Source organism: Tubulanus polymorphus, chromosome 3 (genome assembly GCF_964204645.1).
Source record: "Tubulanus polymorphus chromosome 3, tnTubPoly1.2, whole genome shotgun sequence".
NCBI classification, from domain to species: Eukaryota; Metazoa; Nemertea; class Palaeonemertea; order Tubulaniformes; family Tubulanidae; genus Tubulanus; species Tubulanus polymorphus.
In genome coordinates, this window is record NC_134027.1 from 15,470,822 (window position 1) to 15,532,369 (window position 61,548).

Below are 61,548 nucleotides of genomic sequence, written 5' to 3' on the forward strand. Positions count from 1 at the left end.
TTATTATAACCAATTATATTTCTCATCTTTAATACTAAATCATTAGAAATAATTAATAGATTAGGGCCTATACAATAATTTAATCTAATATGTGATTTATCTAAATAATTTTGATATCTTACAATGTTTTCTGGAATCGATCTATTTTTATCATTATGAATGGAATCTTCTAATAAAACTTTAAATTGTTTTTGTGTATCAAATGATGTATTTAAATTTCCAATTATTGGGGATCTTGTTTCAACTTTCGAACCTAAAATACATATCAAATAAGTTCTAATAGATTGATTTATTCTTTGTATACCTGATTTTGTAAAACCTTCATTATTTTCAAAAATGAAATAAACCCAACCATTATTGTTTTCTTGTTTTAAATTATCATAAAATGTCGGTAATTAATTGAAATTTAATGTTTCTAAATCCTTAGTTTCTATTTTACCATAACCTAATTTATTACTATAGATATTATACAAACTATTAGATGGTATGGGAAGTGCACAATATTCTGCAATCTTTTTAGGGCAAGGAAGTGATCTTATTGTTCCAATTTTTGTTCTAAAATCAGAATTATTTATATCTATATTAAATTCATTACAAATTTTATAAAACTTTGATAAATTAATATTATTATCTAATTCTTTAAAATACCTAGATCCTGGTAAAGCGCACTCTAATTCATTTAATATTATTCTGATTTGAAAGTATGTATGAAATCTAAATAAACTTTGAATTAATTTATATTTAGAATTATTCAAATGATCATTCCAACTAATTCCACAACCACCTGTTGTTGCACAATAAACAGCAAAATTTAATTGGTTCTACCAATACTTCATATTAGATTTTAATAACCATTGTTTTTCATCTTTCAATTTTTCAAAATTAATTAAATATACATGAAATATATTTTCCATCTTTGCATTAAAATTATTAGTTTCAGTAACATAAATTTCTAAATTAGTTAATGAATCTAAAACTTCATTTCTATATGTAATATCTTATTAAAATCTATTGCTGGAATATTATATTTAATTGATTTATTACATTGGAAAGCTTTTGGAAAACTATCTACCATTTATATAATTAAAAAATTAATAATTTATTAATTCTTTTAATAATTTATCTTGTTCTTCAACTGTTATATGACCATTTAAACTTATGATATAATCTAGTGTGTTCTTTAATTTATTAATTTCTTTTATATTAGTTTTAATTTTTTCTTTATTACTTTTTATATTTAATTTTGAACTTATACCAGTTAAAACACTTGAACTTAATCCTAACACGCCAATTGATATAGCTAAAGGTGTTAAAGGACTGAATATTGCTAGAAATGTTATTACAGAACTAATTGTAACCGAACCACTAATAATCAAATAATATATAATTTTACTTTTTAAATATTTTTTCTTTTTAATTTTAAATCATTTTCAAATTCTAATATTTGTTTTTCTAAATATATTTTTAATTTAGTTTTATTTATATCATGAGGAATAATATCAATATTATCTACCATTTATTTAGAAAAAAGTACTAATTAGTAAATTTATATGCTACATATATAACAATAACAGTTCCACCTAAAATCCATATTATTTCATATTTCTGTTGTTCTTTACTAGGAGTATAATAATCTGATAAATTAGGTTTGTATAGATGTAATTTTTCTTTATTTGTTACTGCGTTATGTAAACTCATTGCATCATCAACTGATTGAAAATCTCTATGTGAAATCTTCTGATCATATAATTCCTTGTTAATATAATCCATATAGTTTTGCCTCTTTTCTCTATATTCTTCTGCAGCTTTATTGTATTTCACTAATGCTAAGTTATGTCTTCTTTGTTCTCCTAATGAACTATTTTTATCAATATGTTTAAATAAATATCCACCACCAGTAAATGCCAAAGCGTTAACAATTGCCGATCCTATAATAGTTATAATTGCAGAAGCCATTTATTTAGTAAAATAATTACGCATTTATATGGGAGGTATATATTTTTGTTTTTCCAAATAATCAATAGTTAAATTAGATAAAGTAATTGCTAATGTTAATTTTAAAATATCATTTATATCAAATCTATCAACGTTAACACTTCCCATTTTGAATACTTTTTTAATACCATTGAATAACCAACAGTTCCAACTGATAGTAATGCTCCATTATATAATCCAGTTATTATCCACTTATTATCACTCATTTATTAATCAAAAAAATTACTATCTTCAAAATATTTAGTTATCTTAGTGATGATTAATTCAACATTTATTCCATTACTACTTTTATGATTATCATATATTTCGGTTAATATGTTTTTAATATCATCTATGATAAAATCTTCATCTAATTCATAAAATCTTAAAGATTCTCTAATTAGATTAGTAATCTTTTCTACATTTAAAGTTTCTTTATCTATTGTTTTTTCATACTCAAATGCTGTTTCATTAGAAAATGCAATATTTTTGATATGTGTAATTACATCATTAATGTTAAATTTCATTTCTTTCTCACGTTTAAAATCAAATCCAAAACATATACTCGGTCCAACAGTTATATTCATTTATATAATGAAAAAATTACTCTTTACATCTTATAACTAATTCATAAATTACAGGAAAGTTATTCAAATCAATTAAATAACCATTATGATTTCTTATTTCTAATTCAAAATTATTGAAATGTGGAATACAAGGTTTAAAATCACATTCAGCTAATTTATAATTTATTTGCGTTCCAAATTCTTTAACATTCTTCAATGGTAAAATGTTTAGTAAACCAGAATTACAAATTGTATCTTTAGTTGCTTCAAAAGTTTTTGTTGGGTCAATTAAATTGCAATAAATATAAAAATGTGTAAAAGGTATTAAGTTTGATTTACCTTCTGCGTATGCTGTAACAATATCTGGGTTAATTCCTAACAGTTTACCTAAAGGTTTTCTTACTGTAAATTTAAATTGTTCGTCATTAGCTAACCTAATCTTTATTTTATTAGAACTAGCACTTTTTAAAATTCTAATACTAAATCCGGAATCACTTCCTAATTTAGCTCGAGCTTTTCTATTAATTTCTTGTGCTAATGTATCTAAATTATATAATCCTGGTTTTAAATATATAAAAAACCATTTATTCCTTTTTTTGTAAAAGATTGGAAAAATTAAATGTTCGAGACTTTTATCCGATATATTGTAAAATGAGTTACATAAACTTATATTTGCTAATTTCAAATCTACACAATTCTTAAATTCTCTATCTAATTGTATTAATAAATTATGAGATTTATAATTTGTAAGTCTTCTAGAATCAACAAATATTCTGTATTCTTTTAATTCTGCCATTATTTATAACATAAAAAAATTACACTCATCACCACAAGTAATTTTTTTCCCTAATAAATGGATGAGAAGATACCATGTGAAATTTGTGGTGAACTTCTAAGAAAAAGTAATATGGCTCGACATATGAAAAAACATGATGAAAATTATAAACCCCCTAGACTAAACTGCCCAAAATGTAATAAATCATTCTCAAGAAATCATGTTAAAAAACATTCAGAGAAGTGTAAAATTAATGGCGCAACGGCTAATGTTGATAGTAACGAAAGTAATAGTAATTCTGTTGAAGTTGAACCTGAAGTTATTTGGAAAAGACCATTCTTATTCTATGATAAGGACAATATAAAAGATCATTTCTGTGAGCCTTGTCAAATGAAATATAACCCTGAAAATATAGAAGATTGGGAGAATCATCAATTTCGTAAAGCACATATAGATAAAATTTATAATAAATTTGAAACTGAATTCAATGAAAGAAAAAATAATTTATTAGAAAAAATAAAATATGAGAAAACGTTACCAGATAATAAAGAAACAGTTGAAAAGTTAGAAAAACAATATAATGAATTAACAAGAAAAACATATTATTGTAAATTGATTATTACAACAAGTAATTCAAATCTACATAATAGAACAATAAAACATAAAGAAAACGTAAGAAAATACCAGGAGCTTAATGAAGATCTATTACCAATAAATTATAAACAAAAATGCCCACAATGTAATTACGCGACCTTAAGACAAGAAGGTACTGTGTTATTTTGTAATGAATGTGGATGGCAAAAGAATTTATGGAGTGAAGAAAAAACTAGAAATTTTCTCATAAATTAAATTATCTAGATGAAATTTTTAAAATATTTTCTATAGAAGATCATACACCAGAATATATGCAATGGCTTGAAAAAATGAAAATAATAGAAAATAAAAATGGTGAAATAACTAAAAAATATATTATGAAAACAATTATTCCGTCAACATTTAACACAAAACAAAAGAAAATGTATTTATATTTATTATTCAACGATTATTATGAAAAACCTAAATTAACAGAAGAAGATATGGAAAATATAAAAAAATATTCAAACAAATATTAATGTATCATTTGGAAAATAGAATAACAGATTCAATTAATTATAAATTCTTTTTAAATAAGATTGTAAATTATTTAAACATAGATATTATAATTCCATTTGATGAATTAACAAACAAAAAGAAACAAAGAGAGCGAGATGAAATGTGGAACAAGATAGAACTTTATTTAAATAAGAAAAATGAAATGGAAGAAGAAGCTAAACAAATTATACAAGAACAATAAAATGAAAATGAAGAAGCCAATAGTGATTTCGATTATGATGATATTGATTTTATGTTTTAATGTCCATAAGGTAATGTTTTTATACCATCATCTAAAATATGCCTTTTATCATCAAATGGATTTAAACTAGTTTTTTCAACTTCATTAATGTACATCTCATGATCTTCTGATCTTAAACAATTCATTTTGTGTTTCATTACAATTGATTTATAAAAACACTTTATATAATCTTGAAATTCTATATGTTTATCAACCACATGTTTTGTTATTCCTTTTGACTTTTTAGCTTCATGATCTTTTGTTCTATAACTATACATTTTACTTCTTATCCCAACAAATTCAATCATTTCATCACCCCCTAGTTCATCTTTAAATTTACCAGGAATCTTTTTATTATCATTGCTAAATAGTTCATGATCTTTGGGATAATTGCTAAAATCAAAATGATGTTTTAATGTTTTTAAGTCTTTTGTTATGTCATTTGTCTTGATTTTTAGTATGTAACTGTCAGTATTGACTGCTATTAATGGAAATCCATAGTTAAATGTACCATCTTCAGTTGATAAATCATAAACATAATCTGATGGGTTATATATTTCAAATAAATCCTTAACTTCTTCTGTTAACTCATTTTCTACATGGCTTAAATTAAAGCAATTTGGTTTAGATTTAATCAATCCAATATTCATATTAAAACCCAATGAATTGCATAATATATTCAATCCTGATATAGCAACTTTTCCTTTTTGAGCTAAAGATATCGTTTTGCGGTTTTTGAAACTTTTTGAACCATCTGCTGCGTAGAATCCAATGAAGAACCATTTTCTTAAATTATTTTTTTTGCATTTAATACATAATCTGGTACTATCTTTTCTTTTGTTGAAGTATTACTTTTCACTATTGCATGAATATAGAATTCATCATTATATTTTATAGCAAAATCTTTAGGATTATTTACAAGTATTCTATAAACTGCTGATGATTTCATATGATCCATGATTCTAAATGTTTTATGTGAATAAACTTCTTCACAGAATTTCTTAATTCTTTCTAATAATTTTAAGTCTTGATTGCATAAATACCAACAATATTTATTACCCCAAACATAATTATACACACCTGCTGAACCATCTCCCATGAAAAATCCTTTGATAAAATATTCTTTTTCTTCTAATGTTTCGGGTTCTATGTTATAAATATTATCAATTATTTCATCAAATGACATATGATTCATTCTTTGGAAAAATCTTTTATGTAACAATTCATCTCCAATTTTTATATCAGTTGGTTTTATTTCATCGCCATTTCGTTTAATAAAACTATGATCTTCTGTTACATCTACAAACCCTAATTTAGTTCTAACTCTATAGATTTTCTTATTTGTTTTATGCCTAATAATATTCTTTAATTTTTTCCATCCATTTCTTGTCCAAACATCCATTAATCCATTTATTTGTATTAATTCTTTTTCACCATATGAAATATAACATTCATTTTGTTTTGGAATTATTTCTGAAATTCTTCTTATCAATATTTTATCATTACATTTTAATAATATTGGGGTGTCAGCTGTTACAGAATCAAAATATAATATTTCAATATCCTTTTCTCCAAAAAGTGGTTGTAAAACATTATAATAAAAATCATACATTAATAATTTTGATACTTCTAAAACAGTTGAACCAATGAATATAGGATTATCAAATTTCATTGACGTTCTTTTTAATTTAACTGCTGTTAAATAATCTTCAAATCTTTTATTTCCTAAATGTCTAGGACTTGATTGTAAATGTCTTAATCTTTCAGAATTATTTACTAATTCAATATCATTTCTATTTCTAATATTTTCGCATGTTTTTCCATAAAAACTATTGTTCATTAATTTGAAGAAATCTTTTTCAAAATCTGTTTTTGATATGGTTCTCTGTTGAGTATTAAAATCTATATATTTTTCTAACCACTTCGATTGATTAAATTCAATATATCTATGTACTTTCTTTAATTTCATTCCTTGTTTTAGATAAAATTTTAACATTCTATAATGAACGATATAATTGTATTTATTATTTTGAGTAAGTATTAATTTTCCTGGAAAAAGATGATCTTTCGGTTTTATTTTCTTCTGGTATTCACTTAAATAACTATCATCTACAGTTAAATGTTCTGGGCAATAAGGTAAGTTTCTTGTTTTAAACTTTATATTTTCAGGATATTCTAAATCAACTACAAAGAAATAAATAATTGGTGCTTCATCTTCTAAACTCATAATTGCGCTTTCCCAATTAGTTTTATCATCATTTTCAACTTCTGTTAATATAAAATTTTTGTATGGTTGAGGTTGCATCATTGCCCAACCATATAAATTATTGGCGTCAATATATAATAATTTATATTCATCATTTGCTTTAAAATATCTATCTCCCATAACACCACTAATTCCACCTCTAATTGATTTTTCAAATAATAAAACCATGTCTGGTTCTTTTAATAAATCTAATTCTACATTTGTATATTCTAAACCACATTGCCAGGTTAAACCAGGACTAGAGTAGCAATAACAAGGATCAACATTAAAATGATTCAAATTAACTTCTCTAAATTTTTCAAATATGTCAGCTAATATCATAACATCTGATTTTAAATATAAATCAACTAATTCACCATGATTTTTCATCTTAAAATGATTCCAAATATTTAATGTTCTATTAAACACTTCGTCTTTCACATACTCCTCTATTAATTGATCATAAAATTGATCTTTTAATAATTCTGTTACATTAAAATCATTGTGTGTTTTATAAAATGAATAAGGAATTGCACCTTTATATCTCAATAATTTAAAATCTTGGTCATTTGGATAATAATATCGAGTTATTATAAAATCATTATCAACTAAACTTTTTGATAAATTATCTAATGAACTTGCTAGAAATCTATAAGAATCTAAAAATCTAATGCAACCAAATTGAAATGAAATATAATTTTCAGATGTTTTAGCTAATAGTTTAAAATCATATTTTCTTACATTTACACCATTCATAGCATTATATTCTTCTATTTCTTGATTAATTGTGCCCAATTTCTTTGATATTGTTTTATAAATAGATGGGTATCATAGCCTGATAAATTATGAAATAATATTGGTACGAAATTAACTTTCTTTGCTTGTAAATTGCAATCTTCATGAGCAGCTCCATGATATTTTGAATTTAAATGATCATGATCTCTTAACTTTTTTATCAAATGAATAAAAACGTTGAATAACAACAGTGAGTTGCATAATTAAAATCAATTTCATCTTCTATTGTCATAACTATTCTTTTATTTTTGTTTAATAATTTTGAAAAATCACTTTCTAATTCAATCATTTTATCACAAAAATCATTAAATACATCTTCACCTCTAAAAGAAATATATTGACTTTCATATAATTTGGGATAATTTGATTTGACGTAAATTCCATAAGCAGCAGCTCTTTGATGAACTTTTTTAATTGTATTTATAATTGGTGGGTCTTGTATTGTGTCTTCATTTCCTTTATCCATTGATTTAAATAATTGCTTTTTGTTATATATTTCTTTTCTATCTCGATCAGTTAATTCTTTATTCAACGATACAAAATCCCCATAAATTACAAAGGGAACAATATTCTTAAATTTATGATTAGTAAATTTCAATTTATAATCTTTTTCTGTTGGCATTATTAATTTGCAAAAATCTTTATTATCACATAATTCTTTATGTTTTAATAATGTATTCTCTGTCATAAATTTAGATAAACATTTTCTACATAGATAAATTTTACGATGATGATCACTTTCTGTTCTAAAGAATAAATCAATTTGTTTTAACCACATATAATGTTCATTTTCATCTTTTTTGTAATATAACAAATCTATAGCATTTTCATCATCATAATATTCTGTTAAATATAAAGCTTCCAATGTATAATCTTTAATATTTTCACCTTTTGTCTTTGGTAATTGCATTAATTCAAATACATTTATTTTTAAATTATTAACTTTTTCTATTTTAGGAATCATTTTTATAGTTACTGGATATTGATCAATTTTATATAATGTTTCATATTTCCGGTAATTTGTTATTCTAAAACTATGCGTCATATCTTCTGTTGGGTGTAAACAACTAATAATTGACCATAGAAAACATTTATTATCTTCATTTTGAACATTTATTACTGCTTTTGTTGTAAATGGTAATTTAATATAAGATGATGCTTTAATATCCTTTTCTGTTGTAAAGTTTGAATCATTTTTAAACATTTTATTACTTTTTGATGTTTTATTCCTTTTTGTATTGTAAACATTTAAATCTAAATATATAATTTCATTCAATGTTAAGCCAGAACCCTCAAAATATCTTTCTTCAATATGACGTTTAAATTCATTAAATATTTTTTCTAACTTCTCTTTTATTTGCGTTTTTGAAATAATTTCTTCAGAGAGTGTTTGAATATTATAATCCATTTTTTCTTCTGACTTTATAAAACTTACTTTCCCAGAGATACTAATTTTTGGATATTCAACATCTGTTACCAAATCTAGTATTTTTTCTATTATTTCATTAAATTTACTATAATCTTCTATTGTTGTACCTTTAAAAAATCTAAATATAATAGCTGCAGGACCAATTTTACTATGTAATGTTTCTAAAATTTCAATTGTATCTTTTATTTCTAGTGAATCAATATAATTTCTAACATTTTCCATGTAAGGTTTATTTGAAATGGATTTAGTTTTTGAATTTGGTTTTTTTACTTTTTGAGGTTTATTGTTAAAATAATCTTTTCCTAAAACATTATTACTCAAATTTTGATGGTGTTTTTGTGATTCGAGATGTCTATTATAATTCCTTTTTGTTATAAATTCATTACAAACTTCACATTTTATTTCATCCACATTCATATTTTCTAATCGTTCTTTTCTTTCATTGGAATTTTCTGAAGTTTCAAAATCTATAACATTTTTTATATGATTTGACGTTTTTTCATGTCGTGATTTTTGGGATTTATCGATGTATTTTTTACAATATTAACATTATTGTTTTCTGGCTGGTGTTCATTCTCCCCCATTTATTAGGAAAAAAAATTACTTGTGGTGATGAGTGGTGTCTCGACCGCACGACCTCTGGTATGAAAGCCCACTTTTCCAATTACTGTAGTATTAGACCAGAGAGACGACCAGAGAACAAGAACTCAGCACGACGAACAGTGTAGTCTTACAAAAATGCCTCCTGATTTATTCATACACAGATATTTATATGCAGCAAATATGACGGCCACAGACCGTGAATAACAAATAGTATTGAATTCGGAAATATACAGTTTACAGTTTACTGGACAGTTCAGTCACATTCGAAACAACAACATAGTTGACAGAGTTGAGTCACTCCATAGGACCGAGTCCCGACATTCTCCCGGCGCGAAGTTTCTGCAAGGCTGCAACGGCAGCAGCACGTTTTGGGCGGATGATCCTTTTTTTTACTCGCTTTTTCGGGTTGTGGCTCCTGTTTCGCGAATTCTTGATGATTTATTTCGAGCGGGTACAACTTATTAATGGGTCTACTCGTTCGACCCTTAGCGGTTCGCACGACCGCCGATCGCACACAGTTATCATTTCCACGATTCAACTTTTCGATGATACCCAAACGCCATGTAAGACGAGGGTTATCCGCGTGGATTTGAACGATATCACCTATTTTCACTATTTCCTGATTATTTCCGGACTGATTATGTCGCTCCCTGAGTGCGGTGAGGTACTCGTTTTTCCATCTACCCCAGAAATGCTGCACGAGTACGGCGCGATGTTCTTGCCGACGATTCAACTCGCTATGACCATAATCTGGATCAGCCAACGTATCAGCATCAGTAATAGGTTGCGGAAGAGCCGATATTCTGCGCCCATAGATTAAGTGAGAAGGAGTTAGTGGTTCTAGTTCTAAAACACGGCTATCAACATATGTTAAAGGTCTATCATTAATTATACATTTACATTCAATAACAACAGTATTCAATTCATCGTAGTTAAGTTTTGCACGACCGAGGACTCTTTTCAGACAGCTTTTTACCATCCCAACTAACCTCTCCCAAAATCCTCCGAACCACGGAGCTCTTTTTGGAATGAAACGCCATTCGACCCCATTCTGGGCCATGAATTGAAAGATTTTCAGTGATTTGAATAAATTCGAGAGTTCCTCGAATGCGCATGTAACAGTTGAAGCATTATCAGAATACACAATACGTGGAAACGATCGACGAGCACAAAACCTACGAAATGCTAAAAGAAAGGCATCACAGGTAAGGTCAGTTACAAGTTCTAAATGTAACGCTCTAGTAATAGCGCATGTTATAAGACAAATATAAACCTTTGCATCAGATGATTCGGTTCTTACGATTAAAGCGCCTGTATAATCAATACCAACTACTGAAAAGGGTGGCGCTTCTTGAACTCGTACGGCGGGTAATGGAGCCGGATCGGGAAGCACGAATGGTTTACCAGTGCCAGCCTTAATACAAGGCACACACTTGTGTATCAAAGAGGTAATACGACGACGAATTTGTGTTACCCAATATTTCTGTCTAACAAACGCTATTGTTGCATTAACACCTTCATGCATTACCTTAATACAATGGACGTAACGAAGATACAAAAACGTGAATCGATGGGTTCTCGGCAACAGGATCGGGTACTTCGTTTTCACTGGAAGCCTAGCGTTCTGTATTCTCCCCCCGCAACGAAGGACGCCATCAGACAAAACAAGTTTCAACTGTCTTACCAAAACTTGTCGTGGCTTCGAATTGGAACGTAAGGAATGAATAATATCACCAAATCCTTCACTCTGAATACCGAACACCCATTGATTCTCCGCGAATTCGCGTTCTTCTACAGTGATTGGATCTGAAAGAGGGACAAAACTTTTACGCAGTAACATATTTACAAATCTGTATACACGAAACGTCACTCTCAACAGGTCATTCAACGAATTAAAGCTATCAATATCCATAGCCTTATGTATACCGTAACAAGTATTCGATCCAACTGACGTAGCTGTAACAGTAACGAAAGAATTATTTGCGAAATCAACAGTATCGAAATGAAAATTTGGTAGCCGAGACTCTGATAGCCATGTCGGCCCTTTCCACCATAATTCACACAAAGTAAGAGTATCCGCAAAAACCCCACGTGAAAGAAGATCTGCAGGATTACTTTCACTGTTACAGTAATGCCAGTATGACATGCATTTAGAGGTCAACCTTCGGATTTCTAAAATCCGATTCATAACAAACGTACTCAATTGTCTATCGGAATTAATCCAGGACAGAACAATTTGGCTATCAGACCAAATATGTGTATCAATATGTAGTCGAGAATCCATCGATTCTTTAATGTAAGTAGCCAAACGTGATGCGAGCAAGGCAGCCATGAGTTCCATTTCTGGAATTGTTCTCACTTTGATAGGAGATTCCCTATTCTTAGAAATGACAAATGATGTCTTGCCCTCAACCTTGAGATACCCAACGGCCCCATAGGCTGACTTGCTTGCATCACCGAAAACATGAAGTTCACACTTCTTACCGATGATCCCGAAATCAAAATATGCTCTGGGCAAAAAACAACTCTAGTACTAATAGATAAATCACGTGAAATAACTGCCCATTGATCACGAAGCTCCAAAGATAAAGGTTCACCCAGTCAAGACCGGATTTCCACAAATTCTGAGTAAGTTTCTTTGCTAAAATAGTGACTGGAGTAATTAATCCTAGTGGATCGTAAACCCTGGCCGTTTCACTCGGTGTTGTCATATCGCGGAAAGACGGAATCGCGGAATTTTCCAAAAACGCGGAATTTCTTCATTTTTACTATAAATAGTAAACGGGGTTTTCCCACGGGGATACCCACTGTCGGACAGGGCACCGGACCCAGGTTTTCAACATCGGGAATTAGTATTTGATAATTTATTATATCGCCAGTCAACAACTTTACGATACTGTTCCAAATAATGGAGAACCTAGGCAATACGTGCTTCGCGAATTCAGTGATACAGAGTATCGCTGCATTAACTGAAGGAATACAAATCGATGGTACGTAAACGTAGGATTTGTGATGACATCATGGGTCATTCTCCAGGACTCATTTCCGAGTTAAGATTTGACTCTGGTCTCTGGATTTAAAACATTGGAAATGAATTGATTCTAAGTAACTGAGAGTTAACTCACAACTGTGGAACTGGATCGATGTCAGACGAAAATAAATAGACATTATGTATATTTCATTCTGGCTTAGGATTGTTCATGCGTGTTGTGTGTCTACATTGTTGTTATAAGCGAATGTGGTTTATCTTTTAGAATTAAATGATATGAAAGATTATAAAATGGTTTCGTTTTTTTAATGTTTAGTTTGTGACTGCTATAACATATATGTCCCTATGCTAATTATTTGGATCAAAAGAATCTTATTGGTACCGGTACTGGACGGCCGTAAAATTATAATAATTTCAAAGGAATTTGAACCGGTACTTGTTTGGTCGTAGGATTTCATGTTTGCAACCATCTACAACTACGGTCCTACACCTCGAGTAGTTAGGGTATGTCACTATGGTACCGCAGTGGAGTGAGGAGTGAGGAGGGAGGAGGGATGACGTCATACCGGAAGTGACGTCATCCAAGATGGCGGCCGGAAGTGACGTCATCCAAGATGGCGGCCGGAAGTGACGTCATCCAAGATGGCGGCCGGAAGTGGCGGTTAAAATTCAAATTTCAAATTTTTGGCGGGAAAATTCAAAATTTTTCCGTTAAATCCAAATCAAATTATTGACAACAAATCCAAATCAATTTATTGGCGGTTTTAAATCCAAATTTATTTATTGGTATGATTGAATCCTAGATGGCGCTTACGCATTCCTATGCGTGTTTATGGCGGTGTTCAATCCAAATTTATTTATTGGTATGATTGAATCCTAGATGGCGCTTACGCATTCCTATGCGTGTTTATGGGAAAAGTTGAATCCTAGATGGCGCTATTACGAGATCATATGTGTACGACCAAAAATTAAAGAAAACCAAAAATTAAAAAAACAATGTAAAACAATAAAAAAAACATTTTATTCACCGTTAAAATTTAGTTTAAACACGGTTTAAATCCGAATTCCTTGGCGCACGAGACGTGAATATAAGCGTCGCAGCAGTCTGTCTTTTGTTTAGTTATTTCCAAACATACTAAACACGTGTTGATGCCACAAAATAAAGTTATGCAGTTATAACAAAAATTTTCTTCATACCCTTCACACGTTTTAAGTTCGCTTAAACAGGGCCAGAATATAGTTTTATCACAACAATGAAGCAAATCCTCTTGCGCGTGACAACGATAACAGTCTTTTTTCGCGATATGTTTGATAATCCTAAAATGTGCCATGCAATTCTCGATAGGACATTCGAAATCATGTTGAACGTCTAACCATCGAGCGTTCACTAGCCAGCAATCTTCACAAATCGGTTTCCTGCAACACGTCGTTACTCAAAAACTACCGTATGTAATTGTCGTATTACAATATTTGCAAATCGCAAATCCGGTAGACCAGTCGACATGATTTATTTCATGTTCCGTGGTAGTTGATTTTTTTAGGAAAATGTTTTCCACGGTAATTAAATCGCCAGACATTTTCGTAAATCACGTCTCGTTTATGCGAGTGTAAACAAAGCGAGTGCGTAGTTAAATCCTAGATGGCGCTAGTCCGTAATCCTATACAGATGCGTGCGCATGCGTGCGTTTGTGTGTACGTGTGTAAGCGAGTGACGTCATCCTAGATGACGCCATGATTACATAATCCTATGCGAGAGCGTGTATAGAGAGGGGAGCGGGGTAAAATCCGAGATGGCTTCTTTTGACGGCTATTGTGAAATCATAGACAAGTTTAGGCGAACACATTTCGTAATAACATGTAAAACCATAAAACGAGTTCGGGCAAGTCATTTTCTGACAATAAAAACGCGTTGCAAATCCATAATTTAGTCATTCTGCTCAGAGACTTTGAACCGTCAACATCATACAACATCATCGTAATAATGGATTCGGCCAGCGGACAAAGTATTTTAGAAATATCTAATACACCAGTTAAAGCAAAGTCATCGCTTCAATCTAGAAAAAGAAAACACCCCTCGCTGAAACTCGACTTTAGTAAGTTTCTACTTATTTCCCGTATTCGAAACCGTCAAATATTAAGACATACGTATACTGATATATGATATTTTATTGTTCTTTTAGGTTCGATCGTTAATGACAACGCTGTCGCCGGCCCGTCGAAAAGTGCGAACTTGCGTAACACCTGGAACAATGACCCCGAACCCCATTATCTAGGATCTCTTGTTTACGCGGTGCGAAAACGTGGCAGGGGGTAAAACGTGTAGATTTACGGTCCTACGAGTGCTGTGAACGAAGAAAACAACTGTATCCCACTAAAAACGGTATTTCGTTCGATCTCCAAGAGTGGGTGCATATAGATTTTTTTAAATCCGATATCGAACACGAAATTGCGCGCGTTAAAGAAGACATTGAATACGTGGGTGTAATGACTGTTGGTCGTACGAACTTTATCAAAATATATAGGTCTAGTCACGATCATCGTATTTACGTAGATATCCGAAAATACGATCTATTCGATGAACCTCTCGGTGTTTCCCCGACTAGATGCGGTGTAAAACTAACATTGGAACAATGGAAAAAATTGAAAGACATTAATTTTAATGACGATATACCCGAACTAGCCAACATGACGCCCTGTTGGTATGATTCGAGTCACTCGAATCAGGAATACAGGTGTCCGTACTGCGCAAAAGACACTTCTCGAGTACGAAAAACACCTGAATACGGTGTAATGATCACCCAAGTATAATTAAAGTAGTTTAAACGATATTAATTAGATAATATTTATATCATAACCGAACAACAAAATATGTAAAAATACATCAATTTATATACGTTAGTTTGCGTTAAACCCTTAGATAGAAATAAGTATCCGAAATGACTAATCCAGGACTTCATTAAGATCCGCTCTAACCAAAGAGGATTAACTAAAGTGAGTTTCTATCTTTTATGAAATTTATGGTTTTTTCGTGTATGACCTATGTTTATCTACAATATTTATAAAACGGCCCCATAGGCTGACTTGCTTGCATCACCGAAAACATGAAGTTCACACTTCTTACCGATGATCCCGAAATCAAAATATGCTCTGGGCAAAAAACAACTCTAGTACTAATAGATAAATCACGTGAAATAACTGCCCATTGATCACGAAGCTCCAAAGATAAAGGTTCATCCCAGTCAAGACCGGATTTCCACAAATTCTGAGTAAGTTTCTTTGCTAAAATAGTGACTGGAGTAATTAATCCTAGTGGATCGTAAACCCTGGCCGTTTCACTCGGTGTTGTCATATCGCGGAAAGACGGAATCGCGGAATTTTCCAAAAACGCGGAATTTCTTCATTTTTACTATAAATAGTAAACGGGGTTTTCCCACGGGGATACCCACTGTCGGACAGGGCACCGGACCCAGGTTTTCAACATCGGGAATTAGTATTTGATAATTTATTATATCGCCAGTCAACAACTTTACGATACTGTTCCAAATAATGGAGAACCTAGGCAATACGTGCTTCGCGAATTCAGTGATACAGAGTATCGCTGCATTAACTGAAGGAATACAAATCGATGGTACGTAAACGTAGGATTTGTGATGACATCATGGGTCATTCTCCAGGACTCATTTCCGAGTTAAGATTTGACTCTGGTCTCTGGATTTAAAACATTGGAAATGAATTGATTCTAAGTAACTGAGAGTTAACTCACAACTGTGGAACTGGATCGATGTCAGACGAAAATAAATAGACATTATGTATATTTCATTCTGGCTTAGGATTGTTCATGCGTGTTGTGTGTCTACATTGTTGTTATAAGCGAATGTGGTTTATCTTTTAGAATTAAATGATATGAAAGATTATAAAATGGTTTCGTTTTTTTAATGTTTAGTTTGTGACTGCTATAACATATATGTCCCTATGCTAATTATTTGGATCAAAAGAATCTTATTGGTACCGGTACTGGACGGCCGTAAAATTATAATAATTTCAAAGGAATTTGAACCGGTACTTGTTTGGTCGTAGGATTTCATGTTTGCAACCATCTACAACTACGGTCCTACACCGCGAGTAGTTAGGGTATGTCACTATGGTACCGCAGTGGAGTGAGGAGTGAGGAGGGAGGAGGGATGACGTCATACCGGAAGTGACGTCATCCAAGATGGCGGCCGGAAGTGACGTCATCCAAGATGGCGGCCGGAAGTGACGTCATCCAAGATGGCGGCCGGAAGTGGCGGTTAAAATTCAAATTTCAAATTTTTGGCGGGAAAATTCAAAATTTTTCCGTTAAATCCAAATCAAATTATTGACAACAAATCCAAATCAATTTATTGGCGGTTTTAAATCCAAATTTATTTATTGGTATGATTGAATCCTAGATGGCGCTTACGCATTCCTATGCGTGTTTATGGCGGTGTTCAATCCAAATTTATTTATTGGTATGATTGAATCCTAGATGGCGCTTACGCATTCCTATGCGTGTTTATGGGAAAAGTTGAATCCTAGATGGCGCTATTACGAGATCATATGTGTACGTGGAGGTGAGGGGGGAAGTGAAGTTAAATCCTAGATGGCGCTTTTCCCTGAGTACGGGCAAATTCGAGACAAAGAAAACCAAAAATTAAAAAAACAATGTAAAACAATAAAAAAAACATTTTATTCACCGTTAAAATTTAGTTTAAACACGGTTTAAATCCGAATTCCTTGGCGCACGAGACGTGAATATAAGCGTCGCAGCAGTCTGTCTTTTGTTTAGTTATTTCCAAACATACTAAACACGTGTTGATGCCACAAAATAAAGTTATGCAGTTATAACAAAAATTTTCTTCATACCCTTCACACGTTTTAAGTTCGCTTAAACAGGGCCAGAATATAGTTTTATCACAACAATGAAGCAAATCCTCTTGCGCGTGACAACGATAACAGTCTTTTTTCGCGATATGTTTGATAATCCTAAAATGTGCCATGCAATTCTCGATAGGACATTCGAAATCATGTTGAACGTCTAACCATCGAGCGTTCACTAGCCAGCAATCTTCACAAATCGGTTTCCTGCAACACGTCGTTACTCAAAAACTACCGTATGTAATTGTCGTATTACAATATTTGCAAATCGCAAATCCGGTAGACCAGTCGACATGATTTATTTCATGTTCCGTGGTAGTTGATTTTTTTAGGAAAATGTTTTCCACGGTAATTAAATCGCCAGACATTTTCGTAAATCACGTCTCGTTTATGCGAGTGTAAACAAAGCGAGTGCGTAGTTAAATCCTAGATGGCGCTAGTCCGTAATCCTATACAGATGCGTGCGCATGCGTGCGTTTGTGTGTACGTGTGTAAGCGAGTGACGTCATCCTAGATGACGCCATGATTACATAATCCTATGCGAGAGCGTGTATAGAGAGGGGAGCGGGGTAAAATCAGAGATGGCTTCTTTTGACGGCTATTGTGAAATCATAGACAAGTTTAGGCGAACACATTTCGTAATAACATGTAAAACCATAAAACGAGTTCGGGCAAGTCATTTTCTGACAATAAAAACGCGTTGCAAATCCATAATTTAGTCATTCTGCTCAGAGACTTTGAACCGTCAACATCATACAACATCATCGTAATAATGGATTCGGCCAGCGGACAAAGTATTTTAGAAATATCTAATACACCAGTTAAAGCAAAGTCATCGCTTCAATCTAGAAAAAGAAAACACCCCTCGCTGAAACTCGACTTTAGTAAGTTTCTACTTATTTCCCGTATTCGAAACCGTCAAATATTAAGACATACGTATACTGATATATGATATTTTATTGTTCTTTTAGGTTCGATCGTTAATGACAACGCTGTCGCCGGCCCGTCGAAAAGTGCGAACTTGCGTAACACCTGGAACAATGACCCCGAACCCCATTATCTAGGATCTCTTGTTTACGCGGTGCGAAAACGTGGCAGGGGGTAAAACGTGTAGATTTACGGTCCTACGAGTGCTGTGAACGAAGAAAACAACTGTATCCCACTAAAAACGGTATTTCGTTCGATCTCCAAGAGTGGGTGCATATAGATTTTTTTAAATCCGATATCGAACACGAAATTGCGCGCGTTAAAGAAGACATCGAATACGTGGGTGTAATGACTGTTGGTCGTACGAACTTTATCAAAATATATAGGTCTAGTCACGATCATCGTATTTACGTAGATATCCGAAAATACGATCTATTCGATGAACCTCTCGGTGTTTCCCCGACTAGATGCGGTGTAAAACTAACATTGGAACAATGGAAAAAATTGAAAGACATTAATTTTAATGACGATATACCCGAACTAGCCAACATGACGCCCTGTTGGTATGATTCGAGTCACTCGAATCAGGAATACAGGTGTCCGTACTGCGCAAAAGACACTTCTCGAGTACGAAAAACACCTGAATACGGTGTAATGATCACCCAAGTATAATTAAAGTAGTTTAAACGATATTAATTAGATAATATTTATATCATAACCGAACAACAAAATATGTAAAAATACATCAATTTATATACGTTAGTTTGCGTTAAACTCTTAGATAGAAATAAGTATCCGAAATGACTAATCCAGGACTTCATTAAGATCCGCTCTAACCAAAGAGGATTAACTAAAGTGAGTTTCTATCTTTTATGAAATTTATGGTTTTTTCGTGTATGACCTATGTTTATCTACAATATTTATAAAAATATTTATGTTTTTTAGGACTAAATAAAACATTAATTGAATAAAAGATTTCATTTTTGACTCATTCTGAGTTAACAATACGTTAATCTAGCATTTCGTTTCTATCCAGACCCATGATACCATATACCGACAAAGAAGGCAATTAATTGATTTAGATCAATACACGACCACGATTGGGGAAAATAGGTGTGAGCAAAACCAATTACCTAGACTAGTTGCAGATGGGTCGATAGTATCCAAACACCATTAATTATATGTGGAAGACGAAGGCAATTAAGTGATTTAGATCGGAGACACGTCCGAGATGGGAAATTATGTGTGAGGTTTCAAACCAATTACACTAGCAATAATTCGAACATTTTTAGTGCTCATAGCGCTGAGGTAATTAAATTGTTTAGAAAAAACCGAACAGATGGTCCTATATGCTGGGTGATATTAGACCCGAGTATCAAAAACACCGTTAATTATATGTGATAGAATCCTCAAATACTTTGAGTAAACTGTTAGACTATGAGAATTAATCAACTAATTAGTCGTCTGACTTAGACCCATAAATAAGGGGGTAGTTTTAGGACAAATCATTTCCAAGATGTCTGTTATTGGAGCACTAAAATAGGACCGGTTATTGCGCAATACACAGTTATATTTTTATTCTGTAAACTACAACATTCAAACATAGAACTGTAACCAATCAATATTGAGCAGCTGTTTCAGTCAACAACGATCAATAATAGAATAATGGAGAACAATAGAAATGCGGTCCAATCGGACCAGTTATTGTGCAATACACAGTTAACAGTAAACAATACAATATTGAAACAGATATATACAATCGAAATTACATTTTTGATATCTAAGACCTTCAGTGTTATAATTTATAATTTTGTCCAGAATTCTTTAATTACTGGATTGTTTCCAATCATTTCTTCAATTTCTGGTAAATATCTGACTACTTCACTAAATGCTAATCCTAATATTTTGAATTTTTCATATTTTATTAATCTACCTACTCTTCTCAGTTTTCTTTCAAAACCAGCACTGATATCTATGTTCTTTTTAACCCACAGCCCCCAAGAAATCCCCTCAGTTTCTTCATCAAACATTGAAAACCCTATATTTAGATGACCCCCGAAAATGATGTGGTCCCATAGGTGATTTGCTTTTCTATTTAATATGGTTTTATAACTTTTTTTTTAAGATATCAGTAATTTCAGCAAATGAAATAACTTCTACACTTTGTATTTCCGGAAAGTTTAAATGTTCTGTGTCAATGATTAATTTAGATTTTAAAAACTCGTTCAACTCGTCTCCACTCATTTTCTTAGTTTTCGATTCTTTGAGTCCCAACAGCAATTTAAGTCGCATTGCTGGTAATTTTGGTAATTGTAGTTCGCGCGGTAATTGTTTATTATGTATTACATCACTCAGAATTTTCACCATTTCTTGATGATAGTCCAAATGTTCTTGTAATTTTTGTGAAGTTTGTTCGTCAATTACGAGAGTTTCATCCTCCATTTCTATTGATTCCTGAGTTTCACTATCTATCGTTTCTGGTTCCTCATCCGTTGGTTGACTTGGAATTTCTGGTTGATCTCTGTATTCCATTTTAATCTAAAAGATGTCGTGAAAATGAATTACTGTACTTAAATATGTTTAAAGGTTTCCCTACTTCATAATAACTACAAAAAACGGTACTTACACTTAGATTTAGAACTGTAAACTGTGTTTTGAGAGAGAATATCCAATACGTACTATGTATGTGAAAGTTGATTTCTAACTGCCGACGTGGCGCACGTTCGACCAAACTAATTACTTCTGCACAGATGTTCTTTATGATGATGTTAATTAATTCTTTAGAATTGAAAACAAGATATATTTGGCAACATATGTTTTAGTAGTAAGCAAAAGCTATGTATTATATACATACAAAGCTCAAATAGAATTGCCAGCTTTCTAACCACTGATCAAAACCTCAGAATGCGGTTGATTCTGTGAAATACTATTCCATAATTCAACAAATGTCTTTGCTTTATCCAGTTGATCTAAATATAACTGTAAATCTAGTTTATTGGATTTAATTATGTTTTCCTTCTTTTCTAAAGGTCTTAGATTCTTCCAATTCCATATTAGCTTCTTATTATAATCATCACTCATGTCAAATTTAGAAATCGGCAACACGTGATCAATATGAAAGTATTCACCATAATTATCTATATTCATTTTATCATCGAATTGAAATATAATCCATGATTTTAAGAATTCATCTGAACAACCCAATAAATTAGATAGTGTTTCTGAATGTGTTTCTTTGTTGAATAATTGTGTTAATCTAGATCTTAAACATTGTTTTAATCTAAAATTAAGATCTGTTTGATATCTTTCTCTCATATATTCTGTCATATAATCATTATAAGCTTCTCTATTATCTTCTCGATATTGTTTGGTATATAGTTTAAAACAAGTTTTACAGCAATATTGAAAACCATCTTTGCTAATCTTACGCTTATTAAGTTCTGTTAAAGCTAATTTATCTAATTCACATTTAGAACACTTCTTGTAGTATATATTTATAAGTGTTATTTGTAATATTGATAGTTTGTGGTTGTTCTGGTTCCATTTATTATACATATTTTTTTACTAAATTGATTTTAGAAGTTCAATGATTTATATCATGTATTATTTCAATCACACTTTACTAACACTTTTAATGTTTAAAAATCTAACTCATACAAATATGAATATTGAAATAATGTTGTAAATATATACTTTTATATCTATTCTATAAGAGCTCGTTAATTACTCACACTTTTATATTGAATAATCTATCAATTTATATGTTATTCATATATATTTTATTCATATATATGAATATTTTAAGAGTAATAGGGATAATAGGCTTTCATATCAAAGGTTGAAGGGGTGAGTGAGTAAAAAAATGAAAATAATAATAATTTACAGTTGAATTAGGAGTGTGCGCGACTAATTCAACTGTAAATTATATTATTTTCATTTTTTTACGAGCTCGACCTTTCGACCTTTGGTATGAAAGCCTATTATCCCTATTACTAGTATGAATGCCATACTTACAGTTGCAGCAAAGACCCTAGGTTTGCACTCAATTTTGGATATTGTGGTTGATCTACGGTATGAAATCACATCAAATATTGACACAATGATGGTCTCGCAAATGGAGCAAGTTGTATTGTAAAAAAACTCATTATTTATCCAATAACCCAATTCCTGCCATTATGTGGGTCAAATTTAAAGAAGATAAAATTGGTCTCAAGTGGAAATCTAATCATGCTTAACTCTATGGCAGTAATATCAATAAGTCATGGATCCCCATTTTACCTGTGTCTAGACAATTTCTAGTTGGCCGAAATTCAACTGCAACTGTCGTTCAGAAACAGTTTCCATTGAGACTATCTGTAGCCAAAACTATCCATAGAACCCAGAGCGAAACTATGAATACGATTGTTGTAGACTTTTCTGGAGCAAAGATTGATCATATTCACTATGTTGGACTTAGTAGGTGTAAAGAAACCAGCAGTGCAGTCGCAATGGACATGTCCAGGTTACGCAACTCGCAACAATTACAAATAAGCCAAGAATTCTTTTACAAGACAAAAACATATCTTTCACATTTATGTTTCAAAATGTGAGATCTTTAATGGTTCATTTCTAAAATATTGTTGCCGATTCGGCATTGACAGAATCATTAGTGGCAGCATTTACTGAAACAAAACTTAAACCTAGAACTAAGGAAAATTTTGATTTGCATGATTATGCTCTTTTGAGAAACGATTTATCAAGCAGTTTCTGTCATGGAACAGCTATGTTTGTTCACTCCTCACTCTCAGGTAACGATTTCAGAATCTTGATTGCACATCAAGTTGAACTCGCATTTATACGTTTGGATAAATATAAGTCATTGTGCTATGGAATTAACATTTTGACCGTTCACCAAAGGTATCATTTGCTGACCTATTACAATCTCTTGAAGCTGTAAAAAGAATGTTTCTACATGATGTTTCTATTATTGTGTATGGAGATTTTAATACGGATGCTGTAAAGGAAAACAATTTCGAATATGAAATTTTGAGAAATTACATGTCTGAACTAGGGGTCCAGGGACACCATGCCCACATGGGAAGTGGTTTCAAATGCTCAACAATCTAACAATTTCAATACATATTGCCCCCTAGTGACCATATACAAAAACCAATGACCATGAAACCCACCACAATCATAGAACTTGTCAGCAGCTATGATTTTGTAATTGATTGTGATAACAAAATATGCCTTGTTACCAATTTAATAGGGACATACTAATAGGGACATAAGTTATTCTACTATTCAACGCCCCCTGGTGACCATATGCAAAACCCAATGACCTAAAAACTCACCACAATCGTAGTTGACATACAACTTTGCAATTGATCATGGTAACAAAATATGCCTAGGTACCAATCTAATAAGGAAATACTAAGCTATTCTACTATTCAACGCCCCCTGGTGACTATATGGAATAACTCATGTCCTTAAAAACTTACCACAATCATAGACGATGTCATGAACTACAACTTTGCAATTGATCATGGTAATAAAATATGCCTTGGTACCAATCCAATAAGGAAATGCTAAGTTAACTTACTTTTCAACGCCCCCTGGTGACCATAAAGAATAACTAATGTCCTTAAAACTCACCAATATCATGGAAGATGTCGTGAGCTGCAACTTTGCAATTGACTGTGGTAACAAAATATGCATAGGTACAAATATAATATAGAAATACTAAGTTATTGTATTATTCAACGCCCACTGGTGGCCACATACAAAATCAATGACCTTGAAACTCACCAAAATCATAGGACACGTTATGGGCTACAGCTTTCCAATTGAATGTAGTAATACAATATGCTTAGGTATGAATTTAATGTAGAAAAACTTTTTCCCACCGACGAATGAGTACTGATGACACCAAGATGGCCGCCAATTGTGTCATCATTGGCTGAACAAAAATACCTGTCTCAGGTATAAAACATCCCTTTCCAAAGAATACCCATCACAAATTGCAATGAGAAATGGCAAACCTGTAGGAAGCTACAAGACCTAGAATTCTGGCCAAAATTGACATTTTTGGGCACTAAAAAGGTCATAGGACGGCCATCTTGAGTCAGGTCAACCCAATTTTTCTTATGCTGATGGGCCCTTCGTAGATTCAAATACAAACCAAAGATCAAGGTAATTGATCAAAGCGTCTTCAAAATTTCCCTCAAAAACTTTGAAAATGTTTAAAAAGTGCTGATTATGGCGAACAACAATGGCTGCCAGTCGGCCATCTTGAATCTGACATGGCCAGTTTTGGGGCTGAAGATGTGTCTAGGGTAGATACATGTATAAACCAAATAGCAAGACATAACCTTGAAGCGTCTTCAAAACTTCCCAAAATAACTGGAAGCCGTCTACGGACGGACGACGGACGAAAAGTGAACGCAATAGCCCGCTGGGACTAAAGTCCCAAGTGGGCTAAAAATGGTCATGCAAGCAATTCAAATATCAGATAACCACTGATTATGGTTCAGCACTTGATCATCTCTATACAAATTTGATTGATATAAACTATGGAATATTGGAACATCTCAACTTATTTGACATACAGTGGAACCTAATTACAACTAACTTCAAAGGACCAGAAAATCGTTATTACCATGGTTCATTATATCCAGTATGAAAATAATAGTTCGTTATACCCAGTTTCCACTGTATATCAAAGATCCTAATGTTGATTAATTGATGCGTGTTTTATTTATGCAGAAGGGTATGTTTATATTGCATCTTTTTCTGATTTTCCAGATGATACCCATTAAATCATTATTCAAGTCGTCAGCTAGAAAGCCATATGACCTGGTGAAAGGTGTCATAATCAAGAAAAAGCTTATTGATTAAAAGATGGTCATTAGTAGACAACTCGGAAGCAGTCAAGTGCATCACATCGGAACCAGCCCATTTTCATGAGATAACAATCGATGATGTAGTGACAATATCTAACTTTCTATATGGTAGAACAGTTTTGCTTTTAACGAAATCTACAAAAATTTCTCAAACATAGGGATCTTAATACCTGACGATGTCCGCACAAAAGCAATTAATCTGATAGAGCCTGCACCACCATAGAACATCAGGCCATAAAACGTCAGCGAGTCATCTAAGCTGGTATCATTTACCGCTATTGTGGATCAGGTGAGTGATTTCTCTTTCAGTTCATATTAAGTCACTGAAAGTGGCTATTGGCAGCAGTTTGATTCTGCTAGATCATTGATGAGATTTGAGATTTTTCCATTATGCCTTGTGGGTTAGTTAATTGGATTACTGCATGATCCACTTGCTTAATAAGTTGTTTATTTGTTTGATCTATTTATTGTAATTGATGGCAATTGTGAAATATAAGTCAATTTTGAAAAAAAAGGATTGATTATGAATGGAACTCTATTTCTTGTAGGACAAACAGCCGAAGAATGTCTCTTCTCCGTCTAAAACTAATACTACAGTAAGAAATATAGTCCTGACTGATACTTCTGGTGAGAAGCTATGAGCTATGGGAGCATCTGGCAAACGAGCAATTTACTTCAGGAGATCGTATCAGCTTAACATCTATGACATTAAAGCAAGATAGTTTTCACAAAGAATTAGTGCTTAAACAAACAAAACTATCCACTGTTACGGTAAGTACAGTTGTCAGTTTGATCCAAAGATAATACCATCATTTGTCAACATATAACATGTATTTTTGCATTAAACAACCATTCAAAGCTCTCTTGTTTGCAACGTAGAAAATAAGATCAAAAGAAAATAAGAAATTCATGATTTTGACAAAGTCAATTCTAGCTGCCACAAAATTGTATAGGTTTCAATAGTGACAACCAGGAATTGATCATATATCCACCCTACTCTAAAAAGAATAATTAAGCCTACTGGTATCGGTGTTGTTTGATTAATTACTTTGTTTATATGCCTTGTCATGTATGCATCAGTCCGATTGTCTCTGTGTGGTAATCAATGGACATCAATAGACATTTAAGCTATTAAAAACGATCATTGAAACTAAAGTCTATCCCAGAAGTTATGACCGCGGTGCATCAAAGAGTTGTTACACTAACATATCAGGATCCCTGTGGTTTCTATCACTCAGCCTTACGAGTAATTGAGGTCAAGCGACTACTGCATTCAAGAGTGAATAATATACCATCAACTGGCCATTCATTAAAGGATATAAAATTCCAATTTTTATAATTTTACAAAATCCTTTCTTGGATTTTTAGTTTCATTTTGGGAATAATCATGTCATGTGGCAAATTCAATCTGATTGATTTTGTACATCTATTAACTCCTCAGAGTGTGAGCATATATAATCTGGAATCATCTCATGAGTCGAGTGGTGTTGTTTTGCTTGAAACACCATCTAAATATAATCTTTCAACTTGGAAATTGGTTTTGACACTTCATAATGTAAACACTGACTTCAGCATCCAGCGAAAATATTCACTCTCGAATGCAACAAGACTTCAAAACTGAATTTTCATCGCTTATTACTTCATTTTCTTGGATTAAGTGTGGAAAAGTTTTGCTCTTTATTAACTCTTGCCTGTAACCATAGCAACAAGCAGCTGGGGTCCAGCGAGTCAGTGATGCTCATGGTGAGTTTGACCACTTAAAGCTGTCAGTATCAATTAAATTGTTGTTGATACTGGCTCTTTGAGAGTGAAATGCCGCGGTCATAACCACTGGGATAGACTTTATTATACCAGTGAGAATTAAGAGCACTGTCTTTTCCAATTCATAAAATTTGCAATAAAACTTTGATCACTATTTCTCTATTTCTTGTAACCTGAAAATACTAAGTTGATACTAAGTATATTCGCCATTAGTCAAGGTCAATATTTTAAAGATATTAAGTTGGGTGTTGAAAATTCGACTTATTCCCCAGCTTTTACAGTACACTAGAAACTTGGTGATTAAGCACTTTATTTATGCATTGATAATTGATGTAAAATCTGTTGATACCTTTGATTGCAGGTCCTTCCTCCAGAGATCAGAGCTATCTTTGCAAAGATGCTTGGAATTGAAGAAGAACCTCAGGAAAAATACACGATTACAGCTCTTCCTGCTGATGGTCAAGCACATTACATGTATGTAAACAAACATTGCACACAATATGTGGGTTAGAGGCGTACGATGTAATAACTAGAGATCAACTCCTACTACAATTATGCTCTCTTCCACTGACAAATTATGCCATACAAGGTAATATTGAAAATGACATTTGCATCCTGGATGTAGATTATCATAGAACTAATTATCAATGATATTGAATGATATGGTTAAGATGAAATCAATCCTGCAGTTGATACCCATATGTAACACAGCTGCATTGAAATACCAGTTGTGTCAATTTTTTTTCGGAATGATTTTAAGGACAGCCTATTGCTTTACAAATGGAGCGAATTTAAATGATTTAGTGTTCACTGCAACTGAGCATATATTCATGCAGATCATGCATTCAAGCATCCATTCTCCAATTTCTAGAAAAAAAAATTTTGAAAGAGGGCCTTGTTAAAATTTACAGGAACTGGAAACGCAAAAATCCAATCAGAGAGTGATATCTCTTCTGATTAGATGCTTCTATTGCAAATTCAATCAAATTTCATTCTGCAAGAAAACATCTTATTCAATATTATCAAACAAAATACATCCAATTTTTTCTTTTGAAATGTTTTACGACTAAATTCTCTGATTTATAACAATTTTAACTAATTGAATAATTAGTTAAAATTGTTATAAATTCTACCCATCTTATGGTCCTACTATTCTAATCTTTCACAACATAAATAGGTCTAAACTTCAGTAGCCATGCATAACCCCGGTTACACATCCAGCCCTCTTTGACATTTAGGCAAGGAATACTGTTTTCTCGTGTATTGAATTGTATCTAACTTGAATGGTATATCATTCAATCTTTTACCTATAGGTTCTGAACTTATTGGCAAAGAAGACGATGACGACCATGATGAAGAAGCATAAGATCTGATGATGACTTTGGTGCATATGAAGTCGATGTTTTGCTTCATGGAGAAAAACTATTAATATGGTTAGATCTGCCTTTTTCAAAGATTTTATGTTTTTTCATCATGTAATCATTTTTGACTGTTAGGTACCATGTGTCATGTGGTTTATAATGATTTGTATAAATTTAACGTTTTACTTCAGTCAGAAAAACCATTAACCTGGTTGTACCTGAATGTGCCTTTTTCATCCTTGTAAGGAAGTCATTTTGTTTTATTTCTTTATCATCTTGTAATATTTGACTGTAGGGAGGTTTATATGAGGTTATTATGTACAGAAGTGATAAGGGTCTTCATTTCGACATATATCATGACGTTTTGATAGTTTTGACATTTTCATTTTATCGACCATTTTCAAGACAAGGCGTCATTCATGACAACTCAAAACTAAGCTGTCATCATATTTCTGGTGGCTTCACCTTATATTTCGTCATGTCATCAAATATTGATTTTTCACAAGGGAAATGGTTGACAAAACTGTCAAAAGATTTTTTCTTTTTTTTGTTAGTCATTTTTGACTGTTGGATACCATGTGTCATGTGGTTTATAATGATTTGTGTTGATGATAAAACAATAATCGCAATGATGAAGCAGCATTACGGTCAGATGACAATTTTGACAATATCTGCTTTTCCAGCTTGTAAGATATTATGTACGTGGATAAGGAGATAATTGTTATTTCTTTGTCGTGAGGTAATTAATAATAATAATAATAATGATAAGTGTTGATAGATACAATTTTTAGTCCACAGCCAATTTCACATTTTTGTTTATTATACGTGAAGTGCATTACATTATTGAGTTTAATTAGATATCAGTTTCTATTCTCACCATCTAAATACAATAATTATTGTCACATATGTGATATGGGTACGATTCATTTACTTAGAAAGTCATCTTTTGCCCAGCCGTCCAAGGAGGATGCATATGTCATGCATGTGAGAAGATTTATTTTTTAACATTTCGAAAATCTTTTATCAATAAACTTAGATACTATGATTTCATAATTTTTGTCTTAGATTTTCCTTTTTGTCTCATAAGGTGGCATTAAAACTTCTTTGGTATGAAAACTCCATTTCTTGTTCATCTGAACTTTTTATGCACCAGCTGAGAAATAAGAAGGCTTATACCTTTCAAGTTAATTAACCCTTACAATACCACTACCGTATGGCATACGGTACAAATTGACAAGCTAGCATACCCGTACCATATGTGATACGGTATCACTTAACCCTTCATCTAGAAGGGCATATCTATCAGTGTCAGCCGGTGCTGCAATCTGCATAAAATCAAAGATGGCAACAGCCAGGAAAAAACAATTTGGCTGGATGAAACGGTTCAGCAGCTCGTATATGATGCTGACAGTGATGCTGGTGACTTGGAATTTGGTAGTGAACAAATTGAGAGTGACAACGAATATGACAGCAGCAGTTCAGATGATGTGTCAGAAAGTAGGTTTATAGTGCCAGCAATGATTTTGATGATGAAAATGAAATCAGTGACAATTTTTTAGACCCTGTTGATATGGTTGTCATGGCAACGGACACCAATAACAATAATGAAGAACCAGAAACTGTCCATCTTCAAGGTCACATATATTCAAATAATTTGTCTTATTTGTAAGCCCAATGGTTATCAACACCATGGTATACAATGTATCAGTGTCAAATACATAGGTAAAAATTTTCTGAGGCCTGAAATTATACCCCAATGAAACCCCTTACATCCGGCCTTCCGACATATCGGTGGAGAAGTTGGTAAATGAGTGGAAAAATAAATTTTTCTGGTTGTTCTATTGCTTTGAAATTTTTACTACATAAAGTAAGGATATATGGCATACAATTTCAGTTGGAATTGAATAGATCAGTGCATTTTTCTGGGAGACAGAGCAGTTTATCGGAAACTTTTTCGTGAATTTCTTTCATGGCGGCCATCTTGGAGTATGTGACCTTGACCTAAAGTTCACTTATATCCAAATTATTTATGTCTAAATTGTTGGCCCAAAAGTTATCAACAACATGCTACATAAATTTTCTGTGTCAGATACCTTGGTAACTATCCTATGAAGTTTCAAATATAACCCTATGAACCCCTAAATTCCCTCCGGTACAGCAGTGGCGCTATGTGGTATTGAAAGGGTTATATACGACAAAAATGACAGCTACAGTCAATACCATACACCCCCATTTTACATCAGGTCTGGCCATGCCTATGAAAAAAAGAAAATTTACTTTACCACAAATGACGTCATTGATATTACATATTGCACATCAGTTTTGTAAAATTCGTATCTTCTTATTCGCATTCTCTAGAATATTATAAATGGATTGAAAAAAGTAAAATACATGTGCAATCAAATCATAAATTTTCACAACTTTGGCAATTTTGGTCTAGAAATTTAAACATAGATCTTTTCATCTCTATAAATTTCCCATTAGATGAGCTGCATGAATCAGGATTTGTGCTTAAAATGGACCATTTAAGTTTGGACGCTCCGCGTGACGTCACTACGCGCGATGATCAAAACAAACATTTGCGCGATGAACTTGAACTTGAACTTAAATTTATTGCTCCGTATATAACATTTATACATAGGGTATTTATTGCTCCGTATATAACATTTATACATAGGGTAAGACATGCAATAAATTGACAAAACATTGACATATGACATTAAATAAGAGCAGAGATTCAATAATGGCAGTGTTTTAATGGGACTCGAACCCAGTGGCGCCGCGGTTACGGTTAGTTACTCGGCGGAGTAAAACCTGTTTCAGTTGGCTTTGTTCCCGGCGTTCCGTTTGCTATTATTCAAGGTAGGTTGTACACGTTATAAACAGATTAAATGATGAAAGGTATGTCAAGTGACATGAACGAAACGCACGTTTCTTGAATGGCCAGGTATGACAATGGAATTTATGGAAATTGACTACCTACAATTTCAAGACAAATTCCAATTCAAATTTATTAAAAATAGTACAGCGAAGTACTTGCCTAACGGCTCTTAGTGATTTAAATCCATAGGTCCAGTTCAATTAAGCAAGCTGCTTCTTGGAGAATACAATTGGCAATAGGCCTCCATAATCAAATTTCAAGTCAATACAAAATAATGCATTGAATATTGAATTGCTGACAGTAGTGAGCCAGTTGTCATAGTCAGTGTCCCCTACAAATCCCGATATATATTATTAGGCTTAGTGAAGTGAGATCCACATGAGCACATTCCCATCCTTTAATCAGTTAACTAAAATGATTAGTTTCTAAAACAAAAAAAGTTCCCATCCTAATTCAGCATGCTCACTCAGTGAAATGCAAGCAATGGGAGACCAGGCCTCGAATTTGGGAAAATCACACCTGGAGCAAGAGCATTTAATTTTACCAAAAATACATAAAGAGGAAAAATGTACAACTTTTTTCCTGAAAAACTGGGGTTTTTCAATAGGCTATCATTTCATTGTCCGAATAGCTACATGCGTAATATTGGTATCAATTAAACCAGAAGATTCTGAACTAAGCGTTGATGTTTGTTTGTTTGGTTTGTATTAATTGAAACAGCAAGTTTTGTATAAAGCTTAAATGAAAAAGTGTTCTTTTAGACTTTTTACTTGTAAGATTCACTAGCATTTCACCGAGCACTCAATTCCATGCAGCGCTGCTAGATGTCAGCAGTTTGCAGAATCAATTAGTATCCGATGGTCATATCCGTTTTTTCCAATCGAGGAAAAGACTATGTGACACATTTCTACTTGAAAAACATCTTGTTCTGTTTCTTCACAGAAAACCCTATTGAAATTCGCGTGATTATTATTTTTTTTTTTTCCCTTTTCCACATAGTTTTTGTTAAAAGTGTAAAGGCTTCCTTACCTTACCGCTGTCGCCGATACAATCCGTATGATGTCCTTCAGCTCACTTCAATCTCCAGATACTGCATGGGAATTTTGATAAATCCACGTTATAAAGGCACTGTCGAGCCGTAAACATCGGAAATTTGGCTCCATTCAATTAGTAGCCATGTTGTGTTTTCTTACCGATATTTCTCTCTTCTTTTCGAGGAAGAGCTATCGAATTATTCCCTCTCTTCTCCACAATCAATTTCAAAGTCAATTTTATGAATTTATTGCTCAGCGGGTCCGAGTCCAAGAGTTTACGAGTCCGGCGTTCGCGTGTCTGACAGGTTTACGGGCGTTTGTTTGTTACCTCTTTAATATTTTTGATTTCTTGTTATTCCGGTTATTTTATTTAAGTATATTGCTGATCAGTTCATGTAACCAAAAGCGTCAATAAACAGACTTTGAATTGATCAAGTTTAAATCAAGGTCGTTGAGTCGCGGAAGGCTACTAGAATTACGTTCGTCTTCGTCTCAGAGAGAAAACAAACGACAGAAAAGTATCAGGTGATTATCGATGGCCTACAACGGTACACACAGTTGACAAACAGTGTTAGGCCTGTGCCGGTTGGTGCGTACTGGGACTAAATATACTGGTTGGTCAGTTGGTTTGGTTGTGAAGTGTGGAAGCTAAGATTGTGACTGTACGGTGATATCCACAGGTGAACCGTACGTGAGTTCCCTACTTACGCCGTACGTGAGTTCCTAGTAAACAATACCATTTTAAGTACGAAATTGTAACGCGTACGTGACTGTACGGTGATATCCACAGGTTAACCGTACGTGAGTTCCCTAAAAACGCTGTACGTGAGTTCCTATAATCTGCAAACGCGCATGCGTAAAAGAATAGAGTTTGGGTTAGGTGAGGCTAGGCTATTTGTAAATCAAATTTCATCCACCCACCAGTTACGTTCTGTGGCACAGTGGGTAAATCACTGGACTACTACTGGATTTTTTTTTCGTTTGGTTTCGAATCCCAATATTGCAAGTCTGAGCGTCAACATACTCACATATGGCTAACCTGTAGAAATCACCGTACAGTCACGTACAGGTAACAACAGCGTTTTAAGTATTAAGTGAGTACGACAAGCCTACCATGCCTATGTAGGCCTACTACAAACACAACTTTTTCCCTCTCGTTGGCCCTACAGTGATGTTACTATAACTGGTGCCATTATAATATGGATAGGATTTGGTCAGGACTAGCCTAAAGTCTAATTCAGTCTATGTACTAATTCACTCGATAGGCCTATTTTTAAAACAATACAGTGAAATATTCACACGCAGAAAGGCTAATTGATTTGAGCCATGTGATTAAGTTTGGCCAGGCCTTCTCTGACCTGCTGACATTAATAGTCAAACCAAAACGTTCATGTGGTCACGGCTTGTATTACCAGAAATCATTGTAGGCCTGTACATTTTGCTGTTCGTAGGTTTGGTATACCGATTTCTCCATTCTTGACTGATAAGTGTACGGTACAGCTGTACGCATTATATAATTCTTCCAATGGGAATAGGGCCTATTGATTGGGCTTATTATTTCCTGCTTTAGAGTACTGAAATAAACCTAATGTTCATTCAAATATCCAACATCGGTGAAAGTTTGATTAATACCGTATACATGTACTGTAGGTTTTCATGTTGTATGAATATTTTGCAGTTCAAATGGGTATGATGCTAAATTCCAATGTCAAACGCATGAAGTTAGATGGTCAAGGACAGTCAACACCAAGATATCTCTCTTCGACCGATGTTGTACCATAGAAGATCTGATTCTTTCAACTCAAGGAAAGTGATTCAACACGATGGACATAACACTGGAATAGGTTTGCAGTAACTAACCGTTCATTTCATTTAGTCCTATGTACTTTTTAGCCAATTTGGATTTGATTGTAATTGAAACTCTGGAACTGTTAACAAAAGACAAGTAAGACAAGTTGAAAAAACACAAGTTATGCTTGATTCTCATGTTCAAATTTATTTTATTACATCATATTTACAAAGCATATCATTGGTTCATACAGTAATAAAAATTAGGGCAGAACAAATATTATTACAGAAACTCCAAAAAGGCAATGGATTTCTATGACTAAATGAACATTATTTTTAGCCCACTTGGGACTTTAGTCCCAGCGGGCTATTGCGTTCACTTTTCGTCCATCGTCCGTCCGTAGACGGAAATCAGTTATTTTAGGAAGTTTTGAAGACGCTTCAATGTAATGTCTTGATATTTGGGTTTCACATGTATCTACCCTAGACACATCTTCAGCTCAAAAACTGGCCCTGTCAGAATCAAGATGGCCGACTGGCAGCCATTGTTGTTCGCCAAAATCAACACTTTTTACACATTTTTGAACTTTTTGAGGGAAATTTTGAAGATGCTTTGATCAATTACCTTGATCTTTCTGATATATGTGAATGCCCCTGGGCCCATCAGCATAACAAAAATTGGGATACGGACTCAAGATGGCCGTCCTATGACCTTTTTTAGTGCCCAAAAATGTCAGTTTTGGCCCGAATTCTGAGTTTGCCATTTCTCATTGCAATTTGTGATGGGTATTCTTTGAAAAGGGATGTTTTATACCTTTGATACCTGAATTGTTAGATTGTTGAGCATTTGGAACCACTTCCCAAGTGGGCATGGTGTCCCTGGACCCCTAGTTCTAATAACTCAGATCAAGAGTGACTCTCCCATTTATTAGGAAACACACGCAACTAGTGGAATAGGTTTGATTTACACACATGTTGCAGGTATCAATTGTTTATCACTGTAGAATTTGTAATCCATAAAAGCCAAAATCAACATCAGCCGGAAACCCAGACCAAATAAATTCATAATTTATTGATTGAATCTACACTACAATATATGTATTTATTCAAATATTTCAGTAAAAACATTAACTTCTTAAATCTAATCTATTCTAAATCATAATACGTTCTTATCTGTGAATTCACTCAATCTATCGGCTCAGCAGGTGCTTAAGATGAGTTCTTAATAGGACAGATCCATTTTTAAGGATGGTGATAATACAGTATCATGATGTTTGAATGCCAAAATAAGTGCCTGGTCAAATATATTAATATTTGTGATTGTACGTCCACGTATGTTCGGTTTCAAAGCTGAATTATATTTGACGTTTACACAGTGGTTGCATATTAGGTTCGAATCTGTCAATGCATTTTATTCTATGTATCGATTATATTTCAATTCACTACAATTCCCATCATTCTGAATGGCTTTACAGAAAACCCGTCATCGCTGCTTTGCACCTATATTTAAACTCTTAATATCGGACTTAGTACTAGCATTCAAAAACATTTATGCTGACTCTCAACAGCTCAAGGACCCTTACATCCATTTTCTGCTTAGATGGAAGTTATTGCTGTCGGATTATATCGGAAAACCATTGACTGACAAATATGTTAGTCAAACTGAATTTCGAAAATTTGTGTTGGGTAGGCCTACAGACGAAACCACGGAGATTGATATAGCTGCTCTTATCCACTCCATTGGCGATTATGTGAGGGATTTCATACAAAGAATTCTGAATTCTCCGGATAAATCGGACACCACAACTGACGGCGAAAAATCAGAATATACTCAATTTCAACCAGAAACTGGTATTTATGTACTTTCGGGTGGTTGTCTCGGGCTTATGTTTTCATTGTACAAACGACAACGACGAAATGGAAATATATCAGCAAAGAGAAATCTAACTGTTTTGGGACGTATAATTGTATTGGATAAAAAGACTGAAAAAATACCGGTGGAGTTACGATGTCGTGACAGAGATGGACTATATGTATTCAGGAGAGAATATATGAAATTATTGAAATTACTTGATAATACAATTATTCGTATAGTAAACGAACAGGAGTTTAAAAAACAAAAGAAAGCTATGATAAAGGTAATAAAAATTCTGCTGTTACATCATTTGAATCAGCTACATAACGGATTACAAAATATTCGGTTCCTGAACTTCGCTGAAAAAGCTGAAACACTGAAAAGCTGAAACGCTGAAATAAAAACGCTGAAATTTCAGGGAATTTCCGAAAAACGCCGAAATTTCAGGGAATTCCCGAAAAACGCTGAAATCGTGCTAGGTACCGACAATACACGTTTTGAAATGTTTTCCGGGCCGGTGTCCGCTGACGAGTCCTGAACCGTGTTTTATGCTCTACCTTCGGTTACAGAGACATGCCTTAAGGTCGTCGTTCTGATCGACTTGATCGATTGCGTGGATTGTTAGATGTGGATTGTTAGATGTGGATTGTGCGATTGTGCGATTGCGCATGCGCGGACTGGATAACACCTCTCAACCTTCGTGACCGAAAATTTCGCGAAAAATACCTTTAAAAACGTTATTGGACTAACTATAATTGCACAAAAACCATTCATAAAAGCTTCAGGATACTGGACATGGACTATCCAGCTACTAAGAACTTTGAAGGCTAGTTTTAATCAAGTTAAATCAACCTGATTACCAACCTGTGGAAAATGTCGAAAACCGGAAGTCGGCCATATTGGACAACTTAAAAACAAAAATATGCCATTCCCATTCTTCTACACATATATCGACATTATTAGGTGGCAACCTACACAATGGTGGCACACAGGAGTAGTCGTCCTGCTTATGCTGATGATAGCACACGATATTCATACAATCCTGGCCCACGTACACAAAAATACCCGTGCGGAGTGTGCACGAAGGCAGTGCAATGGACGCAGAAAGGGATTGCTTGCGACATATGTAACCTATGGTTCCACACAAACTGTGTTGGCATGTCTGACCGGCTATATGAACTTGAGACGTCCACCTCATTGTGGACATGTTACATATGCGGTACACCGAACTTTTCATCTACTCTCTTCACAACTACAGCGGCTGAATCGTTAAATATCAGCCACCCATCACTTCTTGACATATCGAGGACCTCGTCTCTTGACACTGATGGTAACACCTCGTCGCAGCATTTGGGTACACCAATACATGCCTCGTCACCGATAATGCCTAGAGGAACACAAAATAGACTTGAAACCCAGGATAGCTTTTCAAACTTGCATAGCCCATCATCGTCATGTGACACCTCTTCGCGAAACCCAGTAGCGGTGAAATGCAACGCGACGACGCGAACACTAGTGATCAACTTTCAGAGCATCCGCCCAAAAAAAGCCGAACTTTGGAATCTAATCACGTGCACTGATCCTGACATAATCCTCGGTTCTGAAACCTGGTTAAAGCCAGAGATACATAACGCCGAAATTTTCCCGGAAGGTTACGACGTCTACCGCAAGGACAGGCATGATGAACATGGCGGCGTCCTTGTGGCGATCAAAAAACTATTAATCTCACAGGAGATCCAGATAAACACCACATCAGAGGCAGTATTTGTCCGCTTAGAAACCGACTGTAAAAACGAACCAATCATCGTCGGCTCGGTATACCGAACACCCTCACAATCAAGCGACGAACAGATGGACGCCATCTGTAAAGTCCTAGACGCTACAACCTCTAATTCTAAACCATCCACTTACTGGTGCGGTGGCGATTTCAACTTACCAGACATCAACTGGGAAGATACCTGCATCGTCGGAAATCAGTACAAGAAATCTGTAAACGAGCTCTTTCTCGACAAAATTGACAACCTCGGACTGCAGCAAGTGAATAACCAACCCACCAGAGGTGATTCCATCCTCGAGATTTTCCTATCAAACAAACCAGGTCTAGTGACGCGGTGTGAAGTCCTACCTGGACTTAGTGACCACGACATCCTACTCGTTGACAGCCGTATCCGCCCAACGAGAGCACGACCGATACCTCGTACAGTCAGCGTATGGAAAAAAGCCAAATTCGACGAAATGAGAACAGACACCGCTAGATTCACACATGACTTCTGCACTCGTCATTCGACCTCAGAAGCACCAATCAATACCAAGTGGATAGAACTGCAAAATCACCTACTCAAAATTCAAAAAGATCATGTTCCAACGACGACTACATCGACAAAATTCCACCAACCATGGATAAATCACGAACTCAAAAAGCTTTCCCGTCGTAAAGCCAGAGCTTGGAAAAAAGCCAAATCCAAATCAAAACGATCAAAACGATCAAAGGAACGATATCGTAGACTAAAACGCGAAACCAGGAAGGCAAATCGGTCTGCTTACCACAAGTACATTGCAGAAATGCTCAGCAGTGATAGCAGCTCTAAGCGCATATGGAAATACATAAAAAGCAGAAAAACTGACATGACTGGTGTCGCTCCTCTTACAAGCGGTGGCATTACCTTCAGTGATAGTTCAACGAAGAGCAACATATTGAATAATCAGTTCTGCTCAGTCTTCACAAAAGAAGATACCTCAAACTTTCCATCACTTGGAGAAAGCCCCTACCCACCGATGCCGGATATACAAGTATCCAATCATGGGGTATACTGCCTGTTGAAGAAAATCAACCCAAGAAAAGCATGTGGACCAGACAATATTCCAGGTCGTATCCTTCAAGCCGTAGCGCAAGAAATAGCTCCGGCCGTCTGCCTACTGTTCAACGAATCGTTACGTACCGGTGAAATACCAGAAATTTGGAAACACGCCTTTGTGCAGCCAATCTTTAAAGCAGGTGATAGGAGTCAACCAGTAAACTATCGACCAATCTCACTTACATCAATATGCTCCAAGTTGCTTGAACACATCATCAGGAGCGAAATAACAAAACACCTTGAGACTCACCAAATTCTCACCGATGGGCAACACGGTTTCCGTAAAAACCGCTCCTGCGAGACTCAACTGATTCTTACAACCGATGATTTTAGCACAACTATTGACTCTGGTCTACAAACAGATGCCATATTATTGGACTTCTCGAAGGCATTTGATAAGGTGCCCCATCTGCGCCTCGGTGTAAAGCTCAACTACTATGGCATACGCGGCAGAACATTGACATGGATCGAGAACTTCCTGTCCAATAGAACTCAACAGGTGCTAGTAGAAAGTAAATACTCTGATATTGGACCTGTGACGTCAGGTGTGCCACAAGGCTCGGTACTTGGACCTACATTGTTTTTGATCTACATCAATGATTTGGGAAATGATACCCAATGCGTAGTACGTCTGTTTGCTGATGACACGATACTGTACGAACAAATTAAAACTCTGTCAGACACTGAACGCCTCCAAGACGACCTCACCAAACTGGGTGAATGGGAGAAACAATGGCAAATGGGGTTCAATGTCAAGAAATGCCATTCCATCACCATTACACAGCGCAAGAAACCAATTGTAGCCACGTACCATCTGCACGGTCAACCCCTAGACCAAGTTGACAAGGCTAAATACCTTGGGCTAGTATTCAACAAGAACTTAACCTGGGGTGATCACATACAAGCAATAGCAGCAAAAGCCAACAGAGCGAGTGCCTTCGTCTACAGGAACCTGAAAGGCTGCCCAACTCAAGCTCACATTCAGTGTTACAAGACGCTCACTCGACCCATCGTTGAATATGCCTCTACAGTCTGGAGCCCATACCAAACAAAGCTCATCAACGAACTTGAGATGACTCAACGTCGTGCTGCCAGAAGAATCAATCGTGATTTCAGTCGTTCTTCAAGCGCCACAGAATTAGTCCAACGCCTCGATCTTGAATCTCTTCAGACTCGCAGAAATGTCAACAAGGCCACGATGATGTACAAAATCATCAACGGACCTATCGACATTAAGGTGGACGACAGCATCATCACACCAGCAAGACGAGGCACAAGAGTAGCACATAGACTGATGGTACATCATACGAGGACCAACGTGAAGCTTCACTCCTTTTTCCCGTCAACTATCCGTCTATGGAATAGTGTACCAGAAGAGATATGTGCTGCGTCCTCAGCAGATGCATTCAAAGCTGCGCTCCTCCGGGAGTGGAGCTCCAAATAGATGCCTACACAACCTACACCGTTTTAACTGTACATATTTGAATTTTAACCTAACTGATATCCAGTCCGAGCATCGCTGTCAAACGCTGTGGGACAATACCCAACTATGGGTCCTCCACATTATTCTAAAGAAGAAGAAGAAGTTTTTTTGCCATAGTTTTATGTGCATATACCGGTACGATCTAACAATGAAGTTATCACTTCATTTGAATAAATTCTTAATCACAGTAATATTAATTGACAATATTTTTTCTTATGTTTGGTGATTTCTTGCAACTTATCATTGCCAAGTCTCATACAAGTAGTAGCTGAATGAAAGTACAGTTAGGCTGAACCTGATAACCCAAATTAAGTGCTAGCATGGAACTAATGATTATTTTGATTCTATTTTCGGTGTCATTGAAATTCGTTAATAAAGGTTCAACCGTCATAGTATACTGTACTTAGCATTGCTACAATTGGGTGCCATATTTCTACAATTTCTACAAGGAGGAAGGAATCTTTAAGTGTCTTTGTTCCCGGGTAGGGTACGGGGTAAAACCTGGTTTACTTTCTCTTTCGACTTGCCGGAGACTACTATCTGCAATGTATTGCATGCTTTGATGTGTCTGGCCTATAGGAGTCGAACGATATTTTTTTCCCATACACAGGCTTGGCTTTAGTGTAGATGAAGGCTAGGCACTGCACATTGTGGATTGACTGGAACTCTTAACTCACAAAATTAAACGAGTCAACAAGAAAGATCCAATAATTGGACATTTGTCTAACTATATTATTTAACAGCTTGAAATAAAACATAACACATTCTGCAAGAGTATACAAAGGAAATCAGTTCTTACATTATATCAGAATCAATAGTTCGCTTAACTCTGGCTAGAATTCTGGTTCCATTGCTTCATATTCTAATGAAATCCACTAGTATACCTTAGAATATCGCTTAGCTTAAGACTAAAAATTTGGTACCAGGAAACAGGGAAGAAAAGTGGGTGTACTGTACATCCGCAATTGACTTATTTCTCTCTGGTTGAATTAAGTTATTATTGAAATAGCATTCGAATAGCCATTTTATTTTTAAAAATTGTGTCGTTCAGCTATCCTGCTGCAAATTTCGCAGTTGAAGTTTACTGGTGCCATCTGATTTCTCAGTATCTCAAAAAATTTGCACATTCTAAGCCTGAATCTAAAAATAGAAAAAGGTGCTTAGTAAATAAATACTGAAATTAAACTTACAAAACACCCAGTACTTGAGATGATGTACTTGACAAGAAGTGTCACCAGCTAAGCAAATCAACTTTGTCTATGACTCCTCCTTTTATAGATTCAGTAGTAGTCTAAAAATAAGAATCGGTACATTTTTCTAACAGTTGGTATGTCATTTCTTCAAAAAAACTAATTATTATCACGCCACAGCAAATAAATTATTCACAGTTGTTGAATGGTTAGCCCGATTTAGATTAATTGGTTGACGCTAATCAGTATGACCCATATGTAGGGGCCTACTGCATGCCATTGGCGTCAATCCATTCCATTCCATTCCACAGTGAATTAAAAAGAAATTTAGTTAGATCCCTTTTGTCCAAAAGCTGCATCATTTATATAACTAGCTGTCAAATTTAATTTACCTCCTTCAGAGAATACCATAGTGACATAGTTCGTCGCCCATCAACGTGTTGACAAAAGAAAAGTTGCTCCATGTTTTATACATGAACGTTCAAATAAGATATTTTGCGTCTTGCAGGGAATATTGAGCATAGTGTTTAAGGTAGCTTGCACGGTTTGTGAATGGGTTTTCCTCATTATGCTGCCTGTATGCATTAAAAATCCGGATTTCAAGCGAATTAATTTGTCCAACAAGTGGCCCTCTAGAAGTATACTCCACACATACTGTCCATGCATGTCTCTGTAACCGAAGGTAGAGACTAAAACACGGTTCAGGACTCAGCAGCGGACACCGGCCCGGAAAATATTTCAAAACGTGTATTGTCGGTACCTAGCACGATTTCAGCGTTTTTCGGGAATTCCCTGAAATTTCGGCGTTTTTCGGAAATTCCCTGAAATTTCAGCGTTTTTATTTCAGCGTTTCAGCGTTTCAGTGATTCAGCTTTTTCAGCGAAGTTCAGGAACCGCAAAATATTCTAACTAATCCATTTATTTCTTTAGACTGCCAGTACTGAAGTTCAGCCGAACAAAGAAATGGAATCCATTTTCTTTAAATTGACAACTACCAGACTTGGACTGGCATTAGCCCAAGAATTGTCACCGAACATTTATTTGGTTTGGCAAGATTTTATAAGAAAGTATACACATGCGCGTATAAATGGATTTATTGTGGGTCACTTCGAGAAATTGAGTGAAAAGGCTGGTAAACGGCTAAAGGGCGGTTCAAATCTACGTGAACAATTATACAGTGTCAGCAAGGCAAATTGCGTTGTTCTCCAGCATCAAATAACAGAGCTACTGCCAAGAAATCATCAACATCAAAGACGACAAAAAAGACTAAGAAATAGGTTATTGGCTAATAGAAATATCAAAAAAAGTATTTGAATTGATAAAATTTAAATTTGAATATATATGTCTGCCAATTTCACAAAAATACAATTTTCAATATTTGATATATAAATAGGAAATAAAGCGATTTAAATGTACACAACATGCATCTTATTTTCTCATCAAAGGCACATCTTTCGTGTAAAGAGGTGTATCCCGGTAAAAGTTTCTTTTGTTCTTATTCTGATGTCCATGAACTTCCCTACGCAGCATTACAGTTCGTCTAGCCTGAGGGTAATTCAGAGAAGTTAGTTTTCCCCCTACACAATGTTTAAATTGTGAAAACAAAGTTTCCACGGCACTACCATTCACAGTGAGTGGTGTGATGTAATAATCTGGAAACTCGGTCAGATATTCATCACAGAAACCTAGGAAGCCAAAAACCATCACTCGCAACAAATCATATGTCTGCAATATAAGCGTAGACCGAAACATAAACGTATGGGAACCTTCAAAAATTGAATACGAGTTGAAACAATGACAACGTGACTTACCTGCCAACTGATAAATTTTTTCTGGGATGGTGCAGTCATTTTAAAATTTTCGCCACCTGTAATGAAATTTTTTGTAAATGAAATATGTGTCTGAAAAGACTACATGTAGACACTATGGCTGTTCAACTTACATTCTCTGTGAAGTCGATCGCACCACTCTTTAAAGAAGTTAAATCCGATCAGTATGTTTTGAATGATTTGACTATCTAAATTTTGAATCCGGCTATTATCTGCGTTATTCCGTTTTCCGCTTTTGAGCAGGCCATCTTCAAACAATTTGCTGCAAGCAGATAGGTAGTTGTATGTCGCCATGACATGATCTGCTTCAATTGGGGGTGGGTTATTGTCGGGATTTGCGAAACTAAATAGTTCAGCCAGCACTTCAGGTTGCTAAAAATAAAAAATTGATAATGCGCTAATGCTTAACTACAATACCAAACGTTAAAAAAAATTATGAATGCCAGAAAATTTACATGCATGATTTTTGCTGGCTTAACATTTAATTTGGTCCATGCATCCCTGTCAATAAATGACTTATTGAGTCCAGGAACCATCCTTATCTGGCCGCTATCTCTCCTTTGTGTTTCCCGATTCCACAAACCCTTTATTTCCTCCCATCCGAAATTCACACTGTTTCTTCCTCCAGTGACGAATTCTTTATTCCCTCCCGGTTGGCTCGCCCATAGCTGATTTATCAAATTTTTCATCTGCAAAAATAATTTAGAACTCTGCAGTGGCTGAAACATTTCTAGAGTACCACAATCAAAGCAATGAATGTATTTTGTGTGACAGTTCGTACCTGGTGTGATGGACATATGATAAAATAAATATTCTTTTTACCGGCTCATGGGGGTTCATCATTCGGGGTGAAACGCTGTGTAGGTCATTCGGATTTCGGTGATTGAGTCCAAAAGCACCATGTGGATAACCAGACAGCATCTTAATCATAGACAGATTAGTACTTGCTCCATCTGTGACTACTGCCCTTGTCTGAAATATAAATTAATTATTTGAAATACACAGAATATTTGACGGATATGAATTCAGATTATCGATCACTTATTAACTAATTCCATATACATACCTTGAATCCGTAATTGTAGAATATCTTTACTACATCAAATAAGCAAGCTGTAGTAAATGCCGCATCCATAGTCGTGTGACAGCTGAAATATGGACCGATTACATCGAAATCACTACTAAGATCTCTCCATAAGAACTGGAGTTCATATTCAGCAGTTTCTGGGGCCAAATCTCCAGATATAGATTTAAAGATATCCTTTAGCGATGTCATTTCGGTGTAATCCATCGCTAGTCCGTTTAATTGTTTGTTTTTGCTGTTCCAAGCAACTTTGCCTATAACTTTGACTTCGTCAAGGATGATAACACCTGTCGAATTGGGCCGTTTTCTGCCTTTCGTCTCACACTCACTTATCCACAGTTGGTATCGGGAATAAATGTTCTGAAGATATTCCTCGTAGCTTTCTGTTCCTGGGGCCTGTAACAATGCGGTTGAGTAATGTTGTAGGGAGCTCCGTGAGGGTAATTAAAAAATCCCCCATTCCTGTATAGCTTCATAAGCGGCGGGACTACGAGCATAAATCGACACCGCGATGCAATATGTCACCATACTCCATCGATTACCTCTTTCGTCATTCCCTAAAATAGGAATGAAATAATGTATTATTGAAATAAATATATAATTATTTTTCATCTATTGGAGATCGCATTGAAATATAACAAAACTTACTATTTCGCTCTTGATCTGCATCCCATGCAGATTTTATCCTTTCAAAAGTGTCTTCACTCTCCTCTTTCGCCTCATCAAAAATTTCGCTCAGATGCTCGGAATTAACACTGGAACAGAACTTCGCTAAGTCATCACTTTGGCTCGAGTCCAATTCAACATCGTATACGTCCGCGAGTTTAATCAAAGTTTGTTCTAGTCGCCTTTTCACATGTCTTGAATGTGAACTTTTGCGTTCAATCCGTCGCTTTTTACTTTTTGGAGTCAAATGATTGATCGGATAATTGGAATTAGGCTGCGAACGTTCTGATTTTATTTGCGCGGGAGTTGAAGAGGCTGAAACTTTGATTTCACGGTTATTTATCTTCCTTAATTCACGGAATGCCTTCGAACATTCTTGGCAGTGAGAATTTCCATGCAACTTGTCGTTTCGTTCATCTACTGTTGCATTAAACCGTAGTAGTTTGTACCATTTTAGACATTTCGATGACACAAAATACTGCTCCGTTAGATACTTCTCTATCAGAAATGATGGTTTATAATGGACCGAACTACAAACATCTTATTCGCTTTTCGAAATTCCAGAACAAAACGCGTAGTCTGTTGACAATCTTGATAAAGCTTTGTCTATTTCATTCCACTCAATTCCGTGCCCATTTTCGAATGAACTTTCGAACAGAAGTTCATTACAAATCAGGTGTTTTATTTCCCCAGATGAATAGATCACAATCCGCGACACAGTTAGCGGTCCGCCACGGTTGATACCAATATCACAAATTCCACGACTCAATTCTAGGAATATATCTTTTCCACAAGATAAAATTCGCGAATGAATCAGAGGATAAACTCAATTAATGTAATTCAAAATTTCCGTCAGAATTGTTGATCCAGTATTAACAAAAACTTTGGTACCGCCAGTTTGTGTCGAGTTATCAGAACTTTCCTTCTGAATTACTATTGGAACATATAGTACAGGCAATGACATTTTCAAAATAAAATTCAGTTGTAAGCTTTGTGACTTTGTCGAGCAAATGCAAAGAAATGTATGAACTCCTGGGTTTATATTCCTGCAAGATAGGCCTCCCATCTGGAATGTGTCATCTTTATGGATGGTAACTGCCATTCTTTTATTGAGGTTAGGCCTACTTGAGGTGACCTTTGAGTGACACCACAATTGTAACCATGGACTTATACACTCAAGCAAAGTAAATGGATTATGTATTTCTGACTCATTTATACAGCCATGATGCAAAATGCTCAAAGTTATGTCAATGATTGGACTCTGCTTTAAGAGTCTGTGATGTAACTAATCAATCAATGATTTGTGAACTATTGTTGGTTATCATAGTGTGACAGTATTTCATGTTGTAAGGATTGAGAAAATAAATTGCTAGATGTTTATTTATCGAGGGCAACATGAATTCCCTGAAAACTTGGTATTGGGTTCATATATTTTCAGTAAACTCAAAAATGTCATCAAAAATACCAAAAATACGTATGCCTTTATGAATTTATGATGTTCTTGGGTTTTTCAATTATGTTCTAAGATATGATTGCCACGAACAATACAAATCGTTAATTTTAAGTAAGAGATTATTATCATAATATCAGTATATATTTCATTTTTTCAATATCTACCCTTTAGTTTTCAAGAGTTTTAAGGCCTGTTATGGCTTTATAATTTATTTAGAATTTTAGAATCTATTTAACATCAGACTCTCAAATTCAAATTATCGAAAAGAAAGTGAAATGAGATTTCAGTTAAAAATCAGCAAAATCTTAAATTTTGCTATTTCCCTCTGGTATACTCCAAGCGGAGTGTTATCATGTTTGTAGAACAAATCGGAATATGTTCCCTCTAAGTTGCCTTTGCCCTATGCTCATGTATTAGGGTGTCGCAATACCAAAATTCAGGTCATGCTGAAATAGCGATATCGTGAGTCTTAATTTATCAGCCATTCGCATCCTCTGTTGTGCTGTAACCTCTTGATTACATCCATATGCTAATATGATGGGTACTACTACCAGAGCCATCTGTGAACAACCATAGAGCCCACTACAATGCATGTGAACACCTTTTGAGAGTGAAAAATTGCTCAAACTCATTCGCCATCTAGTGGAATACCAACGCATAAAAGGTTTTATGAACTTATTCATTCAATAGAGGAAGGCTAGCTGAAACCAGTGATACCAAGATCATATTTTTACGACTATTTGTCTGTGAGCTATTTGCCACCGAAGATGGGTGGTTTACAGGCTTTTATAAGTTGTACATTTTTCCTCCTTTATGTATTTTTGATTTTACCAATAGACCATCAGCATTTTAGAATCCCAATTTGCCTCCGTAATTCGAAAAAACCACGGCAAAAAATGTGACACAGAATAAATGTACAGAAGAATTCAGCAGTGAGCCGCGTGTGAGCATATGGCCGTGCGTATAGTATCAGCTGAGTGAGTCTATATATAGCACAGTCAATCGGCGATGATAGTATACACAGCACTCTCAAACATCGTCGGGCGCCGTATTGTCAGCCTCTTACATCGTCAATTAAGACGAACTAATTGACAAATGAGTGAATAAAAATCTCTGATGACAGGCTAAATAGATGGGAAAATTGGGAAGATGTCTTACAGTTTACTTTCATTACAGTAAGGGATCATTCATTTATTACGTACGCATAAAATTTCACTTAATCAACAATACCCCTCCCCCTGTACGCAAAATCGGCCATTTTCTCATATACATTAATATATACATATATATAATATATACATACGCACTTACCCCCCTCTTCCCTTATGCATTCGTAAAAAATGAATGATCCCTAATATTGCAGAATTCATTCAGCTAATGTTACATTGTACGACAGGAATGTCACTTAAATGCCTACACTAATGGTGGCTGTTTTCTCCATTTTTCAGATCATGTCTGACATACCAGAACAATTTGCAAATCTGCAGATGAAGATATCTACCGTTGAAATAAAGCTGTTAAACGATATTAAAGAAGCTGAGCTCAGCATCCACAGAGAGCTCAGTAAGTCAAACCAATCTAATTTTCCTATTTTACAAGGAACTGTCCTGAACATAGGCAGGACATTGCAAACATTACAGGCAAACGTCAGAGAGTTTTGTATGGACTTGGATGATGCAAACTCAGGTCAGAAAGAGTATTGCAACGCTGAAGTCCTCTATAGTGAAATCTGGAACCATGCCATTAGCTCAGTCTACCCCAGTTAAGATGACGTCTAACCCGATTAAGCCTCTGTCTAACCCAGTTAAGAGGAAATTCGAGTCTGATGAAAATTTAGGACAACCACCAGCAAAGAAATCTCTGCTATATGACATTTCTAGCACAGATGATTCGGATTTGTCTAAAGCACTTGATGAATCCATCAACCATAAGCAGAGATATGACAAAAATGAACAGTCAGAAGCCGAAGTTATCAATAATCTCTCAGGGTCAAAAGGTGACAATAATGGTGAGGGAAAACGCGATGAACAAAAAGGAGGTGTTAGTGACCGAAGCCGAGGCTATGAATATCATCCAGAATGATAGTACATAAAAATATGTTATGTATAATTAATACACTGTAATTTTGTAAACAGACTATGATGTTAACCATGCTTGTAAAGATACACTTTTGGAATTTTCATAATAAAGCTCATTTATAATTTCATTGCAGACTTATTTGTTTTGATGTCGTAGAGGTTTTCAAAATGCCTAAAAAGGTCAGAAGTCGGTCTCACTCCCGAGCATCAAAGGACACCCACTCTCAAAGAAATAGGCGAGCGCAGGAAAGTCCCCTACAAACATCAGAACATATGTCGTGTTCGTGACTAACTGCAGGCACTAAGATTGCACCCCCAACTTACGTTTGGAGATTTGTGATTTCATTAGACTGGGAGTTTCTGACAACTTCGCTGAGGAAACTCTACCACATGATATCATACGTCACCACTGTGGTAAACTGTACGATGTTAACTGCGCACACTGTAGTGCATACAGATGGCCTGATGAAAAGCCATCTATATGTTGCAAAAATGGTAAAATTGTAGTGCAACAATTACCTGTACCATCTGATATATGTCATCTCTTTGAAAATGATGCAACTTTCTTAAATAATATCCTGGCGTACAATAATGCATTAGCCCTGGCCTCAATTGGCTGTACGACGGTAACACCACCAGGTTTCAACCCGACATTTAAGATACAGGGTAAAATGTATCACCAGATTGGGTCTCTGTTGCCAGAAGAACACGCTATACCAAAATATGCCCAGCTGTTCTTTTATGACACAGACAATGAGGTTCATAACCGTTTGTATCATATGAGAGATTTGAATCGTGATGTCCTAAGTAAGCTGCAACAGTACCTTCATGAGGTCAACTCATATGTGCAATCATTCAAATGTGCTCTTGAACTCTCATCAAACACTGATGAAGATATACGCATTGTTCTTCATGCTGACCAAAAATTGAAACCGTCGTATGAGCACTGTAGATCATATAATTTACCAATGGCATCTGAGGTATCGGCTCTACTTTCTGGAGATATATATGAAAGTGCTGATATCGTAATCCAATGTCACGAAGGTAGTATGCGGCGTATCAGTAATCACCACCGGTCGTATGATCCTCTACACTATGTCCTATTGCTTCCGTTTGGGACTGATGGTTGGCAGTTAGGTCTCAAGACTACTGAAAACAAAACACTGACAGCACTTGATTACTATTCGTATCGTCTCCATGTTCGTAAGGATGACTTCAATATACTGATGAGAGGGCGCAGACTATTTCAACAATACGCAATTGATCAGTGGGCTAAAATTGAAATGGCACGACTGCATTGGGCCAAAATTCATCAGAAAACCATCAGGGCGGAAAAATACAGCGGCTTGCATGATGCCTTACAGAATGGTGATACTGTGAACCCAGGAAAAAAAATCATTTTGCCACCAACAATATATGGTTCACCACGATTCTATTCAGAGGCTTTTCAAAATGCAATGACTATTGTCAGGCATATTGGTAAGCCTGATTACTTCATAACATTTACCACTTACCCCAAATGGCCTGAAATACAAGAATAATTGTTTCCGGGTGAGCGAGCGCATGATCAACCAGACATCACTGCCAAAGTTTTTAAGATGAAGTATGATTTTCTCATGGATGACATTCTGAAAAAGCATGTGCTGGGCCGTGTTAAAGCACATACAGCGACCATTGAATGGCAGAAACGTGGGCTCACACATGCTCACATTCTGCTAAATTATGCATGGTGAAGACAAGCCACGGACTCCTGAAATCATTGACAAGGTTGTGAGTGCTGAAATCCCAGATATATCTGTAAATCCACATCTGCACAAAATAATCACTGGTAACAATATACATGGACCATGTGGTACAATCAATCCTTCAAGTCCTTGCATGGACGGAACTGGTGTAAATAGGCGATGTACGGAAGATTTTTTCCAAAGATGTTCTCTGATCGGACGGTCGTCCATGATGACAAATACCCTGTCTATAAACGGAGATCACCAGAGAAAGGCGGTTTCAGCCATAAAATTTGTATTTGTAATGCCGATTTCACTGTAGATAACTCATTTGTGGTTCCTTATTGTCCACTGCTGTCACCTAGGTACGATGCTCACATTATGAGAGATTGTATCATATGAGAGATTTGAATCGTGATGTCCTAAGTAAGCTGCAACAGTACCTTCATGAGGTCAACTCATATGTGCAATCATTCAAATGTGCTCTTGAACTCTCATCAAACACTGATGAAGATATACGCATTGTTCTTCATGCTGACCAAAAATTGAAACCGTCGTATGAGCACTGTAGATCATATAATTTACCAATGGCATCTGAGGTATCGGCTCTACTTTCTGGAGATATATATGAAAGTGCTGATATCGTAATCCAATGTCACGAAGGTAGTATGCGGCGTATCAGTAATCACCACCGGTCGTATGATCCTCTACACTATGTCCTATTGCTTCCGTTTGGGACTGATGGTTGGCAGTTAGGTCTCAAGACTACTGAAAACAAAACACTGACAGCACTTGATTACTATTCGTATCGTCTCCATGTTCGTAAGGATGACTTCAATATACTGATGAGAGGGCGCAGACTATTTCAACAATACGCAATTGATCAGTGGGCTAAAATTAAAATGGCACGACTGCATTGGGCCAAAATTCACCAGAAAACCATCAGGGCGGAAAAAGACAGCGGCTTGCATGATGCCTTACAGAATGGTGATACTGTGAACCCAGGAAAAAAAATCATTTTGCCACCAACAATATATGGTTCACCACGATTCTATTCAGAGGCTTTTCAAAATGCAATGACTATTGTCAGGCATATTGGTAAGCCTGATTACTTCATAACATTTACCACTTACCCCAAATGGCCTGAAATACAAGAATAATTGTTTCCGGGTGAGCGAGCGCATGATCAACCAGACATCACTGCCAAAGTTTTTAAGATGAAGTATGATTTTCTCATGGATGACCTTCTGAAAAAGCATGTGCTGGGCCGTGTTAAAGCACATACAGCGACCATTGAATGGCAGAAACGTGGGCTCACACATGCTCACATTCTGCTAAATTATGCATGGTGAAGACAAGCCACGGACTCCTGAAATCATTGACACGGTTGTGAGTGCTGAAATCCCAGATATATCTGTAAATCCACGTCTGCACAAAATAATCACTGGTAACAATATACATGGACCATGTGGTACAATCAATCCTTCAAGTCCTTGCATGGACGGAACTGGTGTAAATAGGCGATGTACGGAAGATTTTTTCCAAAGATGTTCTCTGATCGGACGGTCGTCCATGATGACAAATACCCTGTCTATAAACGGAGATCACCAGAGAAAGGCGGTTTCAGCCATAAAATTTGTATTTGTAATGCCGATTTCACTGTAGATAACTCATTTGTGGTTCCTTATTGTCCACTGCTGTCACCTAGGTACGATGCTCACATTAATGTTGAAGTTGTCCATTCGGTACAGGCTGTGAAATACCTACCTGTACAAGTATATCACAAAACGACAGGACAAAGTGATAGTGTCTCTGGATGATGGGACGTCAGCGCAAGATGAGATATCAACTTACCTAAACGCATGCTACATATCAGCCAGTGAAGCATTCTGGAAAATATATGGCTTTCCATTCACCAGAAATATCCTCCAGATGAGAAATTGCCATGTCACTTACCAAATGACCAAACAGTGCTTTTCCAAGCAGATGATGCTGCCAATGTTATTAATCGTGGACCACCCACCACCAAATTGACTGCCTTCTTTCAAATGAATGCAGAGGATGCAACTGCACGATCAGTTCTCTACCCAGAATTCCCACGATACTTCACATGGAACACGTCTGGTAAGAAATGGCAACGACGGAAACGTGGCACAGTCAATGGCTATGGTCATACTACATCAGATGTACTAGGACGTATACCCACCATTTCATTTAGTGCCCATCAAACTGAATTGTATTTCTTACGTTTGCTCTTACACCATCGACCAGGACCCACAAGCTATGAGGATCTCTGTACTATAAATGGTGAACTCTGCCCTACATTCCAAGATGGATGCCTGAAACTTGGCCTCATAACTGATGATGATGAAATAAATCGGGCCATGGAAGAAGCTTCTAACCTGAAATTAGGGTCTCAATTAAGAAACTTCTTTGCAACACTCCTCATCTACTGTAGGCCAGCAGATCCATTACAGTTTTGGAAAAAGTGGAAAACTGAGTTCAGCGGTGATCTAATGCACCAATTTGACGTCCGTGAAGTAACTACTACAGTTGAAAATGAAGTTCTCCTTCAATTACAAGGCCTCCAACGCGAGGGTCTGGATCTCTCAAGAGATTTTTCACTTCTGTCACCAACATCAAGTTCAGTTAGGACATCGCCTAGAGTTATCGTTGAAGAAACATCTTATGATATACCAGCAATGAAGACGGCACTCAGAAAAATTGCCAACATTAAACGCTGAACAGAAATCTATCTACGATGCAGTTATGGGATCATTTGAGAATGATGAAGGCAAACTATACTGCATTAATGCAAGTGGTGGAACCCGGAAGACATACTTACTCAATGTTATACTTACAGCAGCTAGAGGTAATGGTTATGTAGCACTTGGTACTGCACTTTCTGGAATTGCGTCAACCCTCCTAGACAATGGTAGAACCCTGTAAAATACCTATAAACATCAAAGCTGACTCAACATGCAACATATCTAACACCTCTGCTACCGCTCAGCTGCTTAGACAAACGGAATTGTTGATCATTGATGAGGTATCAATGGGCCATAAACATATCTTTGAATGCCTGGATAGATCATTACAAGATATACGTAGTAACTCTTTCCTAATCAGAGGACTTACTATTGTGTTTGCCCGAGATTGGCATCAAATATTACCCGTTGTGCGTCATGGATCCCGACCTCAAATTGTTGATGCTTCCCTGAAGCGTTCATATCTATGGAACCATGTTGAAATGTTTCACCTGACTCAAAATATGAGGATCCACTCGACAGATGACCAGGATTTTCCAAACTTCCTCATGTCGATAGGCAATGGTACAGCAGAGAAATTTCCAGAAATTGGACCAAATGCAGTTAAAGTGCCTGATCAGCTTACATTACCATCTTGCAAACTGGAGGACCTCTGTGCACGGCTGTACGGCGTTTCGCTTCGATTGTCAATAGCGATTATTGATCCACGGCGGGGTCACGTGACCATCGCGCGCATGCTCCAAATGCTTAAGTACGCGATCTAACGGTTTTTCCTAGCTCCCTTAGTGTGCTTAAACGAACGAGGTTGACTTGATGCAATCCCCTGTAGCAGGTTCTTGAGTATATAGATTAGTTCGTAAGGGTATTAAACGCCATTTACCTGCGACTCTTTTGCCGCCAGACCGCTTCAAAGTGGAGAGAAAATTTAACGACTCGGGCGATACAAGTCTTGGGTAAGATACTTTATATATCGAAAATATAGTACGATGGATCGTTTATAATTTTCGTCTATGAACTATATGAGCTTTTTAGCTTTCGTTTGATGTATAAAACGTCGGCCTTCCCTATCGATGATGGGAGAACAAGTGGAGCTCAACACGACTCGGCCGTGGTAGGCTATGGCTAATTATTTAGGCCACTCGAGATGCGAGCTCGTCGCATTAGGCTATTTACCTGTTTACAATCCAGCACACTTCTTCACTTTCCGGATCGACCACAATACCAAAAGGCCTATTCAAACTATTACTAAGTACTGTGGTCACTCATTGGGCCAGTATTATTTTTTCAAATCTAGGCCAGGCCTCTTATGTCTAATAAGTAGGGTTTTCGGTATTATTTTCAGTTTCTTTTTTATTGCTATTACGCATGTCGGTAGGCTGGTGGATGAATGGCCTTGGGTGTTTGAATTCGAACCCTTAAGCTCGACATCTTTCCACTTTGGTAAGTAGGGCTAAGCTTCCTAATCAGAAATTGTCTATAAAATGCACAACTACCCTATGATTTTTGGAATATTTTCAGTTTTCTCGTTGGAAATAATTTGGAGTTCGAATTCAGCCCCTTACTCAAAATTTTGTTGTCGCTCCAGTTAGTATTCCTAATCAGAAATTGTCTATAAAGCACACAACTAGGCCTACTACATGGAGTTGATATATATTTTCAGTTTTCTCGTCGGTCTACTTCAACTCTCACTGTTTGAATTCAGACAGTTGCAGTTGCAGACATTTTGTCGTCGCTCGGTAAGTATTCTATTACTAATCAGAAATCAGAAATTGTCTAAAAATGCCAAGCTGCATGAAGCTGATTTTTCCAAATATATTTTCAGTTTTCTTGTCGACTTCTACAACTTCAAAATGTCACAACACTCTGGTAAGTTGAGCAACAACAAAATTAATTTTTTAGTTCATATGGATGAAATTGAAAGATCTTTAAAAACATTGCTATTTCTATTTTTCAGGTGGATCGCTTGGTTCAAAAGTTGGCGCTGGCGGGAAAAAACGACGGTTGGGCCAAAAAAGAAACTGTGAGTCTAAATTTCATGAAAAACTCTTGTTGACTTTTTGATACTAATAAAGAATTCCTTAAGATATTCATTGTTCCTTTAATTCATTCATTGCATTTTATTTCTGCGAATGGTTTCTGGTTCGTGTTTCACATGATTGATCATGCATTTGTAAGTTCTAGATTTTCAGTAACCTTGAATTTGTTATTCAATCCAGAAAGCTTACTCTTATAAAAAGATACATGTCTTATTCAAATTTTGGAATACTCTGTTCCAGTTCATGGGAATCCAGGATGAAGTCATAATTTTAGGGATTAGAAAATCCATATCGGGGTTGTAGTCACGTAGTGATATTTTTTGGGAAAATAGATTGAATAAATAAAACCTTGAATATCCTGGGCCCGGTTTCATAGACTGAGTACCAAATAATCCTCAATCGGTGTGACAACCACCATAGTGAAAATGAGAAACCATGGTTATAACTGACAATTTTGTAAATGTTCCGAAACTATTTTGCTTCCACACATCTCTGAAACCCAGCCCTGGTGTAGAAATGAACTCAAATAAAATCACAAACAGATCAAGCTTCAAATGATTAATAACAAATGTCATACATGTACTGAATTTTATCAATTATGACGATTTATTTCACTGAGATATAGTTAGATATAGAAAAACTTGCACTTAATTGTGACGTAGTAAAATACATTTGATTATTAATCAATTACTCTAGAATTATGAATTGTTTTGCCTCTATCTTCTTCACTCTTACTCATCTTCAACTTCAATTTGCCTAGGTAAAAAAAAACTGGAGTTCATAAATTCTCCACCCCATAAAGATGAGTCAACTTTGACAGAGCCATGCTTAGATACTATAAGCATTACAACTGACGAAGAATCAAATTTCTGGCAAAAGTCTGACTCAACAAGAATCATTGAATTGGAAAATGAAGTTTCAACTTTGAGAAATCAAATAACAGAAAAAGACAAAATAATCAATCAGCAAAATATAACTATTTCTTCATTACAATCTCAATTAAAATCAAATGTACCAGTAATCCCTACCCCGTCAGTGTCAGCATCTAGAAACACGCTTAATAGTCGCGCAGATAAATTGAAAGCTTTTGTTGAAGGAATATCATCACCAGAAAGTAACGTCCAAGATTCTGCTTGTACACTCGCCAAATTTTTCAAAAGGTATCCCACGGTAACGAATGCAGCCTTACGTGAAGCTGATATCAAACTGTTCCACATGCTCACCCCAAAACAGGCTGTTGACATTAAGTTGAGGCAACGAATGCCAATGATTCGTCTTCTTGATTTGAAGAGAGATTTAAAAAACTTTGACATTCCTGTATTTCCAACTGTGGCAGAAATTCGAACTGAAATAAAAAACAGAGAAATGTCATTTGCCCCTTATGTCATTGCGGGTGAAGAAATCCTAGAGATTAATTCCCGTACACACGAAAGAAAACTTGCGCCCTATGTAATCATAGATGATTTTCACGCACAAGCTCAAAGACATGCAGAACATCCGCACAAAATTGGAAATCTCTTATTCCATCAAAACTTTCACGATGAAATATGGATTAAGACAGGAATTGATAAGGGGGGTGGGAGTACAAAAATGGTTTTTTCCATAGTTAATGGGCTATCACCCAATAGCCCCGATAGTTGTGAATTGGTCGGTTATTTTGAAGCAACTGATAATGCTGAAAACTTGAAGATGATTTTCGGGCCATTAAAAGAGGCATTAGAAACCCCATTCACAATTTTTCTAGATGGAAAAACAATACAAGCTCGAACTTTTTTCATCGGGGATCTTGCATATCAAAGCACAATGATGGGTCATCAGGGCTCAACAGCATCTTATCCATGTCTTAAGTGCATGGTGCCTCTTGATCATCTGAGAAAAAAAGATGGCACCTCTCATTCCGCGAACACTTATCAAAACCGTAGTATTAACCACTATATCGAAAGTTCTAAATTAATCGAGACGGCACCAACCATGATTGGCCCGTCATCGCACAGTATTAGTGGTCCTATGCTGTATAGGCCACTTGATTTAGAACACTTAGTACCACCTCCTCTTCACATAACATTAGGAATCGGACTAAAAATCTATGATATGGTCGAAGACAAATGTTAAGATCTCGACCATTCAACATTAGGGAACAGAGACCCAGAACTGTACCATAAATGGAAAAGTGTATCAAACGTAGTCCAAAATCTTGTAAATGAATTGGAAGATTTGAAATTAATACTCGCACAAAATATCGAGACTATAGATGTATTGAAAAGAGCAGATCAGAGGCGACGTTCACCATTTCATTGTGGTGCCCCAATTTGTGTCATACAGGAAATAGAAAATGGAAATGTTAACAACTTTGAATACTGTACCTCTTGTGATTCACCGTACCACACTGACTGCATTTCGATTTATGGCACTGTGGAAGCGTTTAAGTGCATAAGGTGTCTCAAACCCAATAGTACAGGCCATAAGTTCTTGAAAAACCTTGAATCTGAAACTAATAAAATCAAATCTGACATAAAGGCAAAGAAAGATCAAATAAGACCTAGAAAATTAAAGCTAGATGAAATTTACAAAGAGGTTTGCTCAAAAATGGGTCCACTACAGTCAGCGCTCAATGAAAAACTGCATGAAATTGGGATAGACAGACAGGCTTACCATTCACTTTCATTCAATGGTAACCATATCAACAAGCTGTTGAACATAAACCCTGATAAAGGAATAAATAATCCGGTTAAATTACTATCTGTACTATCAGATTACCCAGACATTCAGCTCATATACCAAGAATTATTTCAACGGTTCGCACAAATGTACAAACTGTATTCTGCATGTAGATTTTTATCAGATGAAGAAGTGGCAGATTTAGAAACCTTTTGTAAGGATTTCGGTGCTTGGTTTCCAAGAACTTTCCCGGAACAAACAATAACACCCAAAATGCATATGTTAATTTTTCATGTGCCTGAATTTGTCAATATCTGGCGTTCTCTAGGAATGTTCGGGGAACAGGGCTTGGAAAGCAAGCACGCTAGCATGAATAGGGATGTCCGTGTTTATTCATGCTTGAGAAATAAAGTTACACGAGCGAAACTGATGTTTATCAACCAGGGTTTGTATAGTACTAAGTCCAAAACCGATGTCCGCGTTACACGAAAATGTTTTTGTGGAGGTTTCTACAAAAAAAATGGAGACACACGTTCTTGTAAATTATGTTTAAATATTGCAAACATACATTAGTCTTGCTTGTGTAACATGATTTACGGCTGTCTATCTGTCTGTTTGTCTGACAGTAGAGAAGTGGATGGGAAATGGGCAACTCTATGGTTTTTAAACCATAGAGTTATGTTCGGGTTTAATCCCTCCCGCTCGCTCTACTGTCAGCCGATTAAATATTAATGTATTCTGTTTGTCTATGTCTGTCTGTCCATCTGTCTGTTTGTCTGACAGTAGAGAAGTGGATGGGAAATGGGCAACTCTATGGTTTTTAAACCATAGAGTTATGTTCGGGTTTAATCCCTCCCGCTCGCTCTACTGTCAGCCGATTAAATATTAATGTATTCTGTTTGTCTATGTCTGTCTGTCTGTCTATCTGTCTGTTTGTCTGACAGTAGAGAAGTGGATGGGAAATGGGCAACTCTATGGTTTTTAAACCATAGAGTTATGTTCGGGTTTAATCCCTCCCGCTCGCTCTACTGTCAGCCGATTAAATATTAATGTATTCTGTTTGTCTATGTCTGTCTGTCAGTCTATCTGTCTGTTTGTCTGACAGTAGAGAAGTGGATGGGAAATGGGCAACTCTATGGTTTTTAAACCATAGAGTTATGTTCGGGTTTAATCCCTCCCGCTCGCTCTACTGTCAGCCGATTAAATATTAATGTATTCTGTCTGTCTATGTCTGTCTGTCAGTCTATCTGTCTGTTTGTCTGACAGTAGAGAAGTGGATGGGAAATGGGCAACTCTATGGTTTTTAAACCGTAGAGTTATGTTCGGGTTTAATCCCTCCCGCTCGCTCTACTGTCAGCCGATTAAATATTAATGTATTCTGTTTGTCTATGTCTGTCTGTCAGTCTATCTGTCTGTTTGTCTGACAGTAGAGAAGTGGATGGGAAATGGGCAACTCTATGGTTTTTAAACCGTAGAGTTATGTTCGGGTTTAATCCCTCCCGCTCGCTCTACTGTCAGCGGCTGTAAACGTTTCAATAAAATCTTAATCTACTTACAACAATCCTTTCTACTTCACATCGGCATCACTTGAATTTAACTCTTGGAAATATCGCATCATCGCAGTATGTCATCTCCAGTAGGCTATGTCCTAATGAGTACAACAACAAAAATTTAGACAAAATATCGAGGTCAAGGGACTGACTAGCACAAAGCTGAAATAATTTTTGTGACAGCTTCTTTTTACAAATTGATTCACTTATGGCACCTCAGACTCAAAGACAAATTTCGCTAGTCCCAGTCAGACGAATCTCGCCACCCGGCCCCCCACAGTCCCAGTCCCGAATGACAAGAATTTTTAATTTCATCACAGGCACTTGAATATGGGCTTTGACCTTGTTGGTGTGTTAAAAATGATAAAATTTATTGTAATTTACGATAAAAACACCACGAAGTGGCATCGCAAATTTTCAAAAATCAATTTTGTTGCCAGTTGAAATCTTTAACGGAGCTAAAACTGTCAATATTTCCAAAAAATCATCTACAATTGAAATTATGGGCGCTCCTTGTATTTCAGGATTAAAATTAACACTTGGGACGTACTTCGGCAATCATCGGCAGTGTTCGGCTGTCCCGATAGTTGCGGGTAGATTTAAGCATTACGGAGATAGGAGCGTTTCCAGCCTTTCTGTATAGTATAGTTAGACGAGGGGCACGCGTTGCATCACGGGTAACTTCAGGCGGATTATCGAAGTCAGGAATAACATATCGCTGGTGAATTGTTAAATATTTATCCATTATCAAAGCCCATATTCAAGTGCCTGTGATTTCATAGGCTATTCCAATCATGTGGCCTAAGGATGACATGTAAGACAAATTGGCTTTCCTTTTGTCTCTTTCTCTGAGAAAACCACAGGACATTGGGGCCTAGGCCTACTACTATTTGCTGCTCTAATCGCTAAGTAGACTGTCTGTGCAAACTTACTCGACCCGACAACTGACGAACTGTTAGTGTTCCCTGCTATTTTAGGCCTACACTACTACTCGCTTTTGCCACACACAGCGCTAGTCGGAGCTAAAAAGTGCATGCTCCGATCAGCAGTAGACTCTTCCCGGACATATATGTCGTAAAATACCCTTTGAGTAGTGTTATTACTATTTTCCGAGGATTTTAGGCCTAAACAAAGTGAAACAGCTGAGAGTTACTTCCGGGTAGCAACGCGACTAAAAGATGGAGATTAAGTTTATTTTCGCTTGCCGGTGGAGATTAAAACGGGTAAATTCTTAGAGGAAATTAATTATAAATACTACTCACACATATTACAACTATATTGTGTTTTTACTTACTATACATTTTCGAAATATAATCGACTGTTAAGGATCGGTATTGAACGCTCGCGCCGGCTTGCCGACTGCTTGAAGCGGCAGCCATTACAGATACACGGAATATTCCCAGCGGCCTTTGCGAATTTCTTAGAAAAGCACCTTGCCGCAGGTGGTTGTGGCAGGTGCGAGTTGACACTTTGTACAGCCGTGTGTGATTTTGTGTTTAATAATGATGTCACCTCTGCAGACAGTTTATCTGCTAAGGCTATTATTGCTCCAACCAACAAAGCCGTTGAGGAAGTCAACAATCTTATGATCTCAAAGTTCCCTGGCAATAAATGTGAATATTTAAGTTCAGATACCATACTACAAAATGAACACCAGTATCCACTTGAGTTAATTCACACACTGAATCCATCAGGGCTCCCAAGACATAAAATTATCTTGAAAAAAAAATTGCCCTATAATGCTACTATGAAACTTCGACCCTACCAATGGCCATTGTAATGGTACAAGGTATATAGTTACCAATCTACACGGCCACGTCATTGAAGCCGTAATTGCGACAGGTGTTCATGCTGGTAACCGATTATTCATACCCCGTATACCGATGGCGCCAAGTGATTTGCTCTTTCTGTTCGACATGCAACGTAGACTAAAATTGGCATTTGGTATCACTGCCAACAAGTCACAAGGGCAAACTCTCAATCGTGTAGGTATCTATTTGCCCATGAACTTCTTTTTGCATGGTCAGCTTTATGTAGCTATG

At 35.7% G+C, this 61,548-nt stretch overlaps 3 protein-coding genes and 1 long non-coding RNA gene across 5 annotated transcripts; 1 reads left to right on the plus strand and 3 right to left on the minus strand.

Moving 5' to 3' along the window:
• Positions 1-10,012: 10,012 nt before the first annotated feature.
• On the minus strand, positions 10,013-12,100 carry LOC141902121 (uncharacterized). Its single transcript, XM_074789761.1, has one exon. The coding sequence runs from the start codon at positions 12,098-12,100 to the stop codon at positions 10,013-10,015; it is 2,088 nt and encodes a 695-aa protein (XP_074645862.1).
• A 7,953-nt stretch (positions 12,101-20,053) lies between these two features.
• Positions 20,054-21,272, minus strand: LOC141902751 (uncharacterized). The gene is made up of 2 exons (XM_074790627.1): positions 21,198-21,272; positions 20,054-21,109 (listed from the first exon to the last, which is right to left on the minus strand). The coding sequence occupies exon 2, from the start codon at positions 21,101-21,103 to the stop codon at positions 20,678-20,680; it is 426 nt and encodes a 141-aa protein (XP_074646728.1). The 5' UTR covers positions 21,104-21,109; positions 21,198-21,272; the 3' UTR covers positions 20,054-20,677.
• Positions 21,273-50,892: 29,620 nt separating this feature from the next.
• On the plus strand, positions 50,893-53,238 carry LOC141902122 (uncharacterized). The gene is made up of 3 exons (XM_074789762.1): positions 50,893-51,592; positions 52,160-52,269; positions 52,414-53,238. The coding sequence occupies exons 1-3, from the start codon at positions 50,893-50,895 to the stop codon at positions 53,236-53,238; spliced, it is 1,635 nt and encodes a 544-aa protein (XP_074645863.1).
• A 2,664-nt stretch (positions 53,239-55,902) lies between these two features.
• Positions 55,903-60,660, minus strand: LOC141902350 (uncharacterized). 2 transcript variants are annotated; one of them, XR_012618890.1, is made up of 6 exons: positions 60,439-60,660; positions 59,513-59,604; positions 57,951-58,002; positions 57,662-57,789; positions 56,522-56,643; positions 55,903-56,054 (listed from the first exon to the last, which is right to left on the minus strand). It is a non-coding gene; the product is annotated as an uncharacterized LOC141902350 (long non-coding RNA). The 2 variants fall into 2 exon arrangements; XR_012618889.1 differs by having other exon boundaries at positions 56,327-56,643.
• Positions 60,661-61,548: the final 888 nt, after the last annotated feature.

Coding starts and splice junctions, on each gene's coding strand:
- LOC141902121 (XM_074789761.1), bottom strand. CDS start 12,100: ATGGAACTCATGGCTGCCTTGCTCGCATCACGTTTGGCTACTTACATT.
- LOC141902751 (XM_074790627.1), bottom strand. CDS start 21,103: ATGGAATACAGAGATCAACCAGAAATTCCAAGTCAACCAACGGATGAG.
- LOC141902122 (XM_074789762.1), top strand. CDS start 50,893: ATGAGAGATTTGAATCGTGATGTCCTAAGTAAGCTGCAACAGTACCTT. Junction 51,593..52,159: donor GACTATTGTCAGGCATATTG/GTAAGCCTGATT, acceptor ATTTCACTGTAG/ATAACTCATTTGTGGTTCCT. Junction 52,270..52,413: donor TGAAATACCTACCTGTACAA/GTATATCACAAA, acceptor TCCATTCACCAG/AAATATCCTCCAGATGAGAA.